This window comes from Quercus lobata, chromosome 10 (assembly GCF_001633185.2).
Source record: "Quercus lobata isolate SW786 chromosome 10, ValleyOak3.0 Primary Assembly, whole genome shotgun sequence".
Taxonomy (NCBI): Eukaryota; Viridiplantae; Streptophyta; class Magnoliopsida; order Fagales; family Fagaceae; genus Quercus; species Quercus lobata.
The window spans coordinates 41,453,881-41,523,546 of record NC_044913.1 but is presented as its reverse complement, the minus strand read 5'-3'; the positions used below and the strand labels follow the sequence as shown (position 1 = coordinate 41,523,546).

At 37.3% G+C, this 69,666-nt stretch overlaps 6 protein-coding genes, 1 long non-coding RNA gene and 1 pseudogene across 8 annotated transcripts; 5 read left to right on the top strand and 3 right to left on the bottom strand.

Moving 5' to 3' along the window:
* Positions 1–12,227: 12,227 nt before the first annotated feature.
* Positions 12,228–14,201, top strand: LOC115963153. The gene is made up of 3 exons (XR_004085722.1): positions 12,228–12,311; positions 12,567–12,644; positions 13,811–14,201. It is a non-coding gene; the product is annotated as an uncharacterized LOC115963153 (long non-coding RNA).
* Positions 14,202–26,442: 12,241 nt separating this feature from the next.
* LOC115962419 (RNA polymerase II transcriptional coactivator KIWI-like) lies at positions 26,443–30,412 on the top strand. Its single transcript, XM_031081258.1, has 4 exons — positions 26,443–26,694; positions 26,812–26,917; positions 30,026–30,048; positions 30,123–30,412. The coding sequence occupies exons 1-4, from the start codon at positions 26,533–26,535 to the stop codon at positions 30,180–30,182; spliced, it is 351 nt and encodes a 116-aa protein (XP_030937118.1). The 5' UTR covers positions 26,443–26,532; the 3' UTR covers positions 30,183–30,412.
* Positions 30,413–33,013: 2,601 nt separating this feature from the next.
* On the top strand, positions 33,014–35,083 carry LOC115964766 (annotated as a pseudogene).
* An 855-nt stretch (positions 35,084–35,938) lies between these two features.
* Positions 35,939–40,999, bottom strand: LOC115962878 (receptor-like protein 7). The gene is made up of 2 exons (XM_031081757.1): positions 37,459–40,999; positions 35,939–36,214 (listed from the first exon to the last, which is right to left on the bottom strand). The coding sequence occupies exon 1, from the start codon at positions 40,863–40,865 to the stop codon at positions 37,485–37,487; it is 3,381 nt and encodes a 1,126-aa protein (XP_030937617.1). The 5' UTR covers positions 40,866–40,999; the 3' UTR covers positions 35,939–36,214; positions 37,459–37,484.
* Positions 41,000–42,466: 1,467 nt separating this feature from the next.
* On the bottom strand, positions 42,467–50,067 carry LOC115965597 (NAD-dependent protein deacylase SRT2-like). Its single transcript, XM_031084856.1, has 11 exons — positions 49,874–50,067; positions 48,947–48,989; positions 48,618–48,855; positions 48,400–48,465; positions 47,369–47,414; positions 45,790–45,950; positions 45,561–45,690; positions 44,971–45,135; positions 44,206–44,333; positions 43,362–43,461; positions 42,467–43,275 (listed from the first exon to the last, which is right to left on the bottom strand). Exons 1-11 carry the CDS (start codon positions 49,919–49,921, stop codon positions 43,222–43,224), a joined length of 1,179 nt encoding a protein of 392 aa, XP_030940716.1. The 5' UTR covers positions 49,922–50,067; the 3' UTR covers positions 42,467–43,221.
* Positions 50,068–50,586: 519 nt separating this feature from the next.
* LOC115964765 lies at positions 50,587–54,959 on the bottom strand. Its single transcript, XM_031084018.1, has 4 exons — positions 54,414–54,959; positions 53,834–53,923; positions 51,586–53,724; positions 50,587–51,372 (listed from the first exon to the last, which is right to left on the bottom strand). The coding sequence occupies exons 1-4, from the start codon at positions 54,957–54,959 to the stop codon at positions 50,587–50,589; spliced, it is 3,561 nt and encodes a 1,186-aa protein (XP_030939878.1).
* A 1,202-nt stretch (positions 54,960–56,161) lies between these two features.
* On the top strand, positions 56,162–59,257 carry LOC115962843 (psbP domain-containing protein 2, chloroplastic-like). Of its 2 annotated transcripts, XM_031081714.1 has the most exons (4): positions 56,167–56,592; positions 56,896–57,051; positions 58,291–58,615; positions 59,048–59,257. In XM_031081714.1, the coding sequence occupies exons 1-3, from the start codon at positions 56,200–56,202 to the stop codon at positions 58,549–58,551; spliced, it is 810 nt and encodes a 269-aa protein (XP_030937574.1). In that variant the 5' UTR covers positions 56,167–56,199; the 3' UTR covers positions 58,552–58,615; positions 59,048–59,257. The 2 variants fall into 2 exon arrangements, with proteins under 2 accessions (XP_030937575.1, XP_030937574.1); XM_031081715.1 differs by lacking the exon at positions 58,291–58,615 and having other exon boundaries at positions 56,162–56,592.
* Positions 59,258–62,787: 3,530 nt separating this feature from the next.
* On the top strand, positions 62,788–65,463 carry LOC115964764. Its single transcript, XM_031084017.1, has 4 exons — positions 62,788–63,640; positions 63,712–63,888; positions 63,965–64,368; positions 64,448–65,463. The coding sequence occupies exons 1-4, from the start codon at positions 62,788–62,790 to the stop codon at positions 64,970–64,972; spliced, it is 1,959 nt and encodes a 652-aa protein (XP_030939877.1). The 3' UTR covers positions 64,973–65,463.
* The last annotated feature ends 4,203 nt before the right edge of the window (positions 65,464–69,666 follow it).

Here is a 69,666-nt window from a genome sequence, read left to right as displayed (position 1 = left end):
AACCCAAATTTCCAATCTTAAAAAAAAAATATCTTATTTAATCTCAATATATTTTTGGTTAAAAAGTGTATAAGTTTGTAAAATTATCTTGGTTAATTTAAACTCGAATAAAAAAAGTATTGATTTTTAAAATAAAATTTAGGCCAAAATTATTTATTTAAGTAATTTAACTTTCATTTCATTTAATTGAGTTCTCTAATTTATTCAATTCAATTTTTTTTTTAATCCAATTTCATTAAAGTTTTCCATTAAAAAACTGGAGTATTTTTCCCACATGGAAAAAAAACTATAAAAATTAAATAAAATGTTTTATAGATTTTTTAAGAATAAATTCTTTTTTTTTTTTTTTCAGAATTTTTTCATTAGTTAATTGCATACTTTACGGCAATATTTCAATAGAATTGGAATTGGATGAAAAGCTTAAATTGAATAAATTTGAAATTTAAATAACCCAATTGAATGAACGAAAAGTTAAAAAGTTGGAATGAATTTCAATCAAATTTAGAATGTACAATTTATATTTTAATGTAAAATTTATTAATTGATTTTCCAAAGAGGACTACATTTGGGACATCCCAAAACTAAATAAGGGACCAATAATTTATTGAAAATTTTCCTAATGTTACATATATGAAAGACCAAGGGTTCAAAGCTAAAAATGGAGAGACAAAGAAAATTCATTGGATTGCGTGGAATAAAATGTGCGAACCCAAATCTAGAGGAGGCTTAGGATTTCGAGACATAGAGAATTTCAACTTAGCTTTGCTGGGCAAACAAGTATGGCGACTACTCCATAACACAAATTCTCTTCTTTACAAGGTCTTCAAAGCTAAATACTTCCCCCAATGCACAATCATGGACGAAGCAGTCAATACGAAGGGCTCGTTTGCATGGCAAAGCATCCTTAGGGCACGACAAGTAATCAAATTGGGTGCTATTTGGAGGATAGGGAATGGGGAGAAAGTCCGTATCAGAGGTGACAGTTGGTTACTAGACCCTCACTCAAGCAAAGTTATCTCACCGCAGAAAAACTTCCCTGGAAATACTCGGGTTTGTGCACTTTTGAATGAAGATGGTACAAGCTGGATACATGACAGGATCGAGGAAGAATTCCTGCCACATGAAGCAAGAACTATCAGTAGCATTCCCCTGAGTGTAAGCCGTGCAAATGATTGTCTCATCTGGTCTGGCTCAAAAGACGGCAAATACACGACTAAAAGTGCATATAGAATGCTTACAGAGGCAGAACAGAGGAAAAAACCAGGTTCATCAAACCAATCTTCTGAGGGTACCTTCTGGAAGGACTTGTGGGACCTTGATATCCCAAGCAAAATAAAACACTTTCTGTGGAGGGCAAGCAACGAGTCTCTTCCAACAAAGAAAAACCTGTTTAGGCGACAAGTAACGAGAACTGCAACTTGTGATTGCTGCCACAGCGGGGTAGAAGACACCATTCATGCTCTTTGGGAGTGCCAAGCAGTCAAAGAAACATGGTGGGAAGATGGTTTTTGCCGGCAGCAACTTTCAGTACACTTTGCAAATTTTCGAGACCTCTTTATGGGTATTCTCAACGTCAAGAATGGGAATTTGGCTGAGAGATTTGCGTATATTGCTTGGAGCATATGGGCAAAAAGAAATGCTTCTCGACTGGACCTAAACTACTTGCCATATTCTAGGATTTATTCTGATGCAATGGAGCGCCTACAAGAATTCCAGTCAGCAAGGAGGTCGATGCGAGGTGCGGAACCAATTCCACCACCAACGGTTCACTGGTCTCCACCTCCTCAAGCTCTATACAAAGCCAATTTTGACGGAGCTATTTTCCAAGACATATACTCAGCAGGTATTGGGGTCGTAATCAGAGATTGCTCAGGTGAGATTATTGGCTCTTTAATAGAACGTCTGGTGCTGCCACCAACGGTTGAAGATGTGGAAGCTCTAGCGTGCAGAAGAGCGATTTCTTTCGCCCTTGAGATTGGTCTTCAGGAAGTAATGTTTGAAGGAGATTCAGACACTGTCATTCGAAGTCTTAACGCGGAACCACCATGCATGGCTCCCTTTGGACACATCATAGAGGACGCACGTTCCATTGCTTCCTCTCTTAGATACCACTCCTTTAGTCATGTGAAGCGTAGTGGTAATTGGGTAGCTGATAAATTGGCCAAATTGGCCAAGTATTGTAATGGCACTCAGTTATGGATGGAAGACATCCATAGAGAGGCCCACCACCTTGTATTGTTTGACCAAAGTTTGGTTAGTTGAATAAAATCACGGTATTCTTTCTCAAAAAAAAAGGGTTCAAGTTGGATCAAGTTTAGGATGAAGATCAATTCGTCACTCAATATGATCTTGGGAGAAACTTTCTTACATGTTACCGTATGATGAATCGAATGAAACCATCCAATGAAACATACAAAATCATTCGTATCTAGTCAACAGGTGAAATGTCAGACTTGGACAGGTCATCGATTACAAGAAATCCTTTTTTGCAAAAAAAAAAAAAATATATATATATATATATATAAAACAAATATCAAAATATGATATTCTTTATTATCTACCAATGTCTATGCTTAGCGTCATATATTTTGTTTACAGTCGGACTCCAGTTTAGAAAAAAGAGGAGGGTTGCAGTAAGTTGATGGCCAATGTAAAATTTAGTCACTCTTTTGTGAATGAATCTAATATAGATTATTGGAAAGATCGGATTCAAAATGAGGAATTTCGCTTAAAGATAGAGGTAATCCCTATTGATGAAAATATGAGAGAGAGTCGCTTAAGATGGTTTGATCATGTTCAAAAGAGAGCAAATAATGAACTAATAAGAAAAAAAATGAGTTGATACAAGTCGAGGGAACGAAAATTGGTAGAAGAAGGCAAAAAAAAAAAAAAAAATCACATTAGTAGATGTAACAAAAAAGGACATGTCAATTAAGGGAATAACAGAAAACATGACTTTAGATAAAATAGTATATATGACTTTGGGCACAAAGTATGCCCTATTTGTCAATGGCTTAGTGTTTGGAGGAAAATAATATATATAACTGACTATAATTAATCTGTTGAGGATCCATAGTTGATCCAAAAATTTTGGGACTAATAGCCTTTTTTTTTTTTTTTTTTTTAATTTTTTATTATTATAGTTATTGCATAGTATAATAGACATGTATTATTATTTTGCTTACTCTTTTTTTAGGAAATTATTTTGTTTACATTAGATTTTTATTAATATTAATGCGCTCTTTATTAAAAAAAAAACTATATATATGCACAACCACTCATGACCATTAAAAAAAAGGAAAAAATTTGGCTACTAAACTGTTTGAATCTATGTTGCTCAAACCAATCATGCTCAAACCTATCATGTGGCAATTAAAGAGATTATCCATGTCTAGTTTCATTCACATGACTTTTTAAATAAGTCATGTGATTTGTTAAATAATACACATGAATAGACTTATTATTTGTCACGTAGTGGATTAGAAAAGATGACTCCAAACTAATTTGGAGCCAAACTTTATCATATAAGAAATGTTTTTTTAAGGATAAAAATGTTTTATTCTTTTTATTTTTATTTTTTATCCTAAACTCGTACTTGAAAATGAAATGAGAAAAAAGAAATAAAAAGAGATTGAATATAATAATTAAAAAAACCTTATTTATGAAAGTTTTTTATTTTTTATTTTTTATTTTGAGGGTGATGAAAGTTATGTTTGTACATGGAATTATCTATTTTTTTTTTTATCATTTAAAAAATAGGTAGTGTGAGATTCTATTAGAGCAAGTAAATAAAGAGGTTTATAAAAATCTTTTTTCTTTTAAAACTATTATTTTTTTTTTAACAACATCACAAATGGCAACGGACACAATTTTTTTTTCTTTACCAAGGTGTTTGGTAGGGACAGTTCTATGTTGAAGGTAGGGTGGTCACATGACCACTCTATCCTGAAATAGGACAAAATTTAGTTACAAAATTAGTTGCAGTCTTAGGCTACAAACTCACTTAATAAAATAAATATTACTACATATTTTGAAAATCTAACTGTTGAATTACATGTTCTTTACACTCTTAATACACATGTCAATTTTTGTGTCAATAAGATATTATTTACTATATAATCTATAATCTTATATTTTATGCATAATTTTAAATTACAAAAACTTTCAATTTAAAAATTTATTGATGACATAGCTATTGATCTTTAATTTTCTTGAAATTTTGCAAACATGGAGGATATAAGAAGAAGATGTAATCCAATGGTGGAGTTGTCAAAATTTACCTCCAATAAAAAGATATTGAGTGAGTTTGTAGCCTAAAGCTACAATAAATTTTGTAGCTAAATTTTGTCCAAAAATTATTATATACTAGTCTCATTACACGCGCTTTGCACGTGTAGTGAGATTTTTTTTGTCTCTCTCTCTCTCTTAGCAAAATGCTGGGTTTAGTGTGTGTTAATTTTTAGGAAAAATTGTTTGAAATGTACATGAGATATATTCAAATATTTTAGGAAAAAAGTTTATCAGATAGTTTTTTTTTTTTTAATTTTGCTGAATTACAATTTTAACCCTATTTTTTATTTTTTAAGAATAAGAATTATCTAATTAGATTAGGATTATTTTTGACATTTTTTGAAACCATAATTGAATCTTCTTAATATATAGAGATAAAATATTTTTAAAATGTTATGATTTGTCTACTCTTAAAAAAATTGTGACCATCTTAAATATTTTTAGGTTCAATAAAATTAAATTATGGCCCTCTTAACAATTTATTAGACCCTTTCAAATAAAAAAAAATTCCCAAAAATTTTTTATTGAACTAAAATTTTAAAGAAATACAATTTATAATATTGATAATGTAACTATCATGCAATGATTTCAAAATATAAAAACTTGCAAAAGGAAATTGTAAATTACTAATCCCATTAAAAAAAATTATAATAATGAAACGCTACTAACGCCGCATCCAAACGGTCATAACAAAGTAACGTCGCATCTCTTTTTGAGTCTATACTTCTTCTCCCGCTTCTTACAACTGCAACAACAAAGGCTTTCCATTCTTAATTTCTGTTCTTTTCCATTCACTGTTGTTTAAATTTATCTTCCTCATTAACTATTTCCTTTCTCTTCCATCTTTTTCTCCATTCGTAGTGTACAGTATTTCTGTGCCAGTCATCGGGTCTTCTGCCAAAATAATTAATGAATCAAGATTAAAGGTACGCTAATTTCCCATTTATTTTTTCAATTTCTTGGGTTTTGTTTGTCGATTATTGTTTTCCGGTTAGAATTTTGTTCTGTTTGGCTGATTTTTTTTTCTTTGTTTGCCCTGAAATTAACTTCTGAATTGTTTTTTTTCTTTTTCTTCTGTTTTTCCCTCCAATTGCAGAATACCGTTTCCCTGTGCCAGATAAAGCCATTGGGACGTCTGCAATAAGAGAATTAAAAGGTACAGTTAGATTTTAATTTCTTTGGTTCTTGCTAGAATTAAGATCCTTAATGAATGCAAATATTGAAGTGTTCTCTTTACATTTGAACTCTCATGACTCAATTTGGATTGTGATTTATCATGTTTAAATAAGAAAAAATAAATTTTGAATTGTAACGTAATTAATATTTGCATTCATTGTTACTATTTGTCTTTTACTATATGTTTGTTTGATGTTTTTGAGTTACTTTCAAATTCCTGAGTGAATATTTGTGGTCCATTGGTATGTTGTTGAGACCCAACAGTTGTGTTTTTTAAAGCTAGTGGAATTGAATAACACAATCCAAAAAAATTTAGAAGAGTCATGAAAGTTGGTACTAAAGACATAGAAAAAAAAAGAAAATCGAAATGTTACTTTCTGATGCTTCTGTAATTACTCATTTGAAGTTCAAACCAGATTCAAAAAATTGGTTTGTGGTTTATAGCATTTCTATTTTTACTGATTGTGTGTTTTCCTGTACCCGTTTTTTAAATCTTGGTTTGTGTTGTCTTTCATTCCAGTTTTCGGTATTTGTGGATTTCTCTGTTTTTTGCTAGCTTTGAAACAAGATTTGCCAGATTTGGATACATACTCCTAGACTTATTGTTAGTTACTTAAAGTTCAGTGGTGTATATACACGAATTTGAAATTTTTGATTAGATAAGTAAAAGAACATGAATGTTGCCTAAAGTAAGCACATACACTTTTTTACTTTAAACTCTTCGTAGATGGTATAGCCTTTTTTTTTGGTTACAATAATCAAAAGAGCTATAAGATAGTCATTTCAAATAGAAGAAAATTTGAAAAATCATCTTCTAAAAATGGTCCTTCCCAGTTCCCACAATTTCTTTGGTTGCTTAACTGTACTTTCAATAAAGGATAACATTTAAAAATGATAATAATAAAAAAACCAATCTCCTATAAGAGAAATTCAAATATGAGTATATGGATTTAAAAAAAAAAATTGTTATTAGTTGTAACTGTTTTCCCTTGATTCCTCTGTATAATTGATACATGCCTTTGTATAATTGGTATCAATGGCATTCTTTCTGTTGGTGGAAAACCCTTTCGGCATTTGACACTTTTGTCAAATGTAGCACCGTGTCCTTTTTATATGTTTAATATTCAATGATGGAAAAAGAAAACTTAAAATAATGTTATTGCAGTAGAGGATGCTATTACTTTACGATTTGTTTCTTCTCTCCAAAGAGTGCTTCACAATTAAAAACAAGCATTTAGGGTGTAGTGCTTAATAATGGATTATACTTCTAATATCACTAACTTTATGTTGTACTCAATATGTTTCTTGAGGAAAATTAAGAAATGAATTCCTTTCATTAATTTATATATCTTCATCAACATTCTTAATATGACTCACTCATCTAAGACCACAACAAAAATTTTAAAATCTTTTTTAAAAAGGTAAATTCATTCTCTGTCATAGTTATTACTATTATGAATATTACTACCACATTCCCTTGGTGCAATGGTCACTCCACAAGTATAAGTGTTTGTGGGGTGTGGAGGGCAATGGCTGAGATTTAAGTCTTTAAGAAGGAGTTTCAAATATTTATACACTTATATTAGGTTAGAATAAAATTTCTATCTTGTATAAAAAAAATACTATTATGGATATTTATATGAAGAAAAATACCATCAATTTTATTAAAATGTTATAGCACTATCACAAATTACTAAATTATGTGTAAATAAACATGATGTATTGTAGAGAAATTGCTTTACTACTTACTTTCTCCATTTCAGTTCACCTTCCTATTCTTTTGTGGCCTACCTTTCAACTTACAATTTTTTTTTTTTCAAAATTTTGATTATTTTTGCAGGATTTTGTATAGACATAGAGTTATAGGGTGGTCGTTAATAAGACCATTGGTTATACTTCAAGAAGAGTTATTGAATTATTTTGAAAGGTTAGAATTGCTTAACTTCTCTTCTGTTTCATTTAATTTTTAATGAACTTCTTTCTAATTTATTACTGCCTAATTACTAAACCAAAAAAAAAAGTATAAAAAATGACACATTTGATTATGTAAGTTTTGCTGTCTATATTCATTCATTTAATTTAATTATATTCTTTAGTAGAAAAAATGTAGTAGATGATAACATGTAAATATCTAATTATCATTGATCTTACACACACAATCATTCTGTGAAAAGAAAGTCATTAAACTTACTTTTTGTCCATTACAACTGTAAAGTAGAAAAAAAAATGGAAGATGCAAGAGTAGCACAACAAACAAGATGGGTGATAATGTATGAGAAACGTGCAAAGAAAAAAGAAGACATGATGGACATAGAAATAAAGAAAGTGTTACTTTTGATGTTGATATTGTAGATGTAAGGACACGATTCCACTGCGGCCCAATAATGATGTTGGGCTCACATATGAAAGATCCCCTCACAATATGATTTGTAGAGAGTGGGCTTGAAAAGCTAGCCGCTGATCAAGGGGCGATGCCCGGTCATAACTTTAGAGGAATTCATGTAAAAAAAGAGTTGGGCTTGAACATTTAAGCCCTTAGGTGTCGCGCCCTATGGGATGGGTCTTCTCGGAATTGATCCGAGGACCATTGAGGCCTTATCCCGGTTACCCAACGACGGACTTTCTTCAGTGAAGTCCGGTGTTGTTGAGAGGTTCTTCCCCATGTAGTCTTTCTCTTTTTGAGGTGGGATGGGACCTCCCTTCAGATTTACTTACTTTCTTACTTTATACTAGCTTGCATTCGCTGTCCTTCGTCCACGTGTAGGGTCAATTTTTACAAAAACTGACATTTGTCCCATCAGTCCAATCCCGGAATTGTTGGGGATGGTTTGATAAAGCTGCAGGGTACGGCTCTGTCAGGCGCTGGGTCTTATCTGGAAGGGTAGTAAGGATAACCCCTCCAAGATATTTTGGATCTCCTTACAAATTCGTCCCTATACCAGTTTTACCCCTTTATTCCGGTGGGATTCTGGATCTGCCGAGGACTAAACTGTCCTCGGCTGCCTCCCAAAATTGTTTGTGCTCTGTATTGTAGAGCTTGGGCCGCAGCTCTCCTCGGATTGGGCCTTCGGATTTTCCAGGAGCAACTGGGTCTGGCCCTTAAATTATTGGGCCCCACAGTAGAAATCCAGGATTTAGCTGATGCGGATAGTTGTGAAGAAATTCCAAGTAAATGATTGAACTGAATTTATTTAGCGAATAAAAAAACGTGATTCGCATCTTTTTTTCACACATTTAATTTTGTTAACGTATATTTAAATTCATATATAGGGAAATCTATCGAACCTTGGAATTTTGGTACACCTTCTTATGTATGCGAATATTGTGGGGCAATATTATAGTATGAAGAAAGAAAAATAAAATCTAAGAAGCCTAGGAATCCTAAATTCTCTTTGTGTTGTATGGAGGGTAAGGTGAAGTTTCCTTTGCTCAAGAAGGCCCCTCATCCTCTTAATGAGTTGTTAGATCCTGGTGGTGGTCAACGATTAAACAATTTTTAGGATACAAATAAGAAGTTATAATGCATTGTTTGCAATGATATTTATGGGTGGTAAGGTCGACAATAGTGTTAATGATTGAAGAATCCCTTACATTTTTAGACTCTATGGTCAAAATCACCATAAAATTGGAACTCTTCTCCCTGCTGATGGTCAGAATCCTCAATATGCACAACTATATTTTTACGACATTGAAAATGAAGTTAAATATAGAATGGATGTATTCCATGATAGTCACTCTGATAGTAGCATTGACCCTTTTATTGTTGTTGCATTGGTCCGAATGTTAGATGAGTAAGACAGATCAGAGAAAATATTTCGCATAGTTGGTGATCGTTTTAGAGAATGCGATTTCCACCATTTATGATTACGACTTATTAGCTCCTGAACCATTGATGCAAAGAGAATCTAATATTCCTACGTGTTCTCAAATTGCTACAATTATTGTTGGTAATATTGGAGTTAAGAATGCAAATCGTGATGTAATTGTTGAGTTAAAAGATGGTGCATTACAAAGGATCAATGAGTTACATCCATCATATATGGCATTGCAATATCCTTTTCTAAATCCATATGGTGAGGATGGCTTTAGACTTGGTATTTTGTATAGAAATATAGATGTAATTGGCCTTACCACGGATGATTTTGTTATAATGAGAGAATATTATGCATATCGGTTGCAAGAACGTGAAGATAAGGGAGATTTTCTGATATATGATGGAGACTATCACTACAATTTTTTTGTATAAGCTTATGCATGTATAGAAGCAATTTAGCTTATGTGGGTGAAGAGTAACTAAGATAGATTTATGATCGAATTGTATAGTGGATTCAAGGATGCAGTTATGAGAGGATATACTGCCCCTACATCTTCAGAGAGAAGAGTTGTTTTACATTCAAGCTTCACGGGAAGTTCAAGATTTATGATAGAGAATTATAAGGATGCAATGACATTTTGTAGATGAGCAGGATATCCAGATTTATTTATTTTATATTTACATGCAACTTGAAATGTCCTGAGATTGAACTTTTTCTATCTAGAATGCCAGGTCAGAAAGTTGAAGATCGACTAGATGTGTGGCAAGGGTAATCAAGATAAAGTTTGATAAACTATTTCTTGGTTTAAAGTGTCAACCATGCTTTAAATCAGAAAATAGTCTATCAAACTTTATCTTGAACACCCTAGCAACTACATCTGGTCGATCTTCAGCTTTCTGACCTAGCGTTCTAGATAGAAAAAGTTCAATCTCAGGACATTTCAAGTTGCATGTAAATATAAAATAAATAAATCTGGATAACCTACTAATCTACAAAATGCCATTGCATCCGGATAATTCTCTATCTTAAATCTTGAACTTCCCGTGAAGCTTGAATGTAAAACAACTCTTCTCTCTGAAGATGCAGGGGTAGTATATACTCTCATAACTGCATCCTTTAATCCACTATACAATTCAATCATAAATCTATCTTGGTTACTCTTCACCCACATAAGCTGAATTGCTTCTATACATGCATAAGCTTCTACAAAAAAATTGTAGCAATAATCTACCATAATATATCAGAAAATCTCCCTCATCTTCACGTTCTTGCAACCAGTATGCATAATATTCTCTCATTGTAACAAAATCATCCGTGGTAGGGCCGCTTACATCTATATTTCTATACAAAATACCAAGTCTGAAGCCATCCTCACCATATGGATTTAGAAAAGGATATTGCAATGCCATATATGATGGATGTAACTCATTGATCCTTTGTAATGGGCCATCTTTTAACTCAACAATTACATCACAATTTGCATTCTTAACTCCAATATTACCAACAATAATTGCAGCAATTTGAGAACATGTAGGAATATTAGATTCTTTTTGCATCAATGGTTCAGGAGCTAATAAGTCGTAATCGTAAATGGTGGATATCACATTCTCTAAAACAATCACTAGCCATGCAAAATATTTTCTCTAATCTATCTGACTCATCTCACATTCGGACCATGCAACAACAATAAAAGGGTCAATGCTACTATCAATTTGACTATCATGGAATGCATCCATTCTATATTTAACTTCATTTTCAATGTTGTAAAAATATAGTTGTGCATATTTAGGATTTTGACCATTAGCAGGGAGAAGAGTTCCAATTTTATGGTGATTTTGACCATAGAGTCTTAAAATGTAAGGACTTCTTTAGTCATTAACACTATTGTCCTCCTTACCACCCGTAAATATCATTGCAAACAATGCATTATAACTTCTAATTTGTGTCATAAAAATTGTTTAATCGTTGACCACAACTAGGATCTAACAACTTATTAAGAGGATGAGGGGTTTTCTTGAGCAAAGGAAACTTCACCTTACCCTCCATACAACACAAAGAGAATTTAGGATTTCTAGGCTTCTTAGATTTTATTGTTCTTTCTTCATACCATAATATTGCCCCACAATATTCGTATACATAAGAAGGTGTACCAAAATTCCAAGGTTCAATAGATTTCCCTTTATATGAATTTAAATATACGCTAACAAAATTAAATGTGTGAAAAAAAAATGCAAATCATGTTTTTTTATTTGCTAAATAAATTCAGTTCAGTCATTTACTTGGAATTTCTTCACAACTATCTGCATCGGCTAAATCCTAGATTTCTACAATATCAACATCAAAAGTAACACTTTCTTTATTTCTTAGTCCATCATGTCTTTTTTTTTTCTTCACACGCTTCTCATACATTATCATCCGCCTTGTTTGTTGTGCTACTCTTGCATCTTCCATTTTTTTTTCTACTTTACAGTTGTAATGGACAAAAAGTAAGTTTAATGACTTTCTTTTCACAGAATGATTGTGTGTAAGATCAATGATAATTAGATATTTACATGTTACCATCTACTACATTTTTTCTACAAAAGAATATAATAAAATTAAATGAATGAATATAGACAGCAAAACTTACATAATCAAATATGTGTCATATTTTTTTATACTGTTTTTTTTTTTTTTAATAGTAATTAGGCAGTAATAAATTAGAAAGAAGTTCATTAAAAATTAAATGCAACAGAAGAGAAGTTAAGCAATTCTGACTTTTCAAATTAATTTAATAACTCTTCTTGAAGTATAACCCATGGTCTTATTAGCGAGAGAGAGAGCCTTGTAACTTTGTGTCTATACAAAAGCTTGCAAAAAAAAAAAAAAAACTATCTTTAAGTTGGAAAGTGGTCCACAAAAGAATACGAAGGTAAACCAAACTGGAGAAAGTAAGCAATATTAGAAGTACAATCCATTATTGAGCACTACACCCTAGAAGCGTGTTTCTAATTGTGAAGCAACGTTTGGAGATAAGAAACAAATTTTAAAGTAATAGCATCTTCTGCTGCAATAATGTTATTTTAAGTTTTTATTTTTCTATAATTGAATATTAAACATATGATTGAAATGTTACATTTTTGTTGTGGCTTTATTATACAATCTGTACAAGTTGAGGTCCAAACTATTATTTTCTTAGGATTTTTATGTATCTTATAAATCGTTAGAGGTATATCACAGATCAGCCATTTTTTAGCTTTCAATTCTAAATTAGGAACATTGATTTAATTTTTTAAATTCCTGCAGTTCCTGCAGAGTTTGCGGATGATCCTGAACTTTATGTGCTAAAAGCCAATAAAATATGTGGGAGTTGAAGCATGGCAGGTAGGCACCAAGATTTCTTGTTCTCCTGGACTCCAGTTAATATGCATTTTTATTAATTAGGAAAGAACAATCTTTCGCATCCTTCATAATCAACTAGGTGAACAACATTGCTGTTTTCTATCCCATGTTGATGAAGAGAACTGCAGGTTTTGTTAATCTGAATGGCAAAGTGTTTGCACGTATAAATTTTAGGATAGTTATGAAGAAGGTTTAAAATTATAGTTGTAATTGATTTCCTTTTACTTTTTTTTAAATGAATAATTTTTAGATAATATTTTCTTATTTTGCAGATAATATTTTCAAGTATAGATTAGGAATTGTGTATTAAAGAAGTCCGTTCTGCCATTGTTTATCACAACAGTAGGTGAAAATTACATAATATCCTTCAAGTGGGTGGAGTGCGATGGTGCAGTCTATGCCTTAGGTCAATGGGTAATGAATTATGGATATAAACATGAGAATCTTATTTCCTTAGGAATTTCTCATGCTTGAAAATTTTAAATATAAACATGAAAAGTTTTTTACACCTATTTTTCATGAAAAAAATCTGAACATATGTACTTGAGAGACATATAATGTTAATGAATTGAAAAATGATTGTGTTTGAGATAGAGATGATGCATTTATTATGTACTTTGTTCTGATTTTGTAAATTTCTGGACTCTTTTGAAAGAGGAAGAAGAAAAAAAATTGTAATCTAATTAATTCTGTAATGTTTGCCATTTATCAATACAATAGTTGCTGATGAACAGAAAATTTTGTTGTTTTTAATCTAGAACTCTGAATTTTATGAGTTTTAGGAAGAATTATTTTCTGGAACTTAATATTTTAAGCATCAATAACAAACAATTCAATATTATTGAATCTTTCCTTGCGTAAGCACGGGTTACAATCTAGCGATGATTATGGGTTAAGCCCTTCATCCCTTGTTTAGAATCTTTGTACTTGGGTATTCCAAGGAAAACCTACCTGGTTGGTTTTAATGAATTTTTGAACTTTTTGCTGTACTAAATTTGTTTATGCTAGCTTATCATAAAGTTCAGAATTACTAGGGCTCTATCGTATGTCCAAGACTAGGCCACTTTGATCTCTTTTATATAATTTGATCAGCCTTAATGAATATCAAACTTTTGTTGATGGGTGGAACCTGATCAATTTTTTTGCAGGTAGAAGCTGGTTCAATTTATGACTACATTTTGATTTGTGATGACCCAGAGTATGCAAAACAAGTAGTAGAAGAGTTATCTGCGAATAGGGAGATGAGCTATTGCTTGAGAGTTTTGTCGTCTCTTACCTCAAAGAAAATGCTTAACCTGCATCATTTTTATTATGCTTGAAATTTCAGATTGAAAAAGAAGCCTTAGAGGAAGCAGAGAGAGAGAAGGGCTAGGGTAGAGGGGTTATTAAAAACAATGCTTAAATGCTTTTGTCTCGTTGTAGTTTCACTGAGCAATGCTCTTTTGAATGTTCAGTTATTGACCATGTAATTGAATGATTGTATAAGAAGCTAATAGAGCAAGAGAGGATGGTGAACGGAGAAAGAGGGAGAGGGATCGTCGGTATTGAGATAGAAGGTGCAGAAGAGTAGTCTTTTTGATGATTTTGTCTCATCTACCTTATCTGTGAAATATATCTTTTGCATATATTACTAGTTGCTATGGATTCTGAATAGTTTCCTTACTTACAATAGAGGTGTTGATCTGATTTACAGAATTGAGTTACAATTATAATTTGTTTTTTATGTATGAAGCCTGATTTTCTCTATTAATAATTTGGACATTTCAAAATTAACTAATTGGGAGCCGTGGTCATTTCTTTATGACTTTTGAAGCTGTGGTTTGTGAGCCTGATAGTTTTAGATTTTTATTGGTAGATAAAACAATAAAAGCATTCAGCAAACTAGAAGGAAAATTTTTTTTATTTAATTTGGATAGTAAGTCTTCTCACACACCACTGAAGGTAGCACTGAGCTTGGACTCTAGAGCAATAATGTAATTAGTTTATAGGGTGACATGGAGAGAAAACATATGCAGTTGATGAAGTTGGGTCTCTATTTATGTGTCCAAGACTGGTTGGCCATCTAAGAGAGACGTTGATGAAGTTGGTTCTATACTTGATAATAGAGCTAAGTATAATGACAATTTGATAAACATGGTTGCCCAAAACAAAATGACACCATTGAGGCTGAATTCGGATGTGGATGAGTATATTTTTGCATTGTTTAATGAAAATATGAAGCCTGTACCCACATCTAAGAGGAATTTTGGGGCTATATCAACCTAATGGTATGCCAGTGTATTCCCATTTGAGTCATTGGTGGAGTTACTAGTTCTTTTGCTGTTGAAAGATATAATCAAATTGGGCTTTTGTTAATTTTGCACAGCTCTAGAGCCGATTGAATTGATAAAGAATGTAGAAGGCGGAAGTGCATAGAATCTAAAGCTGATTAGTTTGTTATTGAAAATTGTACTTTTTATTTTTTTCCTAGAGGAGGATGAATAGAGAGCACAGAACATGTAAGTTTGAGGAAATTGGACATGTTATACTTGTACAACATTGTTTTTTAGGTTGTCTAGCACATTGTTAATTTGCTACTTTGTACTTCGATTTTCTTTTAAATTGTGATTGTTAATATTCAGTTGCTTTTTCTAAGTTTTACTATAGTTTTCTCCTTTACTTTTCTAAAGGTTTCTACATCCTCCTATTGGAAAGAATGAAAAAAATTGATTAAAAAAAAGAACCTATAAACACGTGCATAGCTTATGTAACCAAACTAGTGTTCATAATTCTTTTGCTTAGATACAATATTGTTCTCTGTTTAGTTATTACTTCACACCCAAACACTTTTTTCACACCATCCATAAAATATGGACACCACTATTCACATTCTACACATGATGCGAAAGAGTGTGTGCAACTGTACGTTTATTGCTAAATTTGAAGTACTCAAAGCTCTTGTTTCTCTAAGCTTTAAGAAAACGTAGTTTTTATCCCTAAAGTTTAAAGTGTTTGCTTCTAATCCCTTAAATTACATGACAAAATTAAAAACTGACACGACATGACTCATGAGTCCATAGGGACTAATGACATTTGCTTTCAAGTTTCTTAGGGATCAAAAGCTAATGTTTGATGGTTCCCTTATAACGTAAGATACAATATAAGCCACATTCCCATCAAATTCTATTCCAAGAACCTAACATTCTGATATTTGGTATTTTAAAATAACTATAAATGGTTAATTCATAACTATCTTAGTAATAATAAAAATTTAAACAATGAGTTCTCCCAAAATGCTCACAAAAATAAGGGAAAACTTTCATTCTTATGGTTTCACCATCGTAGTAGTAAGGAGTGGGATGTCCTGCACCCACTCATTTGTAAAGCGTATCTGATTTGAGAGGTTGGTCTACCCAAGAAGAAGATGAGGAAGGTGCTTAGAATCTGATGAGCGCTCGAGTGGGAGAAATAGCATTCTAGGAGAGGATCAGCATGGTGGGAGGAAGCTTCTTGAAGGGTATACCTTCCACCTCCGCATTGAATGCTCTGTAACAACCTTATCAGCTGCATTAATGAAGAAGTGACCCCTGAACAGTGTCTTCACAACTAGCAACCCCTTCTTCCACCTTCAGCAGAACCTTAATGGGACAAGTATCCAGGGAAGAGTTTTGGGGCGAACAAGTGGAGGGCCAGGATGCCAAGTATGAGGATATATAAGGGGAAAGAAACTGTTAGTTTTTAGACCCCTTAAAACACAATTGATTTAACCTAGGTAATTAGCCAAATTGTTACTTAGTCCAATTTAACAAATCTAGGTTATCACAATTACAAAGATCATATCATGCAAAGCAGCGGAAAAATAAATAACACAATGATATGATAACCAAGGAAAACCAAACCGGTAAAAAACCTGGGGAGGATTTAACCTAACTATCCTCAAGGTAAAAAGCAAATCCACTAGAAAGAATCGAAGTTCATACAATAAGACTTACAAGCCCTCACGCTCGACTTCTTATTGCTACCAACCAGTAGAACTTACTGACACGACCACGTGCAAGCTTCGAATCTACGGACTCCTTCTTTCTTTGGCCTTTGCAAAACACAAACACCCCCGTTTGTGACTTTGAGATCCCACTCAAAGGTTTAGCAACATAAACTCTCCTGTTTGTGACTCCAAGACCACCTTTGAAGGTTTAGATCATCAACACCTTTGATGACAAGAGAAGGCAGCAACTTTTACAATATCGGATCTTGAGATTTTTCAAGGAATAGCACCGGTAGAAGACATAAGAGAGTTTTTTAGGAACAAAACCCTAAATACAAAGGAGGCACACTCTTTTCTCTCTGAAAAGCCCCATAAAAACGTGCTTAGAGTTTCCTTTATATACTGGGAGAAGTAGATTAGAAACCCTAATCCTTAATGGGCTTGAACTGCTGTTTGGGCTTAATTAAAATTCGGCAGATACGACTTTCGATCGATCGAGCCTGTCTTTCGATCGATCGAACCAGACAGATTATGAAATCTTCTTCCTGCAGCTTGTATGTTCTTGAATCTTGACTTGAATCACCTTGAGCATTGTCTAATAATACCTATAGACTCTAAGATCTATATCTAGACAAGTTTGTGTTCATGATTTGCCAATTGTTCTAAAAATTTAGAACCTAACAGAAACTCTTCAGGGAGGGGGGGAATTTTTTGATCTGAGAGAAATAGAGTGAGAGATAGAAAAATAAACAGTGTATTGCTTGATAAAATTAAAGCAAGACATATATAAGAACTTTTCCTTAGAAGTGACCGAGGAGTACCTTTTTCAACAATTGCTTGACTCGTTCTTCCTTATCTGTGAACCACTTCATTAGCCCTAAGCTTAGGTAGCAACTCTATTGTAATCGCCTGCCCACCTCTACACAAAAACAATTCTATTGTCTGAGCTTGGGTTGAAGTGCGAGGTATTACTAATCTAAGTGGGCTTGGGCCTCCAAATCCAGTTCTTACAAATAATAATAATATATTATTATTGTTGTTGTTGTTGTTGTTTATATCTTAGTTATTATTTTTATTAGTGTCATAATTATTTGTTATTACTATTAATGGCTTCTTATAATAGTAATTAATTCTTTAAGTTTTCATCATCACAAAGCACAAAATGATAATGCAAAAAATAAAAGAGATCAAATACATATCAATAATCCTTGGTTAAATTGTAGTTGCAGCTCTAAGCAAACTTGGATATGGTTAGAAGCCCTTAGTTGTTTGACAGGCATTGGGGTAATTTTTTTTCTTCCTTTGATGGGCAAGATAAATATGCATTAACCCTTGGTTTGGGCAACATGTTACTAAAGAAAGCAAGGAATGTTCAGTAACTTTCATCTAGATGGTGTGTGGCAAACCCAGAATTATTTATCATCATGTAGGAAAACCTATTTAACTTGCCTGTAGCTGATAGAATATGATTGTTATCTAGAGATGTCCAAAATTATTCTAGGTATTTGATTGGCTTATTTATTGATATGGATAAAAATAGTGCTTACTCATATTAAGGCATAAGCAGGCAAAACTGTTAGCTTCCATTGCAAGCTGACGATTACAGGTAAAACCGTCAGCTTCCATTGGTAGTTGTCGACAAGAGGAGATCTGATAGGGGTAGTAAAGGGAATTGGCAGGTAGTACCAAAAGGCTGACGGCATCAATAAGTTTGTTGAGGTCTAAAAAGGATCATAGTGAAGGAGGCCCAAAAGAATGAGTCAGGCCCAAAAGGAAAAATCAAGCTAAGTCCAAAGTAGCAGATGCAGGGGAACCATGAAGGAATAAAAAGGCCCAAGAGACTTGAAGCCCAGACGAAGAAGCATCCAAAAGAAAAAAAAGAAAACCATGGCAAGGGATAAGAAGTCAGGATCTTCAGCAACCATCAACAGGCACGGATCCTTTTAGGTACAAAGACAAAGGAAGACTAGGACAGCTCGAAAGAAAAAGACAGAAGAAGAAAATAAGAGACAAAAGCAAAAGAACACAAGCACCAGTAGAACCAAGCGACCTCTCATGGCACAAACAGAAAAAAACCTCGGGGAACCAGAACAGGGAATCACAAAAAAAGAATGATAACAAGCGGCTTTCAAGTTGGCAGAACAGGATTCCGCCCAGATGGGAAAGAAAAGGGAAAAGTGGAAACTGCCAAAAAACGGGGATGCCGAGAAGGGCATACCTCAGCACATCCCAAAGAAGGTGGCCAACCAGGAACTTTCAAAAGAATCAGAGCTGAAAGAAGGAAAGAATGAGAAAAACGGAAAATGGGACTTACCGAGTGATAGGCACGGAACATGCTCTGTTTGCAAGAAGGCAAAACAGGGGAACCAACGGTTCCCCGCGAAGACCAGAACTCCATTATAAAAGGAAAGGATGGGTTGCGAAGAAAGGGCAGCGAAAAAAAGAGAGAAAAAAGAAGAGATTTTCTAGAGAAAAAAACTATCAGTAAATCTGTGGTGAAGAGAAAGAAAACACTAAGGGAAAACGAATATTGCTTCCCGGTATCTTGTAAAAGCCACTATTGCACATACTTGGATTCAAAGAGAATCAAATTTTGCAAGTTTTGAAGGCTGAAATAGCCACTCAAGATTGTAATTTTTGAGCTTGATTGAACCTTGTATCACGTCCTAGTGAGCTTTTTGTAACTTAACAGACAACGTATTAATGAAATATGCCTCATTAATCCCAGGATCCCCTTAGCATTAATTTTGTACCACTTTGCTAATCCTGCTTCTTTCCTTTTGAATTTACCTTGTTGTTTTTTGGCATTCTTCAATACGAATATCCTTGCTTGTCATTTTTTTTTTTTTATTGTCAGGAGCATCCCCTGTATATCACTTGATTCTTAAACAGCTTGTTAGCTGCGGTGAGTCAAAGCCCGGTTCACCAAACCTTTTATTTAGGCCCGGGATCCTTGGGCCTGAGTGTCACAGAAAAAAGGCACTCTCACAAAGCTGACACCTATAAAGCTGAAGGGAGTGCAATAAGCTGACAGTCCTGATAGTGGTTTGCTTGCTACCCACGATTGCATATATAAGGAAAAGTCTTGCCCTCCACGTTTGGTGCTACTCAAAGGGATTCCTATAAGGAAAGGATTTCGCCAAATATGTCCAAAGAGACTCCTATAAAGAAAAGACTTCTAAACCAAAGAAGGGAGGTTAATCCCCTATTACTGTAAAAGCGCCAATACCCTTGCAAACCAAGGTACGTATAATTTACCCGCTCTGGCACTCTAGAGTTGTGAGAAGTTCTAACTTGACTTTCGGAGGGTATTTGGCTGGCACCACACCGGTGCTCTCTGCGAGGTCTTCTCGTTTTGTTGTGCAGGTGTCGTTTCGAGTGTGTAAGGATCGTGTGGCTCATTGGTGACTTTTTCGGCATCATTAGTTGGCGTCATCTGTGGGAAACGACTTCACAATAGATTTGTAAGTCATAGCAAATGCTTCTCTGACAAAGAGCTGCATGGTACTTACTTAATCGATGGTAACTACCAACAACGTTTAGGGAGACGAACCACGCACAATGGCCCTTGAGAGACAAGTGTAGACCCTTGCCGCGGCCGTGGAATGCCTCACTAAGCAGAACCACGATTTGGAAGAGCAGTTACGCCAAAGGAATGTAAGACACGGCACCTAGGAAGAAGACCAAGAAGGTACTAGCGTCGAGCGACGAGACTGAGAGGGACCAGAAGGTAGCAATGCCCCAAGCAAACCGGAGTGACAAAATATGAGCCTCCCATCCCTCATGGATACGGCTCCACCACATATTGTCGCAAAGATATAGGCAATAAAGGAACAGATAGAGGTTATGATGAACGCCCTCAAGGGACGAGTGTCCAGCGATCTTGACGATCTTGTTAACCGAACTGACTCACCATTCACCGCCTCCGTCAATTCAATCCCCCTACCGCATAAGTTTCACATGCCGCAGATAGATAGTTACGATGGAGTCAAGGACCCTCTAGATCACCTAAAGACCTTCAAGACCTTGATGCACCTTCAAGGAGTAGCAGATGAAATCATGTATAGGGCCTTCCCTACAACGCTGAAGGGCCCAGCAAGGGTGTGGTTTAGCCGATTGATGCCCAACTCCATCAGCACTTTTAAGGAGCTAAGCGCTCAGTTTACTGAGTACTTCATCGAGGGACATAGGTATAAGAAGTCCACGGCGTGCTTGATGAGCATCAAGCAACGAGAGGATGAGACGGTGAGATCCTACATAACCCGCTTCAATAAGGAAGCACTCTCGATCGATGAAGCTGACGACAAAATACTTGTAGCAGCCTTCATGAATGGATTGCGGAAGGGTAATTTTTTGTTCTCCTTGTACAAGAACGACCCAAAGACCATGTCGGAAGTACTCTACAGGGCCACCAAGTACATGAATGCTGAAGACACGTTGTTGGCTCGGGAGGAAAAGCCCAGGAAGAGGGAGAGACAGGAAGACACATGGCAGGACCAATGGCAGAAGAAGGCAAGAACAGGAGACTGAAGGGATGAAAGGCGCTCTAAGCCCCTAGGAGGAAGGTTCACAAGCTTTACTCCATTGATTGCCCCGATAGATCAAGTCCTAAGGCAAATCAAGGATGAAGGGGCTCTGACATTCCCCGAAAAGCTGAAGGGAGACCCTAACAAGCGATCTAGAGACAAATATTGCCGCTTCCACCGTAACCACGGTCATGACACAGCTGATTGTTATGATTTAAAGCAGCAGATTGAGGCCCTTATCAGACAAGGAAAATTGTAGAAGTTCGTCAGTAAGGAGAGAACAGATCCACCCCCTCAAGAGTAGCACCCCCGACGGGATAATGAACGTCCTAGACCTCCCATAGGGGACATAAGGATGATTGTAGGGGGAATAGCGACTACTGGGTCGTCCAAAAAGGCTAGCAAAACTTACCTTAGGATGGTCTAGAATGTTCAGTTGACGGGCTCCGTACCAAAGATAGCACAGAGAGAAGGCCCTATTATCGGGTTCTTGGAAGAAGATGCACGACGTCTTCACCACCCACATGACAATGCGCTTGTTGTCAGCATACGAGTAGGAGACTACAACATGCATCGGGAGTTGGTCGACAATGGCAGCTCGGCAGATATCCTATACTACTCGGCGTTCTAGCAGATGAGGATTGACAAGGAACGATTGGTTCCAACGAACGTCCCGCTCGTTGGTTTTGGAGGAACAAGGGTGTTCCCTCTGGGCGTGGTCACATTATCTGTAATGGTAGGCGACTACCCTCAGCAGATCACTAAGGACACAACATTCCAAGTGATCGACTGCTCGTCTGCCTACAATGCTATCATCGGATGACCCACCCTCAATTGGTGGAAGGCTGTAACCTCAACCTACCATCTGATGATTAAGTTCCCCACCAACTATGGAGTGGGAGAGCTACGCGGAAATCAGGTGGTCGCACGCGAATGCTACGTGGCCATGATGAAAATGGATGACCACTTCCAAACCATGAACTTAGAAGAACATCGGATGGCGACGAAGGCCGTAGAGAAGCTTGAAGAGATACTTCTTGACGACTCCAATCTTGACTGAACGACCAAAATTGGAACCCTCGCTAATCTCGCGGTCCTCCAAGCACTCACAACTTTTCTTAGAAATAATCGGGATGTATTTGTCTAGAGCCACGAAGACATGCCAGGGATAGACCCTTCAGTCATGGTATATAGGCTGAATGTGTCACCCTCCTTTTCACCTATTCGACAGAAGAAGCGGGTGTTCGCCCCAGAGCGAGATCAGGCCATAGCAGAAGAGGTCCACAAACTACAGGAGGCGAGCTTTATTAGGAAGGTTTATTACCCCGATTGGCTGGCGAACATAGTGATGGTTAAGAAAGCTAGTGAAACGTGGAGGATGTGCGTGGACTTCACCGACCTAAACAAAGCGTGCCCTAAAGACAGCTATCCTCTCTCGCGGGTTGATGTTCTAGTAGACTCTACGGCTCAGCATCAGCTGTTAAGTTTTATGGACGCCTTCTCGGGTTACAACCAAATCTGAATGCACGAAGATGATTAGGAGAAAACTTCGTTCGTGACTAGCCAAGGCCTCTTCTGTTATAAAGTGATGCCATTCGGCCTAAAATACGTGGGCGCGACGTATCAGAGGCTTATGAACAATATGTTCGCGCAACAAATCGGGAGAAATGTTCAAGTCTACGTTGATGACATGCTAGTAAAAAGCCGAAGGGAGGAAGATCACTTGGAAGACCTCAGGGAAACATTCAACACCCTTCGCTCTTACAACATGAAGCTTAATCCAGGAAAGTACGCCTTCGGAGTGACGGTAGGAAAATTCCTAGGATTCATGGTGTCCCAAAGGGGCATCGAGGCCAACTCGGACAAGATCCGGGCCATAATGGAGATGGCGCCCCCAAGAAATGTGAAGGAAGTACAAAGCCTCAACTGCAAAATAGCAGCACTGAATAGATTCGTGTCGAGGGCAACGGACAAGTGTTTACCCTTCTTTCGCACGTTGAAGAAATCTTTCGAGTGGACTGCCGAGTGTCAGCAAGCATTCGAGGAATTAAAAGCTTATCTATCTTCCCTGCCGTTGCTAAGTCCCTCGCAGCCAGGAGAAGAGCTTTTTCTTTACTTGACCGTCTCCGATGCCGCTGTCAGCGTCGCCTTGGTCAGAGAAGAGGAAAGAGTGCAGAACCCTGTGTATTACGCCAGCCGGGCGTTTTGCGGTGCCGAAGAAAGATACCCGCCCATAGAGAAACTCGCCTTCACATTGGTTACGGCAACCCGCAAGCTCAAACCGTACTTTCAAGCCCACACGGTGATTGTCTTGACCGACAAGCCCTTGATGAGCTTCAATGAATCGGTGTGTTTTTCTTGATTTGAAAGAAGCAGATCTTCATTTCATGATTCGATGTGTTTTTCTTGATGAGCTTTAATAAATCCGAACCTTCTATTTATAACGAAGAGATAAAGAACGATAGATGGGTATGTTAGATGAGAATGATGGATGAAAATTGTCAGTGTGAATGGTAGATGAGAATGTTTGGCATTGAATGGGAATGGTAGGTAGGAGACTAATAGGCACTGAATGGGAATGGTAGGTTGAATTGGTAACTCAATATAACTTCAAGTTTAGGATATGCTTATGAGGATTCATTTGATCTTTGAAAAGGAAGTCTTGATGAAGTTTGAAGGATATCCCTGAAGGAATTCGGACTAAATGGATGAATCTCAAACTTTGATTTTGAGAGCTTGAGTTTTGGACAACGCGCGATCGGCATAATATACTTGGAATTAATCATTGGAGAATTGGCAAGCAACATTAAAAGATTTAGAAGCATAGAATTAATTAAATGAATCCTCACAAGCATATCCTAAACTTGAAATTACATTGAGTTACCAATTCAACCTACCATTTCCATTCGGTGCCTATTAGTCTCCCACCAACCATTCCTATTTGGTGCCAAGAATTCTCATCTACCATTCCCACCGACAATTTTCATTCACCATTCTCATCTAACATACCCGTCTACCGTTCTTCGTCTCTCCGCTATAAATAGAAGGTTCGGATTCATTGAAGCCCATCAAGAAAAACACACTGAATCATGAATTGAAGATTTGCTTCTTTCAAATTTTTAGATCCTCCTTCTCACAACCATTTCTTGCTATAGCTTTGTCATTCTCAACACCTTGCAACCACTATTACATTCGTTCCATAAACACTTATTTTTTTCAAGGTTCGGTGCAATATCTTTTGAAAGCGTGGTATTTTTAACTACTTATGCCTCTTTATCCTTTTGTCCGTTAGTTTCATGTGAAGAACAAGAAGAATAAAGAATTTCTAACACACTTATAGTCAGAGATTCGTTGTAATTTTGTTTCAAGGGTCTTCGATCCATCCTTTAGCCAAATTGAGAGATATTGGTGTTCGAGTTGAAATCACATTACTACAATTCCAATCAACAAATCTTTCAAGGAGATCGAATTAGATGATCACTCTTTTGTAATTTCAGAGAATTGTACCACATATTCATCAATACAAATTCATATTTGTCAAACTATTTTACTTGTTTGATTTTTTTCAAACTCGAAATTTAGTCGTCTACAAATTCTGGCACACCCAGTGGGACCTCTAGTGAGCATGTAAAATCTCATCTTTTGGGTTCTCTACGGTGGGAGAGAAATCATGCGACCAACTTCTTATGGAGGAAGAATGGGATTTGCCCCCATACTTGAGGTGTTCTAAGGTGGAGATGTCCTTGTTGACGACCTTGTTTCTTGCAAGAGGGTCTAAGGAGATGATTGTCTGGACCTTGGCTTCCTTGGTTGATTGAGGTCGAAGTTGATTGCGGGTTTTAGATTGGCTATGAGTGATTGCACCAATGTAGTTGTCAGTGGTAACAACACTAGGTCTAACTTTAAGCGGGAAAGGTTTCTCCCAAAAAAAAAAAAAAAAAAATTTTAACTGGAAAGACTACAAATACGTGGGATAAACTAATTATCCCTAATATATATAACTAAAACCTTTGACTTTTTATTGGCCTCTCCAGAGCTTGCCACATCATTATCATTTTTTTTTAAAATAAAATTATTTTTGTTTAGTCCAAACTTAACAAGGAGTGAAACTTTATTTCTCTAACAAGTTCAACTTAAACTCAAACTCATCATTATCATTTTTTTAAAATAAAATTATTTTGTTTAGACCAAACTTAACAAGGAGTGAAACTCTATCTCTTTAATAAGTCTAACTTAAACTTAAACTCAAACTCAAACGTTGATAATTTATCTTCAAATTTGCGAGGTTGATCATGAACACTATAAAAGTAGTGCAAACCCTAATATATATTTTTTTAAAACCAAGTAGAGGTATGAGCTATTTTTCTATTATTTTCTTCTCCTCTACTTTGTAAAAAAAAAAAAATATATATATATATATATATTTTATGGTTTTTCATGTATTTTTTAAAAAGTGATTATTCTTTTGAATGTAACCCATCTTTCTCTTATATTTCTCTATTGTTTAGTTATCTATATTTTGTTTTGTTTCAATAATTTCTAAGCAGTGAATCATCTGATTCTTTAATATCTTTTGGTATTTCTTCAGAAGTTTTAATATCTGAATTTTTGAGTTATTTTTTTTGCAGTATATTGCACATTTAAGCAATAACTTCTTTATCAAATTACAATACAAATTGAAGTCATACAAAAGCAAATCATACAATGATGTAGTTTTTTAATCAATTTAAGATTTTATAAAATTATTTTAGTTTAACTCACAAATAAGTAGTTTCCGTATATATTACGAGTTAGCGACTAATTACAAATATTTGGGTTTTTAAGCCCAAGCCCAATATTGAGTTGGAAACAAACAAAAAGCCCAAAGTCGATAGTTAGGTTTAATTGGCGCAAAAAGGTTTCGATTTAATTTTCGAGGGTTGGGTTGGGTTTCTGCCATTTATTACTTTTTATAAAGTAAAATATCTGATAATTTTATTTCATTTTCCATTTCTTCACACAGAGCGAAAGAGAAACACCGAGAGAGAGAAAGAGAAAAAATTATAAAATTATTTTAGTTTAACTCACAAATAAGTAGTTTCCGTATACATTACGAGTTAGCGACTAGTTACAAATATTTGGGTTTTTAAGCCCAAACCCAACATTGAGTTGGAAACAAACAAAAAGTCCAAAGTCGATAGTTAGGTTTAATTGGCGCAAAAAGGTTTCGATTTAATTTTCGAGGGTTGGGTTGGGTTTCCGCCATTTATTACTTTTTATAAAGTAAAATATCTGATAATTTTATTTCATTTTCCATTTCTTCACACAGAGCGAAAGAGAAACACCGAGAGAGAGAGAGAGAAAGAATCAGAAGAAGAGAAAGAGAGAGAGAGTGATAGAAATGGCTTCGGGGTTTAGGGGAAAGAGAAAGGAGGAGGAGGAGTACGCATCGGAAGGCGAGTTTGAAGGCCAAGCGCCCCCAAAGAAGAGAACCTTCAACTCCAACTCCAACTCTAAGAAGGACTCTGACGATGACTCTGCTGACAACATCGTCGTTTGCGAGGTCCCTATCTCTTTCTCTCTTTCTCTCTACGTTCGTATCTTTGTTTCTATTTATGTATATATTTCTAGGGTTTGTAATCTAAATTGCTTTTGTTTTTGAAATAATGTGTTTGTTTAGATATCGAGGAATAGGAGAGTGACGGTGAGGACTTGGCAAGGCAAGGTTGTTGTGGACATTCGTGAGTATTACAACAAAGATGGCAAGCAACTCCCTGGCAAAAAAGGTCCCTTTTTTAATTATTATTTTAGGATTCATGTTTCAATATTTGGTTTTGTTGAATTGGGTTTGTGTTGGATTCTGTTTGTTTGTTACTGTTGGTTATTTATGTCCAGATTGACACTTTTATATGCTTTCCTATAAATTTGGGTACTGCTTAGGGTTTTCAATACTGTTTTGTGTGATGGGTTTTCTCTTAATTTAGTAGAAAGTATAGGGACACAGCCTCTGTGCCATAACTTTGAGATGCTTGATTGTGAGTGGTGGAGAAAAAGTGTTGGGTTCATGTGGAAGTAATTGTTCATCACTGACGGCCGACCACTTCATCAAGTTGTGGTAACTGGTGTTAATTTGGTGAACAAAATGGAGTCTTGTAGCTCAGTAGAATTACTTGACCTCCTTTACAAAGAGAGCTCACTTGCTGTAACAATTGACTTATTGAAAAAAAAAAGGTATCTGTTGAGCCAACCCTATTTTAGAGTGCCATCTATCACTTACTTTTGCCTAGGAGACATCCTGTATAAAACATCACTTCTGAATTACAATCCTTTTCTAATAATGTTAGAATGACTTTATCAGATTGTGTAATGGGCAATAGGCTTGGCCTTCTGTGACCATTAAAGATCAATTAGTCACAAGGGATAGAATGGCTACATGGGGTTAGAATGGTGACATGCTGTGGGTTTTTTTTTTTTTTTTTTTTTTTTTTTGGTATAAACAAAATGTAATCAAGAGATCATATCTTTTTAATGTTCTGTTACCAGGAGAATGTGGAGGGAAATTTTGATCAAATGTTGTTGTGGGAGGCTCATAGGCAGGTTGACAGCTGAAGTGATGAGCTAAATTGGTTGAACAACCTTAAGGATGATAGTTTGCAAATTCTATTAAGTAAATTTGCTTGGGTTGTTTAAATTTATCATATTTGGACAGATAGGATTGCGACAATACATAATGGGAGAGATGGAACTGAAGCAGAATTGTAGAAATAGTTAACTCAATTGTGCAAGATGTTTGAGGAAGAGTACCAGCTAAGAAGAAATTCAGGATTTCATCTTGGAATAGAATTCTTTTCTGAATTTGGAGAATTCTTTTAGATGTGCTGCTCAAGTAGCTGTTGTATTTTAATGTTAGGTATGGTTTTGCTTCTGTAGGTTGAGTTGTGGGTCTGGCTTTATTTTGCTGCTTTCTTGCTTTGTTCTTGTTCTATGTGGTAGGTGCCCTTTGCAGCTTGGTGTTAGTTTCGACTTGGGTTTGTTCGGGGTTTTGAAGGCAGTTTAGCATTTTCTTGTTGGTTAGTCTGGACTCAAGTTTGTGTTTGTCGGTTAGCCTGGACTCAAGTTTGTGTTTGCTGCTTATGACCCTCCTTTTGATCTCAACATTTACCGATGTTGGTAGTATGTTGTTCCTTGGCACCAATTCTTATATGTTTAAAAACCTCTCTCGTATTACATATCTTGGAAAATTTATAAATAAAAATAGTAAACCAATTACAGAGACCATGAAAACTTCTATTGTATCATGATGTATCAGTTTTTTTACATTCAATCAAGCTTACCATCTTCCAGCACATATTGTAGTACATTGAACTTTCAGTATCTATATCTCCTGAGCATTTCACAGTATTGCTCAACTCTAGCTTAATCTTGGAGGAGAGCACTGCTGGTTCTGATCAATAATTATCATGAAAGTATACAGATCTTTTTAATTTTTTAATTTATTTTTTCATTCTTAAGGCATTTGCCTTTATTTCTACTTTCCATTTTAGGCTGTGTTTGGTTCGTGTAAAAGCATTTCCGGAAAATATTTCATTTTCCGGAAATGCTATTTTCCGGAAAGGAAAATGTTTCCATGTGTTTGGTTGTTTTTCAAAAAATTTTCCGAAAAATATTTTCTGGTGTTTGGAAAAGAAGAAGGAAAAGACAAATCCAGAAAAATACAAGCCACAACCCAGAAAAAAAAATCATCAACGATGACAAATCCAGTTCGACGACCGATCGACGGTGTGATCTCGCGAAGCGTCGATTGCGATCTCTCGAAGCACCGCGCCGATCGCAATCTCGGATCTTCCTCTCTCGCGCACGGTCGTCGGACTAGATCGCGATCTCGGTTGCGGTCGTCGGTTCTTCCTCTCTCGCGCGCTTGCTCTCTCTCTCTCTCTCTCTCTCTTTTTCCGGAAATACTTTGAAGTGAAAATGAAAGTGTAAAATGATTTCCGTCGTCAAAGCCATTTTTTTTTCGGTCAATGGAAATCAATTTCCGGAAAATAGAATTTTCCGGACCAACCAAACACCCCCATTTCCGGAAAAGCATTTCTGGAAGTGATTTTTAACCCAAAACAAACACACCCCTAGACTCCAATCCAATAGCGTCAGGTTTTGAATTCATACATTGAGTTGGCAAGGAGCACCCTAGTATTTCTTTGTTGACTTCCTCTAATTGGACTCAGTTATTGGGACTTCAATGTTGTTTTCACAGGGTAGGGGTTGGGGGGAGTATCATTTTTCTTTCATCCCTCTAGTGTACTTCCCATTTTCATCATGGGTTGTGTCTTTCCATATTTCTTCCAATTAATTTTATTAGTTTTCAGGGGGAAAAAAAATATTAAGTCAGGTATTTCATCTTGTCACCTGACCCTGTAGAATGACAATGTCAGCCTATAATTATAACTTGCTTTCTATGAAAAAGTCACAAACCTTGTGAGTAGCCAATCTTAATTTAGGGTTGTTCCTTTTTGTTTTGTTTTCTTTTAGTGATTGGGATTTGTGACTGATGTGTGTTTTGGTCGGTTTTTTACTCTTGAGGCAAGTATTCATTAAAATTAATCAAGAAATAACGACACTTTTTTTACTATCCCAAATTGTTTTACACATGATTAGCATCTAGGAAATACATATTTCTCTCTTTTGGAGAGCCTAATAAAATTTAAGATTGCTTGTAAAGCAAGGAAAAAAAATACTTTGAGTTAAAAAAGGCATTTTCATAACACATCTTCCTTTCAAATGGGCTTTGTCACATTATGTCTCTTTTTAATAAGTTGTGAGTTGTCTTAAGTACTTTTGTGTTTTCCTGTTAAAAAAACTATGACCCAAATTGATGTTCTTGTACTTGTTTTCAGGAATCTCACTTACCATGGATCAGGTATGTGTCACTTTGCTTTTGCTTAGTTTAGTGGTTTATGAAGGCAATTCACTCATTGATTCTTTCTTGTGCAGTGGAATGTACTCCGAGATCATGTTGAAGAAATTGACAAGGCTGTTAATGAGAGTTCTTAGGGGGGTTTTGTTGATATTAGGAGAAAATGTTAGCCTGTAGGGTTCTTTTGTTTTTGGCGACCAGAAACTTTGGATGAAGTATTGATGTTTTGTGCTTGCCCGGGGATGATAACTTGGATTGTGGTTGCCAACTTTACGGTTGGATGTAATGAAAGTGAACCTTTGACTGATGTATGTAATTACTTAATCAACTAGTTCAATGAATAGTTTATCTATGTTTAATGGTTGAAGGAGTAAGTTTAAAAAGTTTAATTAGTGTTTAAACATTATTTGGATTCTTGGGAATTCAGGCTATTACAATCTCATGATTTATTAGATGTCCATACAACCTTAAGGGGTTGGTCTGGTGGTTCCAAAGGTCTCACGAGATCTATAAGGCCTTAGGTTTGAAATATTTAGAGTCTTAGACAGCAACTTGGGTCTACTCCCATGGGATCCCTTCTTGTAATACTCGGTGTGTGGAATAGTGATTATACCCAATGAAAGAATAGTTAGGTTTTTAAAGAGAGTTTTGGACACTCCCATTACCAAAAAAAGGTCCTAGTATGTTCACTTTTTAATGGGAATTTGTTATATCTTTTAGTTTGACATTATATCTTGCCAAATTGGTTTTTGGTAATGATTTTTATTTTTGCATATTCGTTTTGTGTCATGCATTTTTCATATTTTGTGAGATAAATGTTCTAAAAATATATGACAAAAATTTTAAATTTAGCTTATCTTGTAACAATGCAATTCTATAGTAGTTATAGACAATTGCATGGCAAGTAGATTGGTGATAACATCTTAATTATGGAAATAATAGAGGGGGGCTCTGAATAGAATGGAATGATGAAGAATGATATGGTGAAAGACTAATTAATATGTTGAAAATTCATAGTTGGCCTAAAAGAATATGGATGCATGGTACAGTTAATGAGTTATAAGCTAACGGGGGCTTGGTTTAGTTGGTAAGGCTCGGACGTTTCGTCTAACCTAACTAGGTATGAGTCCCGCTGTTAGCAGGAGTCCGTTGGTGGGCATCCAAACGAGTTGGCTCACACATAAGTCCAATTCTAGCGCCTTATCCGGGGGCTAGCGTAACCTAGCGAACCTCAATTTTTTTTAATCAAAAAAAGAAAAAAAAAAAAAGATTAATGAGTTATACAATGTCTGGCTCCCATTAATAAGAGTATACAATATGCTCAAAAAAATAATAATATAAAGAATTCCTGCAGAACACCCGACTCATTTGTTAGCAAACAAAATACGCTTTAGGTGTTGAGCAGTATGTTTCTTAGAATGAAGTCTTTGTTATTTCAACTAGTGTAATTTATTTTCTTTTTGTTTAATGAAATTTTAGTCTTTTTATAAAAGAAAAATAAAGATTTGACTTTTATAATTCGAACCAACTATACCAGCAATAGCTAATTTCAGTCTACCAAATACAAAGATCAACTCCCATTAACCAAAAAAAAAAAAAAAAAACAAAGATTACCCGGGACTCGGATATAATATTATTAGTTTATTACCAATAGTCATGTTTTGCATGCATATCTGTTAGCTCTAATAATCATGCTTTCTTAATAGCTTCAAAGAACTACAAAAATGTAGTTACGAAATAATGCTTTCTTAGAAGAAATGTTTTTTCTTTTTTTTTTTTTAATGCATAACTTTTCTTGATGAATAAGACTTACACTCACAGCAAACTCAAAAGTCTAGGTTTTTTCCTGTATAATTTCAAAAGACCAGTTGAGACAAAGTTTTACAGCCAAGTATCAACTAAAATTGCTCTAAAAAAAAAAAAAAAATAGCAACTGAAATCCCCAAACAAAACACCAAAGTGAGTCTAAGATTTGACTCTTGTGTTGTGTGTTTAAAACACAACCCAAGTGCCCAACCAGTAAGTCAGCAACGACATAAAAGTGTAACTTGGGTCACTTACGCTCTATTTGTTTCGATGTAAAATATTTTCCGTAAAATATTTTCCCATTTTCAAGTGTTTGATTGCATGTAAAATATAGTCAAAGTTGTAAAATATTTTCCTTTGACTAAAACTTTATTGTTAAAAACTTGTAAAATATTTTACCAAAAAAACAAGTGTAAAATATTTTACAAAAATCTCACAGCCTCACACCCGAGTCTCTCCCTTTCTCATACTTTACTCATCCTCTCTTACACTAGCCCAAACCAGCAACAACACCCACCGGCCACTCTCTGCCTCCACTCCGCCAGCACCCTTCGCCGCCCTTCACCTCCATTCTGGTGGCACCACCATCAGATTTCGGTATGTTTTGTCATTGGAGAAGTCGTCATGAGAGGCCCGAGGTGAGCCTTATCACCGTTGCTCGTTGGTTGGATCTGGTTTTGAATGCTACAAACGCCACTGCTAAGATCTCTGATCTGGAATCGCTAAGAGTGAGTGGGTTTTTTGTTCCTTCACGATCTGGGTTTCTAGGATGGCTTAAGGGTTGCTATGGGTGGTTGGGTGGGTTTGTGGGTAGTGGTGGTTGGGCGAGCTGTGGTGGTTGGTTGGCTTTTGTTGATTTTTTCTCTCTGATTTGTGATTTAGGTGGCTTGTGGTGACTGTGGTGATTGGGTTTGTGGTGGTTGGTGGTTGTTGGTTTGTATTTGCATTTTCTAGTATTGAGGTCAATCCAAACACTTGAAAATTTTCTCTTGCGAATGGTTACATGTAAAATTTTTTACGTCGAAACAAACAGAGTGTTAAAAGAAGTTGGAAGCTGATGAGTTGTGGTGAAAGAAATCAATGAAAGAAGAAAAAACAAAACATAGAAATGCCTCCTCTCCCTCACCCTCAGCCCCCAATTCCCAAACCCTAAAACTAAAACCAAAAAAATAAATTCTACTTCTTCTACGGCCACCGTAAACCCTCCCAACACCGCCCCACCGTCTGCGGTGGCCTCTTCTCCAACCGCCAATCCCTCTCCCTCCATAAACCCTTACCTCCCCCCAATCCCCAATCATTCAATCTCCACCACTGGGACCCACAACATTCTCCCCCCACCAACACCACCAAAAACTCTTCACCCTCCTCCTCCTCCTTCATCTGCCTCTCCCCGATCGCCCGATACATCATCGACTCATTCCGCAAAAACCAAAACCACTGGGGCCCACCCATCGTCTCCGACCTCAACAAACACTACTGTGTCCAAGTTCTTCCACTAGGCCTCCAAAAAAAAAGGCTTCCACCACACTTTCGCTTCCTACAATGCCTTTGCCTATTGCCACAACCACTCTAACCGTTTCCGCTCCGCCGATCAACTGCCCGAACTCATGATCTCCCAAAACAAACCCCCCACCGAAAAACAGTTCGAAATCCTTATCCGATTCCACTCTGACGCCAATCGGCCCCTTCGGGTTTTCTAGGTGTATCAGAAGATGAAGAAATTCAATGTCAAGCCTTGGGTTTTTTTGTATGATAGGATCATTAATGCTTTGATGAGAAATGGGTATGTGGATTTGGTGGTTTCGGTTTATGATGATTTTAGGAATGATGGTTTGGTTGAAAAGAGTGTTACTTTTATGGTTTTGATTAAAGGGTTGTGCAAAGTTGAGAGAATTGATGAAATGTTGAAGGTTTTGAGTAAAATGAGGGAGAATTTGTGTACGCCGGATGTGTTTGTGTACACGGCGATGGTGAGGGTGTTGGTTGAAGCAGGGAATTTGGATGGGTGTTTGAGGGTTGAAGAAGGATAAGGTGGAGCCGGACACAATGGTGTATACTACTTTGGTTACCGTGTTGTGTAAATGTGGGAGGGTGGAGAAAGGGTATGAGTTGTTTAGGGAGATGAAGGAGAAAAGGTGTTTGATTGATAGGGCGATATATGGATCATTGGTTGAGGCATTTGTGGCAGATGGGAAAGTGGGCATTGCTTGTGGTTTGTTGAAGGATTTGGTGGATTCTGGGTATAGAGTTGATTTGGGGATTTATAATTTGATTATCAAAGGTTTGTGTGGTGTGAAGTGAGTTGATAAGGCTTATAAGGTTTTTCAGGTCTCAATTCAGGAGGGTCTTGAGCCAGAGTTTGTGACTGTGAATCCAATTTTGGTTTTGTATGCAGAGATGGGAAGGATGGATGAGTTTTGTAAATTGTTAACCCAAATGGAAAAATTAGGATTTTGTGTCATTGATGATCTTTCGAAGTTCTTTGCTTTCGTGGTTGGGAAGGAGGAGAGGACAATGATGGCTATCTAAGTGTTTGAGGAATTGAAAAAAAGAGGTTATTGTAGTGTTTCCATATACAATATTCTTTTGGGGGCACTTCACAAGAAGGGGGAGTTCAAAAAGGTGATATCACTCTTTGATGAAGTAAAGGAATCAGATTTTGAACCTGACTCATTGACTTATAGTATTGCAATTGAATTTTTTTGTTAAGCTTGTTGATATTAAAAAAGCATGTTTGTGTTATAATAAAATCATGGAAATGTCTTTGGTTCCTTCTGTTGCTGCTTATTGTGCTCTTGTTAAAGGGCTCTGCAATACCAAAGACATTGATGCTGCTATGACGCTTGTTAGCAATTGCTTAGCCAATGTTACGAGTGGCCCTATGGAGTTTAAGTATACACTTTCCGTTATCCATGCCTGTAAATCAAGTGGTGCTGAGAAGGTGATTGAGCAACTGAATGAAATGACGCAATAGGGTTGTCCTCCTGATGAGGTTATTTACTCTACTATCATCTCTAGCATATATAAGAATGGGACAATAGAGGAGGCAAGGAAGGTTTTTTTGAATTTGGGAGACCACAAACTTTTAACAGAAGCCAATATGATTGTCTATGATGAAATGCTAATTGAGCATATGAAGAAGAAGACCTGAAACTTGGTGGTGTCCGAATTGAAGTTTTTTGGTCTAGAGTCCAAGTTGAAAGCAAAGGGTAGTACACTACTGTCAAGTTGAATGTATGCTGTTAGGTTCAAGTTTCATTGATTTGCCTTGCTGGTAACTAGTCAAATATATTCATAAAAGAAAGAACCTGCTTGAGAGAGCTCAACTCTCTATTTCTACCCCTTTTCAAAAAATGTATCACTGAATGAAAGTTCACCAATTTGCCACTGTCCAAAAAGTGGTGAAAGATGTGTTAGCTCTCTGATCAGAGAGATTCACATTGAGAGGGCAAAGGTACGATTCATTCTTGCTTGCACCTTTGGAGCTTTTCTGTGGTTTCCTTGTCAGCTGTGTTTTTACTCAAAAAGAGTAATGCCAAGGGATTATGTTGTGATCGGTTCTAATAAAATGAACACCCCTAATTTTTGCTCCTTAATTTCTACCCTTTTCCTCCCGCAACTCTCGAGTTTTTAGAATTCAAAAGGCATATTGTATGAATAGATAATTATGAGAATATTTTATTCTTAGTGAATTAGTTCAAAACTTTTTTTGAATTCTTGACGCAAAAAAGGGCAAGGCCTATCTCCTAAGTATTTGGAAAAGGCAAGGACCCCAAGAAAAAGGCAAGTTTGAGGTCAAGAAAAGCGGGCTCAAGATTAGGAGCCAAAGCAAACCAAGAAAAAAAGAAGTGAAATTCACCCAATAAAATAGAGAATAATTAACATATCAAGTAAACAGTGCAAGCAACAGACGTGACTTACCAATGGAGCTTAATGGAGCTTACTGAAGACCAGTACTATGCATCAAAAGATGAAAACATGGACAAGCTCCCCAACTTCAGAAAATTCATTGCATACTATACACTAAGAAATTCATTCTTGGTATAGGCAACATTCAATCTCATGTCCCTTACTTTAACAACACTAATAAAGGTAATAAATAAAAAGCAGTTGCATGAAAAATTATTAAATCAAGGATAATTAACAACTCCAACACGTTATTCTGCAGCACACTTTAACAACAACACTAATAAAGGTAATAAATAAAAAGCAGTTGCATGAAAAATTATTAAATCAAGGATAATTAACAACTCCAACACGTTATTCTGCAGCACATGTTACACAGCCAAGCAACCTTTCTGTTGATGTCATGGAACATCAAGATGACGAAATTGCTTGAGAGGGGTAAAACTTCCATTGACCACTGCAAATCAAGAAGCATGCCATAATTAAAGTGGGAAAAAAAATGAACTTCTCATCAAAATGATGGGTTAAATGTCCATAGGAGTCCCCTTTTCAAAAATTTTAGAAAGAAAATATGTTATATATTTATTTATAAATTAATACTGCAAAACCTGGGTAATTAGCCATTTGATGTCTGAAGAGCCCTATTTTCTTCCACAAACGTACATTTGAATATGTAAAGAGCAATTGCATCAATGCTTCTAAAATTCCCCCCCACCCCCCAAAAAAAAAGTGATAAAATTTACACAGTATGACATGAAAAGCTCTCACATCAGCTTGTCTATAATTGTGCAAATATGCAAAAGAGTTATAGTAACCGGATAAATATACACGATTATAGTAGCTTTGTATAAATTATTTTATTAATCTGCTTTACTTTTCTCATGTCTCTATCTTCTTGCCATGGTCCTAAAATAATAAAACATGCAATAGAATGAATATTTTATTGAAATAAATGTTTAGAATAGTTAAACTGATGTGAGTGTTTTATAAAAGTGATGATGTAAAATACAAAAAATAAGTTCTTTTTGTAAAATAAACAGAAATTTTTAGAAGCATTGATGTAGTTGCTCTAATCATACACTTCCCAAAGCATCTAGGAGGAAAAGCTTGGGAGAACGGCTTTTTTACTTTGTACCAATTAAGTCTAGAAAAATTCTTCTAAAAAAAAAAGTCTAGAAAATAAAATTTCATGATTTTTTTTTTCACAACTTCTAAAGTAATATGTTCTAATCAGTGTTGATATAGGTTGGGTTAGTAATGGACTCATACAAAAGAGTAGTTATTACAATTGCAACTTATCACATAGCAATCGTAAAAAAATAATTATTTCATGTCTATTTGCTTACGCTATTTTACATAACATTTAAAATAAATAAAAAACGAAAATATTCTTTAACATTCATTTTACTTACACTGTTTAACATAATATCCACAATTGCAATTGATGAGCTGATGACACATTTTAAAAGGTGAAAAATGGAATTTTCATATTTAAAACATGAATGTATATGTGAAAAATGGATGTCAAAGAATCATTAGTCTTTCCTATAGACATGATCACTTGCTACATCTATACATGTCCATTTGCATAATAAAATTTATAGCTGATTGACAATTAGTAATTGAATATGAAAATGTGTTCGTTTGATATAATTTTTCAATAATGTTCAGTGCGAATATGAAATAGTTCGAACATCTTACCTGACAAAGCTCGCATCCAATAAACATTAGTGCCTCTGCATTCGAATCCTATGTCGTTGGACTTGATGGTTTTTTTCCCACCTAAGGTACAGCTGAGGAAAGATCCTGAAAAAAATGTCATCAGCGTGTTTGTAATACCGTATCCTCCACCTCTTCCAAAGCACAAGCGGCCCAATGACCATCCCAAAGCCAAAAACAAATCCCAGTTCAACACACAGGTAATTCCAGTCAATCAAAGGCCTAGATTTTGAGTGCATATCTTCAAATGGAGCTGGCGGTCTTCTATCTGCAGATCTACATTCTGCCTTCAAAGGGTGCCCACATAATCCTTTATTCCCTTCATAGGAACCTTCTGAAAATGTAGCAAATTGCTTGATATATGGAATTGGCCCAACCAATTGATTAAACGAAAGGTTTAAGACTGATAGAAAAGTGAGACTATCTGCAAGTTGCATAGGTATCCCACCGACAAGCTTGTTGCTTGACAAGTCCAATGACTCAAGTTCACTTAATTTTCCTAGAGATGGCGGGATTCGGCCCGTGAAAGCATTGTGTGACAAGTTGAGAACATACAACGATTTAAGTACTTCTATTTCTTCTGGTATTGGCCCATCAAGATTGTTGCATGAAAGGTCAATTGAAGTGACAAGAGTCAAAATCTTCACCAATTCCCACTCTAGACCCTTAATGAAAATTGCTATTGCATCTTGATACTGATAATTCTTTTCAATGTACCTTTCATAGAATCTACCCATGGAAAGCGTTACTATACTAGCCACAGAATGGAGGTAATTGAGCTCTGATTGGACTTCATTATTAGCTATCATTGCCTTTGAGTTAGCGAAGGACTTTATTGATAACTTACCACTAAAGTTATTTGAAGCAAGGTCTACAATTTGAAGTATCGACCAAGTTGCATTCAGCCCTCCACAACCAACAGAACCATAAAATTTGTTTGATCTCAAGATAAGGACACGCAAACTGGATATGTCTTTCAAGTGACATGGGAACTCATCTTGTATCCGGTTGTTCCCAATGTCCAATAACTCCAAATTTGTGCAATTGGCAAGAGAATTTGGTACCATCCCTTCTAGTAGGTTTCTATTGAGACTCAAAGTTTGTAAACTACAATTGCTTGGAAATATGTCTGATATTTTGCCAGTGAGGTTGTTTCTCCTTAGATCTAGAACCTTTAGAGTTTCACTCATTGCAATGAGGCAGTGGGGAATTGTGCCACTCAAGAAATTATTAGACAGATCTAGAATTTCAAGATATGTAGCTTTGCATATTGCTTCAGGGATATGCCCATTGAGTTTATTGCTTGAAAGAGATAAAAAACTAGTGTTAGAAAGATAGTTACCAATGTCAATTGGTATGACAGAGCTAAAATTATTCCATGACAAGTCCAGATACGAACAAGATGGTGGGGGAGTTGGGAGTTGCCCTTGGAATTGGTTGGACCGAAGGTCTAGCATACCTAATGATGAAAGATTGAGTAGAGGTCCTTCAAGGTAGTTATATGAGAGATTTAACTGTAAAAGATCAAGTTCCCAAATCCAGTTTGGTATCTCTCCATGTATCTGGTTTCTAGAAAGGTCTAAAATTAGTAAGCTGGTTTGGTTTCTCAAGAAACTAGGAAATGTTTTTAACTTGAGAGAAGCCAATCGCAATGACTCAATAAGGGAAAAGGGGGATAATGAAGAATTCGTTCCATTATATTCAATCAACAAGCTATTGTCAGAAAGATCAAGCACAATAAGATTTGTCAACTGCTGAAACACATTAAGTTGAAAGGAGCCATTAAAGTTATTTGAAGAAAGTAATAGGATTCGAAGACGTTGGAGTTTACCAATAGAAGTGGGTATGGGCCCTTCCAAATAGTTCCTACTCAAATCGAGGTATTCCAACAGGAAGAAAGAATTGGAAAATTCATGGATTTGACCAGACAATTTGTTGTTGGACAAACAAAGTTTCCCTAGACTTGGAAGCTCTTTCCAGTGAGTGAAAGTAAACTGACCTGTCAAATGATTATCAGAAAGATCTATCGTGTCCAAATTCTGTGCCATGTTGAATGATGGAACTGGTCCGATGAAGTTGTTTGATGACATTTCAATATTAACCAATTCAGTAAGATTTGCCATGAAGTTTGGGATAGATCCAGTGAAATTGTTTGATGATATGTACAAATCAAACAATCGGGTAAGATTTGTCATGGAGTTTGGTATTGATCCAGTGAAATTGTTTGATGATAAGTCCAAATGAACCAATTGAACAAGATTTGCAATGGAATTTAGGATAGATCCAGTGAAGCTGTTTGATGATAAGTCCAAATGAACCAATTGAGTAAGATTTGCTATGGAATTTGGGATAGATCCAGAGAAGTTGCACCGTGAGAGATCTATTTTGGACAACCCTTTAAGGTTGCCAATAGAATCAGGAAGTGCCCCTGAAAAGTTTGTACCACTAAGCACCAGCGACTGAAGAGAACCATTTGAATGAAATTCAGGCAAAGAACCGAGAATTTCATTAAATGATAAGTCTATCGTCTGCAATGTTGGAATCTGGAAGATCTTTTTCGGAAGTTGTCCATTCAATCCACAGCTACTGAGCCACAAGGATGTTAAATGTCTGAAATAGGAAAAAAATTCTGGAACTGGAGCAGAAAAATTGTTATCATCGAGTTGAATAATTGAGAGAGACTGAAGCTTGAGTAAGGAGGAATCCGGAGGCCCCTGAAGGTTACAACCTGACATGCTCAACACCCTTAGATTTGGGAGTGAAGATGATACGGCCTGGCACCACTCATTCCCTTGAGATGATATATTTACACCATCCAAATAAAGTTCCGTAAGCCACGTAAGGTTGTGAACTAACGAAGCCAAGTCTGGGTTCTCAAGTACGTTATCGTTAGACAAATCGAGAGAAACCAACCTTGTGAGACGTGAAATCTCAATGGGAATCTGCCCTTCAAAGTCAGCATATGATAGGCTTAAATACCTTAAATTCGTCAGATTTCCAAACTCCGGAGGAATCGGGGAATCGAGTTCATTATAAGCCAAATTCAGGTTTTGGAGATACTGCAAGCAGAAAAGGCTACTTGAATTGTCGAGTCCGTCAAAGATTGATTCCCAGGCCAAGTTGAGGCCAACAACAAGTCCCCCATTGCAGGTGACCCCTTCCCACGAACAGCAATCAGTACTTTCATTCCAATGCACTAGTTTTGTGGACCTAGTTGTGTCGAATTTGAGGTTTTTCTTCATATCGAGCAAATAGGATCGCTGATCACCACGACATTGGCCAGACACCACAAAGACAGGAAAGTTGACAAAAAGTGAGCATATTGGTATCAAGAAGAGCCATGAAAAGAACGGAATTTTCATTGGGAGGTTGTAATAAGAAACACTCATACAATCAAGAATTGAAGAGGTGATGATATTAATCTCTGGCTTTGGAATTTACATATAGCTTTTTTGAACTGTGGCTCAAGTCTTGGAAGACCAAAAACCACTCGGGTTTGGCACGGCAGTCAACAGAGTGTAGAATGGGAGGCAGAATGGTAGATGAACGCAACTTCGCTTCAATTGGAATAATGTTAGTAAGGCCATGATGTTCAAGAAAAAATTGGACCTCATCATTCATTTCTGACGAATTTCATATTCAACAGAATTATCACCTACCGTGGTTCCGTACACAATGTTGTTGAGTTGTTGTCATTCATTGCTGCTGATTTTACAAATCATTCCTAAACATTTTGCTCGCCTACAATTTTTTTATTATTTATTTATTTTTTTCTATTGGAATCTTATTAACTGAGGCTTAGGATAGTGTACTTTATTGATGAGTAATCTTTGGTTTTGGAGTGTGAAGACTAAAGACCCATGAAAGTGGCCTTTTAGACTTGTGGCTGAAGTCTTGGAAGACCAAAAACCACTCGGGTTTGGCACGGCAAATCAACAGAGTGTAGAATGGGAGGTAGATGACAGCAACTTTGCTTTGATTGGAATAATGAGGATAATTTCTGACGAGCTTCGTATTCAACACGGTGGCTCTAGCGTAGGCAATGTTGTCAGTCATTGCTACTGATTTTTACAAATAGTTGGATAGCTGAAAATGCCTGCGTTGGCGCGTTTTGCATTTTTTATTTTATTTTTTTATTTTTTTTTTTATGCACGCGTTTTCTGCTTTTTGGAGACAAAGTGCACTATTCAATGGATTAACTGTTTATATACGGTTTACGGGACCCATAATCATTTTATTCAGAAAAAAAATATTAAAAATGGATTCTACGGTACTATTTATACATTTAAAAAATTTTTACTACAGTATTTTCAATTTTAGTAAAATAAGTTATATCCAAACAGACTCTTTTATTAACCAAGGCTTAACATAGTTTACTTTATTGATGATTAATCTTTGGTTTTGAAGTGAGAAGACTAAAGACCCATGAAAGTGCCCTTTTAGACCTGTGGCTGAAGTCTTGGAAGACCAAAAACCACTCGGGTTTGGCACGGCAAATCAATAGAGTGTAGAATGGGAGGTAGATGACAGCAACTGTGGCTGAAGTCTCGGAAGACCAAAAACCACTCGGATTTGGCACGGCAAATCAATAGAGTGTAGGATGGGAGGTAGATGACAGCAACTTTTTTTTTATTGGAATAATGAGGATAATTTCTGACGAGCTTCGTATTCAACACGGTGGCTCTAGCGCAGACAATGTTGTCAATTATTGCTACTGATTTTTACAAATAATTCCTAAAAATTTTGCCTGACTACAATTTTTTTTCTATTGGAATCTTATTAACCAAGGCTTAGGATAGTTTACTCGTGTGCCAAAACAACAAATATCCATATCAAGTGATATATATAGTCCCGGTTTTCCGTGAAATATGATGAATAAAAAAATGGTGAAGAATCTATGAATCCCTTAAATTTTCAGTGGACTCTTGCATTTGAGGTTCTTCTATTCGTTAATTAAATCATTTATTACCTACTTAAAAAACACACACATACAAGGAAAATAAAAAGAAGTCACTATATATCCACACATAAAATGGTGTATTTAACCCTTTACAGAAGGCAAATTGTAACTTCAAAATAAAAACTGCTTGAAGAGGGCTCCCTATCTGACATGACCAAGACTTCTGATTTTTTTTTTAACAAATCTTCCTCGTCCCAATAAAAATCTAAACCAGCAAACTAACAAATATTATTTTTTTCAATGTTCTAAAGCAGAGATAGAGATGCTTTTCAATGCTCTCATTACAAAAAACTTTTCACTTCAATCTTCTCCACCCTAGACCAACCTTAAGACATAAGAGGCTTACAGATCAATTATCAATACTTTCTTCCTTTCTTTACCCAAGAATTGTATAAATTTTCAGGCTGTAGGCAATATATTTTGACCAAAAGAGGTGTTAATAAACCTGTAATTCCCAGTATCTTGATGTAGCCTTTAAAATCTCAAGGCTCATCTCTGTTAACTGAACTTGTAAATTCATGGGAGGGTGGCTGTGTCCTGCATCATTTCTGAATGCCAAGGAAATGAAAACATTATCCCATTTAAATGGCTCATTAAGTCAGATAACCATCCTTCAAATAGAAGTCATCTGTGTTGAGAATGATAAAAGAATAACTTAAAAATTGCAATTAATATTAGTAATTTGCTGAAACCATTCCAAGTCCATGTGGTGCCCAACAACCATCGAAATCACCATTAGACGAAAATTATATTTATGATTCAAAGGTGCGTCATTCCAAGTATAATCAAAGAAGAGCAGGGATACTGAGAGATCCCATGTCAAGCACTCTTGGCAAGATCTGTAACAATACAAGGAAAGTAAGCACTGATAAAGCCAATAACAGTGTGCAGAACTGGTGGCCAAGATGATCTCAAGAAACTATACCTCTCCTAATCGGGCATTGATCTTCAAGGGCACAATATCATCAGCCCGGGTTACACCCACGTTCACAATTGCAGTAGCTGCACCTGCCTCATGAGCAGCTCTGTGGAATTCAATGTTAAAAGCCTTTCAGCTAAAGAATAAAATACTAAGAGAAAAATGTGTGGGTGGCTCCTTCTCTGTCAGCTTTATTGCTTTCTAAATCAGAATCTTGATACTAAAATCAAACAAGTCTTCTAGTACTTAATTAATCTGAGCTATACAGGATATCAAGAAGTGATTATAACATATATGTACATGGAAACAACTTATTCAGACATCAAACTGTATATTTACTCTAGCCCAAATAAACATTGATATTAAAAACCATTCATCCCTCCTGCAATGTCAATATAATCTTTGAAACACATGCAGGCTAAAATAACTCTGCAGTTTGAGCTTTAGCCACAAACTAGTACAAGCTTAAGTAAATTCAATTTTTAATATGCACAAGTAAAACAGACATAACTGCACAACGGAGGATGCATCAACAGCATTGACTTAATCCCAACAATTCGAATAGAAAATAATCATAAATTTTGTGTATTTAATTCTTGCGAAAATACATTTGCAACTGCTAAACTATGATTATGTGCTGTTAATTCATATATCATTGCTCACTCTCTTCTTGACAGTGGTCCTTTATTCAATTTTATATGCTGCAGGTTTTGCTTACTAATTAGGATAGACCAAGCACAATAGAGAAAAGATACTTCCTTATGTAGAGGTATGCAGCAAGCATTGCCTATGTAATATTAAACTTTTCGCTCACTTCAATGTGAAACATGTGTACAAAATAAATATGTACCTGAGAAGCCGGAAAGCAGACATGGTCATCATAGATGATCCTAACACAAGAAATGCGTCACATCCTTTTGCAGCTTCCATTGCCTTATCAGCTCTATCCTTGGGAACATTATCACCAAAGAAAATAACCTTCAAAGTTACCACGTAAAACAGAAGTATCAAAAAGACCACCTTAATTGAGTTTCCAATGTACTTAAGAAAAGTTATGAAATGTGTGTAAAACTGCTGGGTGCAAATGAGCAGTACCCAAAAAAAAAAAAAAAAAATTTGAACAACACAAAAAAGAAAAATGGAAAAAATGGCCCTTATTTTATTGCATGTAATGTAATCACCCAGCCTTCAAACAACTTAAATAAATTTATAGACCTACAATGCATACTCAAGATGCAATCTCCCCTTTATTTGTACATAAAATATGTAAGAACTTTTCCATAGCTTAAAGGGGACGTGTGCTCATTTGAAGGGAATAAACAGTATCAAATACTTATTTTCTAGCATGAAGATCTAGGCCATTTTTCTGAAGTTGAAAACTGCTTTTGGATCTTTCTAACTTCTTAATTCATTTTTTTTTTTTTTAACTAACAATAACTATAATGACCAGACCCAGTCAATTCCATTATAGTTGTGTGATGGTGCCTTTGCCAGCTTGTCACATGGATATGCACCTGAGGGCCACATTCATGATCCTACTTCTGTTAAATTATGAGTGCTTTCAGAAAATGTAGACAGAAAACTTTTAATTTTATAAAAGCAAAAAAAATCTTACATCAGGTTTGAGGACACCATTGCATTTTTGGCAAGTAGGGATATGAAAATCCTCTTCCCAAAACTTTTCGTCAATTTCAATATCACCATCAGGTCTTTGCTTCATGCCAAAACTCTTGTCCGAACCAGGGTTTCCATAATCAAAACTTTCAATTGCTGCCGCCCACTGCAGTAAAAATTGAAATCTTGCTAATCAGTCATGCATCCCAAATAATATAAGAGAAAGAAAACAAGGGTTTGTGGCCAGATGAAACATTAGATTTTATTTTCCAGGCATAGACAGACAGTTAAAGGATTCATAAATTAGAAGGCCAGAAAATCTATATTTACAATGCAAAAGGATAGATCTTGCCTACAATTATATTTTTAGATCGTGAATATAGGATTGAATTCTTCTCAGAAGAACACAGCCTTCCATTGGACATAGATTAAGGCTCACTCATAAATCTCCCTTCTTAAGCATAAAGAGAAGATGACAACGTTCTGAGCCAAAAAAGGTGACAATGTGAAAGTAACCAATTATGTGATATGAGAAGCCTAGATTGTTGCGACTCCAGGAAGAATAAATTACTCAAAATTAACCAAATTAACCTTTGGATTGAGCTCCTTCACTTGATCTTGAAAATAATTCCGACAAAAAGAAAATCCACAATCTAGACAAACTACAGTATACACAGTCCCATGTAGTTCAAGTGGGTTGCTACCAGCACGATGATGCAGCCTGAAACAGAATAAATGATAAAATTAATCCCATTGGCTTTTCTCCTGACACAAGTAGAGTTACACATTTGAAAGAAAAGGACATACAACTGCTAGTTACCTGTCAACGTTTTGTGTAATCATAAATTTTATCCGGCCAGCTTTCTCTAGAGATGCTAAAGCAATATGAGCTGCACCAGGCTGTGCTGCAGTAAATCGTCTCCATCCAGCATAACTCCTTGCCCAATACCGCCTGCGGGCCCGACTTGATCGGAGAAACTCCTGTTGAGAAATCCACAATACTAACTTAAGAAAACTTGATATTTAGAAACACAAACAGCAGTAATTTACAAGATGAACATTCAGAGCTTTGATCAACTGCGTCAATGTTTTGTGAATTAATTTAACTCTTCTTCTTCCTCCACTCAATCTTAAAAACAACGGCATGTCTTTAGAAAGGAATTGGAAATAGTCACTATAAAACATAAGATACCAGTATCATAATCCAAATTAATACTCCCTTTGTCACATAATGAGTGACCCAGTTGGAACATGCACAAATTTAATAAAAAACAGAAGAAAAAATAAAACAATCTTGTTCTATAACTTTCCAATTTTTTCCTATTAAGATTAATCAACACATAAATTGAGAGACATGCATTAGATGTATTGTGGGAAAGAAATTCCTTGATAGTTGGAATGGAAATATATTATGGGACAAAAAAAAAATGCGAATTGAGCACTCATTATGGAATTGAGGAAGTAGTAACTAATGAAAATATGCCAAATTATTGGGGCCATTGGTTTGAATAGATGATTATTTTCAAATTCTTAGCATGTTCATTGAGTTCTGAATAATATTAAATTTATCCAAATATAACTTATATGCTACTAAGCCTCCCTATTTAGTCTTGCTCTTTTCAATAAACCTTCAAAATTAAATGTGTGATCCCTCCTTATTAAAAATTGATTTAGGCTGTGACAACTTGCAGCTGAATATATAGAGGGAAAGAAATTAAGAAGAAGAAGATTTAATGCCAAGAACATTGTAGCAAAACTGGCGCCTTTTGGTGTTTCCAACACAAACATCCAAGGCTCAAATCCCTTCTCCTCCCAACTATTGATTTATAAAAATAAATAAAAAGGGAGGATTTAAGAGAGAAGATGAAACAGGTTGGAGGGATGGAATGGATCAGAATATAAGAAAAGCAAGAAAGTAGAGAGGAGAGTATATTCGAGAGGATTAGGGGTATAGAAAGCGATGAGATATAGAGAAATATCATACCAAGAAAAAGAGAGCAAGATGAATAAGGGAGCAGTGCACCAGAAAAGAAGAAATGAGATAGCAAGGGAAGAGGGAAGACCAAAAAAAAAAACTAAACATATAGAAAAGTAAAAAAAAAAAAAAAAAGTACTCATCTATTTTACTCCTTTACTGAATCAGAAAGATGCCTTCTAAAGGCTTTGCAGTACTTGGGGAACAGGAAATTATACTCTAGATCTATAAATTGTCCTTATAAAAAGATACATCAAGACCTACATCTCCTACTTCAAGCATTGAAGAAAGTTTAAAAATATAAATATTACAGAAATCACTAAAACATTTTCCTAATATATCTAAATACTTTTGTGGGGTAATCGTAACAAAAAAAACATACTGCTATAGGGGATAAATATCACAGCACATGCCTTCAGATCACCTGATGAGTAATTGGTTTGAAACCAGAACTATAAGCACCATTGGGGCTGCAACATGATAAAAAATAAATAAATAAATAAATAAGCCGATATTATTTAAAAAGTAGAAAAATATTACCATTTAGGGAAAATAAGGAAAAAAAAAAGATTTGGCATTTGATAAATTTTAAAAGGAAGCATCACTTTACAGGTATGATTAATTCCACCACAAAGCCTTAAAAATATATTTAGTGTGACATATTGAGCGCAAGAGCACTTTAATCAACCCAAAGCCCACTCCAAAAAAAAAATAATAATAACAATAAGGTTTGTCTTTTTTTTTCTTTTTTTTTTTTTTTTTTGCTAAACACAATAAGATTTGTCTTGAGACTTGGGTTAATGCTAAACCGCATAATTACATGAACCAGAGGCTTATGCAGTGACATATATTCAATCTAACAGAAGAGTGATTTTTTTGTCCTGTGATAAAATCACAAATGAGAAAAAAAAATATTGAGATAATAGGTGAGTCTACCTCTAACAGGGGCTTGCTGAACAAATTTGTATGAAAACTGAGATAGCTAGATTCATTTTCTTTGTTGATGACAACCAGCTACCAAAATGCAGCATAGGCCACAAACATCATATAAGAGTACACATATTAAACAGTATTGGAAGCCTATAAAACCTTTGATATTCATATGGATAATTGATATGATTTGAAAGGTACAGCAATAGTCAAAAGAAAATGCGGATTGACTGGATCAATGAGACAATTGAGAAGAAGTATCAACTATTACAAACAATTATGCAAAATAATTGAAAATGTTTTGGGTAGAGTCTATATATGCCAATGAACAAAGAGCACATGCTTGATGTGATCAATATTAGGTGCTGCATCAGCAACATTAAAAGGTCTTTATTAGAAACAAATAAAACACAAAGGTAGAAACATCCTTTAGTTCTGTGTGCTTATGTGAAATAGTAATTTGGGAAAAGTTTCAAGAAATTTGTGGATCTTATAAGCTTACAAGAACCAAAGAGGAGGTAGAACCTTCTATAATCAGGAATTCCACATTCTGTACTGATTCCAGCCCCCGTTAATACCATGAGCTTGTTACTGCACGATAGCAAATAACCAATGAAACAGAATCTGGCAAGAAAACAATTAAAAAAAGAGCTAAAAACTAAGCACTAGGATTCATAAGATAAATTTCATAAGAAACCTGGAAGTTTAAAATATAACTATATGTGAGAACATCTAAGATTGACCTTTGATCAAAGAATTGATATAAAAGGTTGATATCACTAGTGCTAGGAGGATCTGAATCAGGAACCAACTTCTTGTCCCTCAAAAAGTTTGAAGGTGCTCTTTCTCCTCTCCCTGATGAGGTCCCAGGAAATGAGATCCGGCATGAAGTTTTAACAGACTTTATAGAGCCCTGAAACAAAATGACTCTTCTTCCTCTACTTGGAGATTTCCAATTACGGTGACTTGATTGAGGAAAACCTAAAAATAAAAAAGAAATTTATACAGAACATAAGTAAGAAATTTATCTAATAACGCTAAAGAATTTGATGGATGGCATGGGCATACTTGCCTGTCATAATTCTCGCCAGCACTTCACCTGCACTTCTAGAGGTCTGCTTATCCAAAGTGAATAATTCAGTATTAAAAAAATTCAATCCACAACTGAACAGATTCATGGAGAAATGATGCCAAAATAACATATCAAACAGTATAGACTACTTTTCTTGTAGACTCAAATGGATAGGCATATATGAATTTTGATGAAATTTTATTCAAAGAAGCTTCTGCAGAATGTACATTTCATTTGTCCACTATAATAAAATCTCCAATCATTATTTTTGAGAACTAAAAGTTATCAATATACTCCTCAGATATGTTCGCATAAGATTGTGAATGGAGTTCTTATTTGCTTTCAATTCAACTATTTGGTACAATTCCTTTTTGACATTATTTTTTTCTATACTCAACATTTGATGTAATCTAGACCAATCTAAAATGCACCTAAATAAATTCTTCTCTTTGGAGCTGTGTACAAAATAATTTGACAATGATGAAAGATAAAAGTGCCTCCACTTATAACTGAAATAGACTTTAAAGAAGCAGCAAGCAAATATATGATTATAGCAATTATTTCATCAAATGTGAAGTAGTATTTTAAGAATTCCAGTACCCATTTCCAAACTTGAACCAACACATCATTCTATTTCCTTCTCATCTTTCGTCTCCACCCCAAAAAAAAAAAAAATCCTTAAAAGTGTTATAATTCTCCTCCTCCAAAACCCAGAAATGCCTACGCTTCTATTGTTGAAGCAAATACAAATGGACCCTTTGGCTTCTCTTTGGTTTGGAAAATAGAATAGCTAAGTGAATAAAAAATACAGATGAACTTCATGAGCAATATTCATTATTTTTCACAAAAATCATTTTTTATTTATTTAAATATAGCAGAATGGTAAAGATTAGAGGAAATTAAAGAGAAGAAAGTATTGGAACTTACAGAGAAGAAGAGTGGGTGAGAATGCAAACGCATGAGCATAGAAGCCATTTGGTTGGCTGGCGTTTTGAATATCAGATTATTTCTTCAGCAAAATTTAAGGTGGTCGGATTATGGCAAAAGGAGAAGAGGTTGTTTCGTTGAGTTTGTGGTTGTGCTTGTGGGTCTATTTTTATTATTATTATTATAAAGATGTGTTTGTTTTTGATAATAGAAAGAAGCATGGGAGAAATCGAGGGGGTAGTTAATTGTTTCTCACTTTCCTTGTCTTCACAATTTGGTCCACTACCACTTGCGTTGGGTGACACTTTTTTTCCCACGTTGCATAAGTCTCCACCCATCAATTTCGAAAAGTCAGGGACTTGTAATTAGTTAGTTATAGTAGTAGTATATACAATAAGAATTAAGATGAGTTTTCATGCTCTAGTATGAGTTTTGCATTATCTACTAGAGACTAGAGAGCTCATTTACCTTAACTAAATTGTTATACAATTTTTTTTTTTTTTTTGAAATCATACTTTACTCCCTACATTATATTTTTCTTACACTTTCCTTTTAAACTATAATAATACACACTTACTTTTCTAAACTATATTCTTTTTTACACTTACCTCTCTAAATTATGAGATTGCACACTTATTTTCATGGGTAACAGTTTAGGCAAGTAAATATGCAATCTTTTTTTTTTTTTTTTTGGTGAATACGGAGCAATTGCATTAAGAAATAAAAGTTCTACAATCAGAGGGGCCAAGCCTATCACGGTGCTTGCCTAGGAAATCAAAATTCAAAAGAGGGATAACAGTATGGGGAGGGGAAACAAAAATACAATCTCCACCATCACCAGCAGCTCCCATCTGAGCCAAAGCGTTTGCCTCGCGGTAACAATGTAGAATCCTAACTTGAGGCAGTTGCAGCAACAGGTACCTGCAATCATCAACAAGACCCGAGAGGTCCCCATTAGTGTTGCTATCACCAGAGATAAATGAAATTGCTGCAGTTGCATCAAGTTCGATCTCTACTACCTGGGTCTTCAAATCCAAACAAAGAGTGAGCCCCTCCCTAAGCGCCCACATTTCAACTGCTATACTAGAACTGACCATCATTGCCTTTGCAAACCCCCTAATCCACAGCCCATTACTATCCTTGAGCAAACCACCACAACCCAATGAAGCACCTTCTTTACTAAATGAGCCATCCGTATTCAACTTGAACCACCCAAATTCAAGCTTGGACCATCTAACTTGCTTAACTATTTTGTTCTTTATCTCCTCCTGGTTTGCCACACAGTAAAAGAACTCCCTAACTTGCATCTCCACGGCCTGGACAAGGTTGTGGTTTGCTTCCTGCTGCTTAAAAGCCTTACGGTTGCGATGCAGCCAAAGGTTCCAGATCCTAAACAAAAAGAAACACTTCCACGGGTAGTCCTTGTGAGTGGCCTGGCGTGGGCAGTGGGCATTAATGTGGAGCCAGTCCGCAAGGTCACCAGTGAAGGAAGGTTGGGCCTGAGGAGGGCACCCAGCCAACCGTCAGAACTCCTGCGCAATTGGGCACTCCCTAAGCACATGTAGTATGCTTTCTTCATTGTCTGTGCAAAAGGCACATCCCCCTAACCCCTCAATACCTCTATGGGCCAAGATGCTCTTGACAGGAAGGCTATTATGAAGGCATTTCCAAAGAAAGATTTGGATTTTAGGCAGAGTCTTGATCTTCCATACCCACTTACCATGAAAATCGTTGGCACTCAGGTCTTCTCCAACAGCCAACAGGTAAGCATTTCTTGGATCAAAATCACCATTAATGCTCAAAATCCAGCTCAACTGGTCCTCCCTCACCGAGATTCTTCTAAGCGTGGTCGCCTCAATAGCATTTTGTATATCTGGACTTAGCGAAATGGATAACATCTGCAGATCCCAGATACCATTAGTGATAGCATCCTTAACCATCAATTTGTCCTCTCCTCTTCCCAGTGGCCCTTCAACTAAAGATCTCAATATACCTGCACTAAGCCACTTATCATGCCAGAGATTGAGATTACTGCTACTACCAATAGTCCATTTTGCTCCTCTATCACAGATAACCTTCCCCTTTTCCACAGCAGCCCACACACGGGATTGCCTTCCTTTCTTAAGTTGCCTTTGGCACTGATATTTCTTATGAAGAACCTCAGCCCAGCCCGCACCTCTACTCCTAGTCATTCTTCTGTAGAGTTTTGTTGCAAGAGTAAGGTTTCTTCCCTTGGCCTCCTGGATGCCCAAGCCACCTCTTACCTTAGGCTTAACAATCTTAGACCAGCTCACCATGTGCATTTTCTTCCCCAATTCACTAGCTCCCCATAAGAAGTCTCTATTAGTTCTATCAAGGTGGTTAAGTACCCTGGCCGGCAGGACACAACCTTGCATTACATATGAAAGGGTAGCCGAAATAACCGATTGAGACAGAATAACTCTTCCTGCCATAGACAACATATTTGCTTTCCAACCTTGGAGCTTCGCCTGGACTCTTTCAATAATGAAGTTAAAATCTTGAGAGGTTGAACCCGGGTGTTTTAAGGGGAAACCCAGGTACTTACCCAAATTTGGAGTTGAGCTAAAACCCAAAACATCACTCAAATCTACCCTAGTACTTTGGCTAACATTGGGGGAAAAGTAGACCTTAGACTTGTGAAGGCTCACTTTCTGTCCAGACAGGTCACAAAAGGTGTCAAGTGCTTCTCTAACATGGCAACAATTCTTCAAGTCAGCTTTGGCAAATAAAACCAAATCATCTGCGAAGAATAGATGAGAGAAAGCAGGACCATTCCTTGAGGCTTTCACAGGGTCCCAAAGCTTTGCCTCACATTTTTCTGAAATAAGATAACCCAACATCTCCATACACAAAATAAATAGGTAAGGAGACATAGGGTCTCCTTGCCTAATTCCACGAGAGGGCAAGAAAGGGTCTAATTTCCCACCATTAAAAAGCACAGAGATGGAAGGTGAGGAGACACAACTCATGATAAGTTTAACAAGCTGATGAGGAAACTTGTACAGAAGGAGGATATCTCGGATGAAATGCCATTCAAGTCTATCATAGGCTTTTTCCAAGTCTATCTTAATCGCCATGTAACCTACTTTACCCCTCTTAAGACTCATGGTATGAATGATTTCTTGAGCAATAATCATATTATCCACCCCCAATCTGCCAGGAACAAAAGCAGTTTGAAGAGGGGAAATAAGACTAGGCAGAAGCGGTCTAAGCCTCCTGACAATCATTTTGGTGACCACCTTGTAGATGGTGTTACAAAGGCTAATAGGCCTAAACAACCCAATGGAATCAGCTCCTGGACATTTAGGAACGAGGGTGATAAGAGTTTCATTGAGGTGAGGGGGCATAGCATAATTTGCAAAAATTTCCTTAACTTCTCCGAAAACAATTTCACCCACAATACTCCAATACCTTTGGAAAAAGCCAGCATGTAACCCATCGGGCCCAGGGGCTTTGAACGGCTTCATACTCCAAAGAGCCTCCTTAACTTCTAAGATATTGATTTCCGATATCAGTTGCCCTGAATCCTCAACAGGCACACAGAGTGGCCAAGTAGGGATATCCCAAACGGCTCTCGGGGCACTAGTAGCACTGGAAGAAAAAAGATCTTGATACCCGTTTCTGAGCAAGGCAACAATATCCCCTTCATTATGCACCCAGTTACCAAGGCTATCCATAAGGCAAGAAATCCTGTTACGCTTCTGTCTAATAACAGCAGAAGTGTGGAAGAATTTAGTGTTCCTATCCCCTTGAATAAGCCAATTATACCTAGACTTCACAGACCAAAACTCTTCTTCTTGCTGGAGAATTTCAAAGTATTCCTTCCTCAACTGTGCATCAAGACTCAGAAGGTGATCACTGGGACAAAAGGCTAGGCTAGTTTGAACCCTTCAATCTTGCTTCCACCCTATTCTTCCTATGAAAAAGATTACCAAATACTTCCTTATTCCAAATCTTGACATCAGTTGTAAACTTGTCCACATTTGGTTTAAGGCGTAAATCATCAGCCCACGAGTCCCTCAGAATACCCTGAAAAAGGGGGTGAGACATCCACATAGGCTGAAACCTGAAAGGTCTAGCAACTTGGATGCAGGAGCATTTTCAAACTTCAACAAGACAGGACAATGATCAGAATGAGTGCAGGCTAAGTGATGGATAGTAGCTTCTGGGTAGAGGTCACTCCACAAGGGGTTGGCAAAGCCCCTGTCCAACCGCTCTTGAATAAAATGACCCGTATCCCTTTTATTAACCTAGGTATATTTAGGTCCATGAAAACCCAAGTCCACCATACTACAAGAATCCAAACATTCCTTAAACAGCTGGACACGTCTAGGATTAAGAGGTTTCCTCCAAGTTTATCATGTTTGGAAAGAAGCTCATTAAAATCACCCAACATAAGCCAGGCCAGATTATGAAGTGAAGCAACAGTAGATAAATTATTCCAAAGTAATTTTCTTTCCTCTAGTCTAGGACTTGCATAAATAGAAGACAGAAGCCAGTTAAAGTTTGTAGAGCGTACCTTGACCACCACATGAATCTCTTGCTCTGTTTTCGTCAGGAGGGTAACCTCCACAGCATTAGAGTTCCATAACACCCAAATACCGCCGGAGTAGCCGATAGTATCAGAGTGAATGGCTCTATCAAATGGGAGCCTGTCCGTAACTTCCTTAGCTCTAGCACCACCCACTCTAGTTTTCGTTATGATAACAATGGAAGGGGAGTGGGCATTGACCAGATCAGCCAACACACTTTGAAAACGAGGGTTCAAAGCCCCTCTGCAGTTCCAAAATAATATATTCATTGATGGGGAAATTGATAAGGGCGAGGGCCAATCATTGGTGGTTTGAGCCTCCAGCTTGCTCAGTGACCTCCATCCCATCAACAAAGTCTCCCTGGGCACCTTCTCCCCTTTCACACAAAAGATTGCATGGTCTAACACCCCCAGCATTCTCTCGCTTGAGCAGATGAGCAGACTGAAGCAAGGTAGAGGGGCAACCATCGATACTAGCTTCTTCGATATCCGGTTTCCCCTGCACCAAACTGCGGCTATCTCGGTTTTCACCATTTTCTTTTCCACGAGCTCTTCCTCCTGGCCTAATTCGCTCAAGCTTTGCTCCAGTAATCGCGGAGATAGAGTCCTCCAATTAGAAAGCAAGTATTACGCGGATAATAATTTAGGGAAATAAGTATGTATTTTCATAATTTAGAAGGATAAGTGTAAAAGGGTATAGTTTAGGAGGAATATAATTACTTTTTATTTTTTTATTTTTAATGAGAACTAATAGGATTTGTTTTTCTATTGATTATGCCAAATAAATATAATGTTTCTGGATTTTTTTTTTTTCCCTATTCGATGGTTAAATAAAAAGATATTTTTCTTTTCGTTTACCTCTATAAAAAAGCTAGGCCGGTATTGTTAAGCTAAGAGGGAACGTGTTTTTTTTTTTTGGGTTAATATTGAAATTTGATTTGAAGCTTGGAACATATAACATCTTGATTATTCATATTTTTTAAAACTACTTTGAGGAGTAATTTTTTTTTAATAAGTCATTGTGGTTATGAGTGCTTTTTAAATATATGTGTATAGTTCAACTTTATTTTTTAAAATGTATAAAAATGTTATTTAATAACACATTTTAATGCACTTTAACCACTGTCTCACAAAAGCCATAAAAGACATAGGAGGAAGTAGAGCATTCATATCAGTTCGTGTAAATTTTTTTTTTTTTTTCTATTTTAGCATAAGAACCTAACTTTTCTATGTTACTTAACCACTTTTCAAAAAACACATTACATATTATCTATTTTAAACTCTATTTTATAAAAATATTAAAATTTCTTAATTTTTTTAATTATTTTTGTTTCTTCACACACCACAACCACTCTCTTCTTTCATCCTCAAAAAAACATATAAAAAAATTTAAAAGAAAGAAAATTTGAAATGTACAATAACTATGCTCGTTTATATTTACACAACATGCTATTTATGCGTATGGACAGATTAGGGCTAATTTTTTTTTAATTGACCAATGCTAGAACCAAAAAACTTAACACAACTTTTCATATGACAAGTTGTGAGTAACGGAAAAAATATGGTGGATTCATGTGGATCCAGAATTTTATTACCCAGTTATGATAAAAATTATGTAAGTTTTTGATGCTACTAGCATTTTCCTTAAATCTGTGGGCAGGCTAAAAAGCCCAACAAGTTTCTCAAAAAAAAAAAAAAAAAAAAAAAAAAAAAAAGCCCAACAACGTGTTAAAAAGGCCCTCATCATCTCCAACGAACGAGTAGAGTAAAAGTAATGGCTTTGCAAATTTGGTTCCCTCTCTTCAACCATTACCACAACCACAATCTCTGTAAACATGATAGATATGGTCCAACATTAATGTCTTCTCCCAGAACCCTCTTCTCAGTTACATTGCCCAAAGCTTCTCTTTCATCAACTCAACAACACAGCCCAGATAACACTCATTATTTGAATTTGAATATTAATAATAACAACACTCACAAAGCAACTCAACTTGGTTTTTTGAGCAAGAGGAGGAACCTCAACCTAGTAATTCTTGCATTGTTTTCAAATGGGTTTTTGCCAAACATGACAACAAAGCCCATTTTGGCTGAAGAATTGCAGCTCCAAAGGTACATAGATCCCAAGGAGGGTTTCACTCTCCTCAGACCCTCTTCTTGGATCAAGGTACTACCTTTCTCTCTCTACTCTACTCTACCATGTATGTGTTGTGTGAATTTGCTTTGAATGTATCTACTTTTTGTTAGATTAAATTAGATTCAATTTTCTAAGAACTTAAAGCTTTTGGGACGGTTGGTAATTTATTATGGTTTCGTAGCAAGAGGTTCCCAAAGCCTATTAAATTCATCATTTCCTAATAGCTTAAGTTTTGGGACAACGGTTAATTTATAGTATGAGCATACAAACCAACAGACAGACACACTTTCAGTAATGTTGTTTGTATAATCGAGGTTGGTTTTGTGTGGATAGGTTGATAAGGCAGGGGCAACTGTTCTGTTTGAAGAGGCTAATAAGGGAAGTAACAATGTTGGGGTTGTGGTAGACCCAGTTCGTCTTAAAAGCCTTGGAGAGTTTGGGACTCCTCAATTTGTAGCCGAAAAGCTTATACAGGCCGAAAGGCGCAAGGTAACTTTTTTTGTTTAAATGCTGCTTTCTGGTGGGTATTGTATGTACTTGCTTCAAATGTGGAAGGAAGGAGATTTAAATTGAATGAAGTTCTTTGTTGATTCTTAGTGAAATGGTAAAAGCAAATCCAAATGGACACATGAAAAAAAGAATAGGATGGCCAATAAAAGGGTAAAACCACATTTTTAAAGATTAGATATTTTCATAATTAGAGAGAGACCTTTGCTTTAGTTTTGTGCAAGCACTTCTGGCTGTTGTTTCACTTTTTCACTAGGTTAATTAATATTTCTGTGTTTTTCTCGCTTAATTTACACCTCAAGGACAAGGTGTTCCAGATGTTTCACTTTGGTTTATAACTCTAATTGCACTGCCTGTTTAAGATTGAAACACAACTTGATCTTTTTTGTTGTGTGTAAACTTTTGGTTGGTAATTGAAGCACCACTATGGCTCTACCCATCTCAATGAGCCATCAAATGCAAATATCTTTATTCTTTCAAGATAACTTTATGCTTCATGCTTGGATGTAATCATTAGTGATTATTTGGTGTAAATATTTTCAACTTTTGAATGGAAAGGATTTTTAAATTGATGGTTGGTTTAAATAAGAGGAAGAACTTTCATTTGGATAACTTGAAATGGTTAATTGTTTTTATCATAGCCAATGAGCTCTAGCTCAATTGGCACCTCATTCCCTTATAAGTTCTAGGTGGAAAGTGTGAGGTTATGGATTCAAGATCCATTGGATGCTTGTGTAACTTACCAATCCAAAATCATGTTTCTTTTACAAGTATCAGTTGAAACAAGCAGAAGGGGACAAGTAAAGCTTCTATGAAAGAAAGTTTACATTAGGTTCTTTCATCAATCCAGATATTTTCACTTATTTTACCCATGTTCTTTTGAACATGATTAGCCCTTATTATATACTAATTCCACTTTGGGGACCCAAAAGGCTTCACTGGTCTGTTATCTATCATTTGACTACTTTTGGGTGTAAAGTGCTATATATGACTGATTGGCGGATTGAATGTCAGAACAGAACATAGGAAGTTTCAGTTGGAGAAACAATTAAAGTCATGCATGTGCCACCTCAGTAATAGTACTTGGATATTTTTTTATGAGTCGTGGCTAAATTATGCTTGGTTGAGTTTGCTGCATCTCTTCTCTCTTTTTTTTTCAACAGTTATCTTGTTGTATAAGGAAATTCAAGGCAAACAGTCATGAGTCCTTTTCTCATATAGGAAAGTACAAATGATGCTGAGGTGATTTCAGTTGCGGAGAGATCTGGCCAGGGAGGCTCACAAGTGTATGAGTTTGAGTATAAGGTTGACAGCACCAGGGGAGGGATGAAAAGGATCTTCTCAGCTGTATTTGTGGCCTCTAAGAAACTCTACCTCTTAAATATTACTCACTCAGACAAACCAGATAGTCCTCTTGATGTCCACACCAGAATGATGTTGGAGCAAGTTCTTCATTCCTTTGATGCAGCACCCCAGACATAAAATCACAACATGTGTCGTGGAAACTTCATTTTTTTATGTCTTTGCTTGATCTTCAAAAGCAAAGGTAATGCCAATCACTTGTCTTGTATTCAGTTTATGTTGGAAGCAAGGATATTGGAAGCTTGCTTGATGAAGTAGTAAATGAGTGTTCTGAAACTGCATTGACATGATTAAAGCCTACTACACTTTTTCCCCAGTTCAGTTCTAGCTTAAATATTCATTACTGAAATCAAAGGAAAAAAAGATGTGGTAGTGTTGAAAACTTGTTGCCAATGTTCTTGTGGATTCCACTAGTGAGATCTAGACATACATTCATAGATAAATATAACTGATACATATATGCATGCATATATTCATAGTTATAGCAGTTATTGGTCTACTTCATGATTCATTCACTTGGGCCATGAAAATAACTTAAAATATGTGAATAATCACACTACGTAGTCGACCCCATTTAGAAATACATCTCGGTTCACCAATTGATTTTTTTATTCAGATGGAAATGCTCTAGAATGGAAGTAACCTTTGCTGGTGGATTCAAATGGCAGAAAAGTATTTTTGTGGCATTCATCAAGAGAAGAATCATCCTTTAAGGATTTATCCATCCTTTCAAGTTATGAGAAGACTATGACGGGTATCACTAAATCCCTGATTATTCATTTTTGTTAATATGAAATCAGTTAAATGGGCTTAAGTTGTAAAGTAACACTAGTGTGCTATTTTTGTCTAATATTTCTTATTCAAGATTTCTTCAGCAAATGCCTCTAGGCTTTTTGTAAATTGTATCATGTATTCCAAGTTTATTGGCCATTCTTTCAACAACAACAACAACAACAACAACAACAACAACAAAAAGGGTTTATTTCAAGTTTGTTGACTCGTGCTGTGGTGGTGGTTGTAACATCCATATTTATAGCTACTAGTGCTACTATCCCTATTGTTATTATTGATGTAGAACAAGTTTGATACTAAAACTGATGCAGTTCAAAATTCTCTAAAGAAGTTTGCAAGAAAAACAAAACTGAAAAATATGATAAATTTATAAATCAACACCTACGCTTATTTGGAATCTGCATCAAGTGGGATATAAAACCTAGGAATTGGCATCTAGGGTTGGCTAAAGTTGAACCATTAGAAAAGTCCAACTTAGGTTTTATTTATCATAAATTCTAATTCTAATGACTTGGGTAAAAGCCTAATTATTGAATATGAAAGTAATCTTGGTTCTAAGAAATTAAATAAAATACTAAAACCTAATTAGTCAATAGGAGCTAAGAAAAAAAATGATATAATTGACCTCTAAAATTAAATAAAACTAAATTAAAATAAAATCCTATTTGCATTTCCCACATCAGATTAAGTATCTAGCGCAACTTGTTGCCTAATTGACCATGTTTTAATTATGTCAAATACTATTGCCGACTGAAGTAATATAAAGAAGACTTGTTTTGGGCACACACGAGGATTAAAAGCCTGGTGGACTATTGGATTTCACATTGCACCAAGTCTTGTCTTGATAACTGAAGTATTCAAATTATGTGCTTAAAGATTAAATATAAGATCGAATATTCAATCAAGAATCAAAATCTTCCCAACCCACCAGTGACATTAAAATTACTCAATTGGAAATTTTATTAATTGAAAAAAGATCATTGCATCTTCGGATTCTAGCAAACCAAAAATATCCACGAAGTCTTAATGCCAATTTCAAACGATAGAATTTTGATACACTTTTCATAAGAATAAAGAGGTGCCTTAGTTGATGAGCCAAATAGAGCCATCAAGCTGAGGAGACATCTGATAGAATACTAATAAGTAATAAGTAATGAAATTAAATAAAATGTAAATTGATTTTTTTGAAATTTTTAGAAAATACAAAGGACTCGGGGCAGAAACTTAGGCCTTTAGTAGTTTAGTTTAGTATAACCAAATGACATACAATGAAGAGTTTTTAGGGGTTGAACTTCTCTGAATTTTGACTCAACCATAATAATTAATGAGATTAATTATAATATTAATTTATTTTTTTAGATTAAAAAATATTTTTAAAAAAATTAAAGGACAATAGTGGATTTGAGCCTTTGAGCTTCAATTTTTATATTTTTACTAATATTAATTGAGTTTTTTAGATTAAACAATCTTCTAAGGAGAGAGAGAGAGAGAGAGAGAGAGAGAGAGAGAGAGAGAGAGGATGGATTTGGGCCTTTGTGCTTCTCAATGTTAATCTTTTTGCCATCAGTGTATTTGCGTGATGCATTGTTTAAATAATAAAATGAATGTGTTTCACAAATAATAATAATATGAAAAAAATATATATATATATATATATATATATTAAAGTATTAGCTAAATTAATACAAATTAGATAATACTTTTAGAATTGCTTTGCATTGATTAGAATTTTTGGAAGCAAACATTGAAATCAAATAAATTAAGTGGTTTTTCTAAAAATTTATATTTCTTTTGCTAGAAGGGAGTAGCGGTTGGAGCCTACATTAAGTTCTGGCATAAACTAATAATTCGTTCCATGGCATAATAAACTATTATTTCGTTTAGATGAAATCAGATTCTATCTTATTATAATAAATATAATATCATTCGTTGATCATGCTTGATCTTTTTCAGCATTGTGCAAGTACTGGAAACCGCCGAATGACTTTTCTTGATGGACTTGAATAAAGGTTTAATTTATATGATATAATATATAGCCTTTATGAATCAGTGGCATCAACTTCCTTCTGATCAGGCTTAATTAGTTTCAAGATTCAATCTCTCGTGCCTTAGAAAATATGTATGCATAACCTAACAGCCAGCCTTGTGAGTTGACTAATGGCATAAGATGAGGAGAGATCCCAGTAACACTGGAATGGCATGCTTTGATTTATACTTTTTTCCCCCCTTGAAATCATGAGAGTGTCAACTATCACCAGTATTTTGATATCTCTCTTTTGGCATTTGTTAATGGGTGTCCTTATGTATCGTTAAGGTTACATTAAATATATTAAAATGCTTTTACTTATTATGAGTTCGAGATAGAAAAAGAGTGGTGAGACACTTGTGTGTGTGTCATGAAAGTATAGAAATATGATTGCAGCTTGACTAATACATTAGATGCTGCCTTATCGAATAACTTAGGAATTTGGACACCTATAAAATTGACCTAGTCATTTTTTATATAGTAATTGATGAAGCCGAAAATAGTATCACCAGTGAGTCACACGTTCCTCGTACGATCAAACGGCACCTGCACAACGAAAAGGAAGAACCTAGCAGAGAGTACCGGTGTGGTACCGGCCAAACACCCTCCGAAGGTCAAGTTAGAACTATTCTCACTGCTCTAGAGTGCTAGAGAGGGTAAATTATGCCTACCGTGTTTTATAAGGGTGCTTGGGTTTTTATAGTAGTAGATGGTTGACCTCTCTTCCTTGGAGTAGAAGTCTTTTCCTTATAGGAGTCTTCTTGGGCGTATTTTACGGGATTCTTTCCATATAGGAATCTTTAGGTTCCTTGAAACGCGGAGAGCAAGTTATTTTACTTATATACGTAAACGGGCAGTTCAATCAACTTGTAGACCCACGCCGTCAGTTTAGGATAACCCCGTCTGCCCAAGTTTACTCCCGTCTGCCTAATTACTCCTGTCAGTCTAATTTTACTTCCGTCAGCTTCAGGATGCCCGGTTACATGTGTGCTCTTCCTTTACTCCCCTGTCAGCCTTGAAGACTTGCTGACGGTACAGTTCCCTCTCGTCAGCTTTGTCAAGCTTGCCCGTCACCCTTATCTAACTAGTTTTATCCTCATCACTTGCCCCCTACTCCATACCTCCGTCAGACTTTGTACTGACGGGTTGTGGAGTTTGTTTTACTGGGATATCGTTCGCGTGGATTTTGTGCATTTAATGCCTTGGACAGGTGGCTTGCTCCTATTGGCTTTGCATTCGATGAGACGTCGCTTCGTCTTTCGCGCCATTTTTTTTCATATATAAACAGCACCTCCCCTCATTTTTCACTATTTCATTCTTGCTGATCTTGTGGAGAGGAAGATCGTCGCCCCCCTTTCGTCAGCTTTACTTCCGTCGGTTTATTTGGCGCTGTCTTTTAGAGTTGTCCAGAAAGCCTTCATACCGGTAAGTCTTCATTTTTCTTTCCTTCCTTCTTCTTTTCCCTTTGTTATTTTGCCTCATTAGTATGGTCGTCAGCCTAGGTACTTAGCTTAAACCCGTCACTTGTAGGTAGTCAGATGTCGAGTAACGCGTCTTGTGAGGAGTCGTCAGTCCGCGAAGGAGCGGGCTACGACGAAACCTTTGGCTCTGGAGATGAGTCAAACTTCTCCCTTCCGTCAGAGAGAGGGTCGTCAGCCCAATCTCCTGACGACGATGAGAGTTTTGCTGAGGGAGATGAGGATGAGGGAAGAGGGGATGGAAATGGCGAGGATGGAGTGGATGTTGACGGGGAGGACAGTGACGGGGATGAGAGATCCAGTGAAGGGACCTCAGAGGGTCCCGGAGATAATCGTCCCTTCATTCTTCCTGAGGATTGGGCCGTCAACAAATTTTCGCCTGGGATGAGTGACAAAGTTTTTAGGGAGTTACGGGTTCGTTATCAAATTCCAGACCACATTCCCCTCCGTCTCCCTACAGAGAATGAGAGGTGTTATTCCGGGAGGACAGCTGACGTTGGCATGTATGACGCCATGTTTGCTGCCGGTCTGAGATTACCGTTGACGACTCTACACCGTCAGCTTGCTGACTTCCTTGGAATATCCGTCACCCAGATCGCCCCAAACGCCTGGAGGACTTTTATAGGATCTGAAATCCTTTGGGGCAGTCTTAGCGGAGGACACCGTCAGCTCACTTTAGAAGAATTCTTTCATTGTTATAGGCCTCACCACATCGCCTCGTCTAAGGGGACGTATCATTTTAATGCCAGGGAGAAAGGGCTAAGGCTAGTGTCGGATATGCCAGACTCAAACAGGAACTGGAAGAGTCGGTATTTTTTTGTTGAGGGGACGGATTGGGTTTGCCGTCAGGAGGAGTGGGCGACGATGCCCCGTGGTTACTTTGACAATACTTGGGCCTTCGTCAGGGATTCAGGTTAATCCCGTCAGCTATGAGGCTCGTGTGTTTTCTGAGGCGATGCTAACAATACTTTTTATTTCTTTCAGCTTATACCCGCCCTCACATAACTGACGAGCAGGAGGAGTTTATCCAACGGATTCTGGAAATTCCTTTGGAAGAACGTAAGTGTAGGGATTTGATCACCCTTGACACCCTTCACTTATACTGTGGGGGTCCAGATCCGTCAGCGGAAGCTCGAAAGTTGGAAGAATTTGCACGCCGTCGTGAGTAGGCTTTAATTTATCCCGTCAGTTTTTTATTCTTCCGTTACCTACCTTAATGGTGTTCTTTGTGTTGTAGAAATGGACTCTGCGAAGCAAAGGATAAGGGCCGCCGCAGCCCGTCAGAAGGAGGAGAGAAAGAATAAGGAGGCGGCAGGGGAGGCCTCGTCAACTCCAAAGGTCGTCGCTAAGGCGACGAAGAGGAAGCCTGACGGTGATGACAGCCGTCCCTTAAAGAAAGCTGCCGTCACTCCAAGGGACGAACCACTGAAGGAGAAGTCCCTTCCCAAGCCTAGTCATGGTGCGGGCAAGGGGGTGATGACTTCTGCCGGTCCCGTCAGCGAGGGCCCCTGCCGTCTCCTGACCCACAAGGATTATGCCGTCGGGGAGGTTGGGTCCCTGATTAAACCGACGGATATTGAACCTTGTGACCAGGTGGGGACGGAGGAACTAGGGGCGTCAGCCCTTTTTGACCTTACCAGGGTATGTTTACTAAAATTTTGTTTGGGGAAGCTTTGCTTTGCTTTGGTATACTTTTCAACTGACGGATGTGTTTTCTTAGGCCTTGGTTCGTGTCAAGGCCCTTCAAGATCGTTGTGTGGCGAAGGAGGGGGTCGTCACTCGAGTCCGCAGTCACAATAAAAGCCTGATGAACCAGCAAGCTCAGTACAAGGATGCCGTCCGTACCCTCAACACGGAGCTGCAAGAAGTTAAGGAGAAGCTGACGGAGAGCGGTAGTCGGAGTGATAAACTCCAGGAAGAGGTGACGGCACTGAGCGAAAAGCTGCAGACGGCGGGGGCTGACGCGATCAGAGATTTCAAAGCGTCGCAGGCTTTCTTTGACTCGTGTGGCGAATATTATGGCACCGGGTTTGAAGACTGCCTTCAGCAAGTCGCGTCGGCCTACCCGGAGTTGGATTTATCCGGGATCACCATGGGTGATGGAGACGACAGCCTCCGTCAGTCTACTCCGAGGCGCGACGACAGCGTGGTCCTGGCCCAGCCTGCTGCTAATCCTGCTGCTTCTGATTCTCCTGCTGTGATTGTGGATGCTGACGGCAAGAATGCTGATGTTCCTGCCCCTTAGCTCTTATTTTGTATTTTGGCTATGTATAAAACAGTTGTAGTTGTAATTTTCAAACAATCTTTAAGTGTTCTCTTTGTTTCCCTTGGGCTTTTGTTTGTGTATAGTTGTGTTTAATTTCCGTAACTTTTATATCCCTTTGTTGATGGTGGCCTTAGACGAAATTTTGGTAATTATTCTCGTCTACTTGGATTACGTCAGCTATTTTGCACTGTTGGAAGCCCCCGTTGGCATGAATGCCGTGCCTAGGCCTTAAGCTCCGTCGGCTTGATGACCGTTGGTCTACAGCCCTTGCTACTGTTTTAAGGTCGTCAATCTCTTAAATCCGTCGTTTTGATGACTCATTATTGTATGTCTTGGTTTGAGGGCTATGTCCATACAATGATCGCTTCATCTAATGGTCGTCAGCCTTTTTAGCTTCTAGCTTCGATGTTTTTAACATCATTTTAGCTCGTCAGTTTCTTAGGACTTGATGTTTTTAACATCCCCCCTTTTTTTTTTTAGGACCTTGTCCCTATGATGATTGTTTCATCTTTTAGACCGTCGGCTTTTTAGAGATTTTTTGGACCGTCGGCCTTACCTTTGATGTTTTTGACACCTTTTTGGCCCGTCAGCTTTTTAAGCCTTGATGTATTTTAACATCTTTCATGGCCCGTCAGCCTTAGCCTTGATGTCTTTGACATCTTTCCTGGTCCGTCAGCCTTTTAAGCCTTGATGTATTTGACATCTTTCATGGCCCGTCGGCTTTTTAAGCCTTGATGTATTTTAACATCTTTCATGGCCCGTCGGCTTTTTAAGCCTTGATGTATTTTAACATCTTTTATGGCCCGTCAGCCTTTTAAGCCTTGATGTATTTTAACATCTTTTATGGCCCGTCAGCCTTTTAAGCCTTGATGTCTTTGACATCTTTCTTGGTCCGTCAGCCTTTTAAGATTTCCTGGACCGTCGGCCTTTGCCTTGATGTCTTTGACATTTTTTTGGTCCACATGTTATGGACTTAGTGGTTTTGGTTGCGGACTTACTAGATCGTAGAAAAAATACACTAGTAATTTCTGAAAAAACTCCTCTTATTGCCATGCATTCAAAAAGTAATTAAAAGTAAATCCTGCCCCTTGGGCTAAAAAGAAGAATTATTGCAAAAAATTAAAGTAAATGATAGTTCTGAGGAGTGAGACTAAAGTCTTGCCGGAATGTAAAATAAAATAAGAAAAAGTTCAACTTCGTGCCGTCGCTCCTACTGGTAGTATTTTCGTAAGTGCTCGGTGTTCCATGGGTGCGGCAGTTTCCTTCCTTCCAACGTCTCTAGATGGTACGTGCCTTTCCTTTGCCATGACGTGACTCTGTAGGGTCCTTCCCAATTGGGGCCGAGTTTCCCTTGGGTAGGGTCCCTAGCGGCTCCCATGACCTTTCTAAGAACAAGGTCTCCAACCTGGAAGTCCCTGTGTCGAACCCGGGAGTTGTAATGTTTAGCCATACGGTCCTGGGACCGAGCGAGCCTTTGTTCTGCTATTGCCCTGATTTCATCTATCAGGTCCAACTGTAGTCGCATAGCTTCGTCATTTTTGTTCCCGTCGTGGTTGTGCACCCTGTAGCTTGCGAGCCCAACTTCTGCTGGAATGACTGCTTCGCCTCCGTACGTCAGCCGGAATGGTGTTTCTCCTGTGGGTGTTCTTGCTGTCGTCCTGTAAGCCTATAACACGCTTGGCAATTCATCGGGCCATATACCCTTTGCCCCCTCGAGCCGAGTCTTGATAATCTTGAGCAAGGATCGGTTCGTTACTTCGACTTGGCCATTAGCTTGAGGGTGGGCGGGGGAGGAATAGTGGTTCTTTATTCCTAGTTGCGAGCAGAAATCTCGAAATGAGTCGTTGTCGAATTGCCGTCCGTTGTCCGAGACGAAGACTCTAGGAATGCCAAACCTGCATATGATGCATCTCCAAACAAAGCTTCGTACGTTTTTCTCCGTAATTGTGGCCAAAGCTTCGGCTTCTACCCATTTTGTGAAATAGTCGATGCCTACCACCAGAAACTTTAGCTGTCGTGCTGCTGTAGGGAAGGGTCCCATAATATCTAAGCCCCACTGTGCGAACGGCCACGGGGCCGTCATTGGGGTCAGCTCTTCGGTTGGTTGCCTAATAATGTTGCTGAACCTTTGGCACTTGTCACAGGCCCTGACATAGGCTTCGGCGTCCTTCTGCATGGTGGGCCAAAAGTACCCTGCTCGCACCAGCTTGTGTACCAACGATCTGGACCCTGAGTGGTTTCCGCAGATTCCTTCATGTACCTCTCTCATGACGTAGTCTGCCTCTTCCGTACCCAAGCATCTTAAATATGGTCGGGAGAAACCTCTTTTGTAAAGGACGTCTTTTATTAGGACGAACCTCGCCACCTGGACCTTAAGTCTCCTTGCTGCTTCCTTCTCGTCTGGTAAGACCCCGTTTTTCAAGTATGAAACTAACGGCGTCGCCCAGCTTCTGTCGGAGCATATTTCCTGCATGTTGCTGAGGTTTATTAGTGGAGAAAGCTGTATGAAGGAGAGTACATTACCAGGGATGACCATTTGTTCTGCTGAGGCGGCTTTCGCAAGGCGGTCGGCTCGCTCGTTTTCTTCTCTAGGAATTTGGACGACTTTAGCTTCTAGGTCATCCACTCTCGCCTTTACTTCACCAAGGTACTTCTTCATCTTTTCGCCCTTGCACTCATAGTCTCCATTTATTTGGTTAGTGATGACCTGTGAATCGCAATAGATGACTACCCTCGCGGCTCCTGCCGCTTTGGCAAGGTCGAGCCCTGCTATCAGAGCCTCATACTCTGATTCATTGTTAGTGGCAGGGAAATCAAGACGGACCATACATTCAATGGTGTCTCCTTCGGGCGATAATAGCACAATGCCGGCCCCTGCGGCTTGTCTGTTAGATGACCCGTCCGTATATATGCTCCATTGAGGGGACTCTACTGCCCCCTTGTCTTCATCATGAGTGAACTCAGCTATAAAGTCGGCGATGACCTGTCCTTTGATGGCAGTCCGTGGGCGGTATTGAATATCAAATTCGCTCAGTTCTATGGCCCATAGTGCCAATCGTCCCGCGGCCTCGGGACTGCTCATTGCTCGCCTTAAAGGCTTGTCAGTCAGGACGTTCACCGTATGGGCTTGGAAGTATGGTTTGAGTTTGCGGGCTGCCGTAACCAATGCAAAGGCAAGTTTTTCCATGGGCGGGTATCTTTCTTCGGCCCCATGAAGCGCGCGGCTTGCGTAGTACACGGGCTTTTGCACTTTCTCTTCTTCTCTGATTAAGGCCGCGCTAACTGCTGCGGGGGAGACGGCTAGATAGAGAAAAAGCTCCTCTCCTGGCTGCGACGGGCTTAGTAATGGTGGGGAGGAGAGGTAAGCCTTCAATTCTTCGAAAGCTTGTTGGCATTCGTCAGTCCACTCGAAGGATTTCTTCAATGTTCGGAAGAAGGGTAAACACTTGTCCGTGGCCCTTGACACGAACCTGTTTAGTGCTGCTATCTTTCCGTTGAGGCTTTGCACCTCCTTCACATTTCTTGGTGGTGCCATATCCAGGATGGCCTGGATCTTGTCCGAATTTGCTTCGATGCCCCTCTGAGACACCATGAATCCTAAGAATTTTCCTGTCGTTACCCCAAAGGCACACTTTCCTGGATTGAGCTTCATATTGTAGGAGCGAAGTGTGTCGAATGTTTCTTTGAGATCTCCCAGATGATCTTCCTCCCTTCGGCTCTTCACCAACATATCGTCCACATAGACTTGGACATTCCTCCCAATCTGCTGCGCGAACATTTTGTTCATGAGTCTCTGGTACGTTGCGCCTGCGTTTTTTAGGCCGAAGGGCATCACCTTGTAACAGAAGAGGCCTTGGCTGGTTACGAACGACGTTTTCTCTTGGTCGGCTTCATGCATTCGGATTTGGTTGTACCCCGAGAAGGCGTCCATAAAGCTCAGCAGCTGGTGTTAAGCCGTGGAGTCTACTAGGATATCGACCCTCGGGAGGGGGTAGCTATCCTTGGGGCAGGCCTTATTGAGATCGGTGAAGTCCACGCACATCCGCCATTTCCCGCTTGCCTTCTTGACCATCACCACATTTGCTAACCAGTCGGGATAGTATACTTCTCTAATAAAACTTGCTTCCCGTAGCTTTCTGACTTCTTCTGCTATGGCTCGGTCTCGCTCGGGGGCAAACACTCTCTTCTTCTGTCTGATAGGTGGAAAGGCAGGCGATACGTTCAACCTATGCACCATGACTGAAGGATCTATTCCCGGCATATCTTCATGATCCCACGCGAATACGTCCTGATTGCGTCTGAGGAAGGTTATGAGCTCCTGACGGATCGTGGTGTTAGCGAGCGTTTCGATTTTGGTCGTTCGACTAGGATCGGAATTGTCAAGGGGTATCTCTTCCAACTTCTCGACCGGCTCTGTTACCGTCCGGCGCTCTTCTATGCTTAAAGCCTGAACCTGATCCTCCATTTCCATCATGGCTATGTAGCATTCGCGTGCGGCCATCTGACTCCCGCGCAGCTCGCCTACTCCGTAATCAGTCGGGAACTTGATCATTAGGTGATAGGTGGAAGTTACTGCCTTCCATGAGTTGAGCGTGGGTCGCCCGAGGATAGCGTTGTAGGCTGATGAGCAATCGACCACCAAGAATGTCACATCCCTGGCTATTTGCTGAGGG

What these genes read in the sequence shown, in the direction of transcription:
- LOC115964765 (XM_031084018.1), bottom strand. Translation starts at nt 54,959, where the DNA reads ATGGTGAAAACCGAGATAGCCGCAGTTTGGTGCAGGGGAAACCGGATA. An exon ending in AGATTCATGTGGTGGTCAAG is followed by an intron (nt 53,924 to 54,413) that starts GTACGCTCTACA and finishes CCCCTTTTTCAG; the next exon opens with GGTATTCTGAGGGACTCGTG. An exon ending in TCAAGATTTGGAATAAGGAA is followed by an intron (nt 53,725 to 53,833) that starts GTATTTGGTAAT and finishes CTTGATGCACAG; the next exon opens with TTGAGGAAGGAATACTTTGA.
- LOC115962843 (XM_031081714.1), top strand. Translation starts at nt 56,200, where the DNA reads ATGGCTTTGCAAATTTGGTTCCCTCTCTTCAACCATTACCACAACCAC. An exon ending in GACCCTCTTCTTGGATCAAG is followed by an intron (nt 56,593 to 56,895) that starts GTACTACCTTTC and finishes TTGTGTGGATAG; the next exon opens with GTTGATAAGGCAGGGGCAAC. An exon ending in TACAGGCCGAAAGGCGCAAG is followed by an intron (nt 57,052 to 58,290) that starts GTAACTTTTTTT and finishes TTTCTCATATAG; the next exon opens with GAAAGTACAAATGATGCTGA.
- LOC115962419 (XM_031081258.1), top strand. Translation starts at nt 26,533, where the DNA reads ATGGCTTCGGGGTTTAGGGGAAAGAGAAAGGAGGAGGAGGAGTACGCA. An exon ending in ACAACATCGTCGTTTGCGAG is followed by an intron (nt 26,695 to 26,811) that starts GTCCCTATCTCT and finishes GTGTTTGTTTAG; the next exon opens with ATATCGAGGAATAGGAGAGT. An exon ending in TCTCACTTACCATGGATCAG is followed by an intron (nt 30,049 to 30,122) that starts GTATGTGTCACT and finishes TTTCTTGTGCAG; the next exon opens with TGGAATGTACTCCGAGATCA.
- LOC115964764 (XM_031084017.1), top strand. Translation starts at nt 62,788, where the DNA reads ATGTCGAGTAACGCGTCTTGTGAGGAGTCGTCAGTCCGCGAAGGAGCG. An exon ending in GGAAGAATTTGCACGCCGTC is followed by an intron (nt 63,889 to 63,964) that starts GTGAGTAGGCTT and finishes TTTGTGTTGTAG; the next exon opens with AAATGGACTCTGCGAAGCAA. An exon ending in CCCTTTTTGACCTTACCAGG is followed by an intron (nt 64,369 to 64,447) that starts GTATGTTTACTA and finishes GTGTTTTCTTAG; the next exon opens with GCCTTGGTTCGTGTCAAGGC.
- LOC115965597 (XM_031084856.1), bottom strand. Translation starts at nt 49,921, where the DNA reads ATGGCTTCTATGCTCATGCGTTTGCATTCTCACCCACTCTTCTTCTCT. An exon ending in TATCAATTCTTTGATCAAAG is followed by an intron (nt 48,466 to 48,617) that starts GTCAATCTTAGA and finishes GCTATCGTGCAG; the next exon opens with TAACAAGCTCATGGTATTAA. An exon ending in TGAAGGAGCTCAATCCAAAG is followed by an intron (nt 45,136 to 45,560) that starts GTTAATTTGGTT and finishes TTTTTACTGCAG; the next exon opens with TGGGCGGCAGCAATTGAAAG.
- LOC115962878 (XM_031081757.1), bottom strand. Translation starts at nt 40,865, where the DNA reads ATGAGTGTTTCTTATTACAACCTCCCAATGAAAATTCCGTTCTTTTCA.